This window comes from Schistocerca gregaria, chromosome 3 (assembly GCF_023897955.1).
Source record: "Schistocerca gregaria isolate iqSchGreg1 chromosome 3, iqSchGreg1.2, whole genome shotgun sequence".
Taxonomy (NCBI): Eukaryota; Metazoa; Arthropoda; class Insecta; order Orthoptera; family Acrididae; genus Schistocerca; species Schistocerca gregaria.
The window spans coordinates 641040096-641112184 of record NC_064922.1 but is presented as its reverse complement, the minus strand read 5'-3'; the positions used below and the strand labels follow the sequence as shown (position 1 = coordinate 641112184).

The window sequence follows — 72089 nt, the reverse complement described above, 5'->3', positions numbered from 1 at the left end:
CCGTTGCTAGCGATGTGGAAGTCGTGAAGTCGTGGAATACTCTTAGCAGTGCGAGTTGTGTTAACAGTTGGAGCGGCGCGGTCTATTGCCCGACGAATTTGTAGTAGTTCTGAAGTGAATGCCGTGAAGTGTTTCCTTCAGTTTAGAAATCGAGTTGAACTTAAGAGGGCTTAAGACAGGGGAATGCAGTAGGTGGTATAGCACTTAGCAGCCCCAACAGTCAAACAAATCAGTAACAGCTTGCTCTGTACTTGCTTGAGCATTGTCCTGCAAAATGATGGTCAGGTTCTGCAGGAAGTGTCATCACTTCCGTCTCTAAGCTGATCGTAGGTTGTGTTCAAAAACTGAGGAGCTTAGAGACAGAAGTTATGACACTTTATGCAGGACCTGAGCATCATTTTGCAGGACAATGCTCAAGCACGTACAGTGCAAGCTATTACTGATTTCTTTGACTGATGGGGGTGCTAAGTGCTATAACACCTACTGCATTCCCCTGTCTTAAGTCCTCGTGAGTTCAACTCGATTTCTAAACTGCAGGAAGCACTTCACGGCATTCACTTCAGAACTGCTACAAATTCTTCGGGCAATAGACCTCGCGCTCTAAACACAACTATCACTGCTAAGAGTATCCTACGACTTCCACATCGCTGGCAACGGGCTATACACAATGCTGGTGACTTCTTTGAAGGACAGTAAACCTTTGAAACACGTATCAATTTTGCAAGAGCTGTAAATAAATAGTTGCCACTATTAAGGTTCCAACCCTCGCATCTGGCGTTACTCCTGCCTAATTTCAGTGGTAGGACTGAAATGCTTGTCGTTTGTATTTCCAAGCAGGTAGTATACTTTACGGTGTGAGGGCAAGGAACTTGAGGTATCACTACCATTTTGCCCTTTTCGTGTTCACCCACGAAAGGTGCTCGGCAGAAACGACTTCCGAGGTGGCTCATGTATGCTCGTATTTCAGTGTTTTTACCGTAGTTGTCATTTCATAAGGCAGTCTACATGTGGTAGTAGTGGTGGTAGGGAGGGGCAGAGGGAGGGGGAGAACACAGTGTTGAACTGACTTTGAATTCAGTAATCACCTTACAATACTTTAAATCTTGCTTTTCATTTAACAGTTTTTCAAGTAACTGACAAATGTTTACAGTTTCTTTTCATCACAAAACTACAGTTTTCATGTTAAAACGTAACACCAGTTATTTTGTTACTTTCACCAGAATATGTAGTGGTCACAGATTATGCTTCGTGAATTTAAAAGAGTTTAGATCGACGTTAATTTCATGCTGTACGCGTTTCCGACACGTGCAAAACTTGAGGTTGGCTGTGCTCGAAAATGACCGGTTCTCGCATCCGTTGGCATGTCGTGTGACGAGATGTAGGTTAGGAGCCACAGAACAGAACCACGAGTATTTTCTCCCGGCGAGAAAGTGCGACGAGGTCCCGTTAGCGCCCTTTGCCTGTTTTAGCAGAAAAACGAGGCTTAGCGAAAGGAGGCGGGCTCGTGAGTGATACCGCGGCGCTTCACTTTTACTGGGCTGTGCCCATTCCGCTGGCTCTCAAGCTTATCTCCGGACCGCACGAGACATCTCGCGACGTGCCTGACAGTCTATGTAGAAAGTCTCCTTAAGTGCTTTTCCACAAACTTTTAGATCCGAGTCCGAGGTCGAACTTTATTACAGTCCTTGACAAAGCATTGTAAATTAGTAACTTCAAACGCGACTCCAGGTTTGGAATACCTACACCTTATAGCCGGTTAAAATTTTTATTTTTTATTTTTGATTTTATCGCACGCAGTTTGTTAGCATTCGTTGCTCGTTCACGTATACTCAGTTAACCAAGAAGGTCACCAATAGTTTTAGGAGGTTTCTTCAGGCATATATTAATGAATATTTTGAGATTACAGATCCGCGGTCTCCGGTAGGTCGTTATGGATAATTATACCTCGATTAATTTCCTACACTCCCCCCTCCCCACCTACCCCACATTTATATATGCATCCGTATTTCACAGAAAATAGCAGCACAACAGTGAAAATGTTGACAGCATTTACAGGACCACTATGTGCTACTTATTACCATAATGTAATGCCCTCTTCACTCCGTCCTCAATCTTGTATTCAACACTGCTCGTATGTATATAAGATTTGGTTTTCTGGCAGCGTTGGTTGTACGTTAACAGTGATACACAGCAGTATTATGTATACGTTTGTGGATGAGGATTTCCAATTCGTAAACGCAATGCAATGCAAGAGCGGCACGGAGAAGCTATACTGAGCTGTTCCCACAAAGACGACAACCACGTCACAGTACTTTTGCATGTAAACATAGGCGCCATCGAGAATCTGTATCCTTCCGTATTAGAGTGGAAAGTACTGATAGTTTTTTTATAATTTTATTGCCTTTCGGAATGTGCTCTCTAGATCAGCTCAACAACTGAAATGTTACATTAGTTATTTTGACAACTCTGAATTTGTATTAGTTTAAGTCACGCCCTGGTGCGAAGTTATGTGAGGTTAACAAATGACAGATTCTGACATAGAACAAGTTTCACAGGAACAGTATTGTGAAACGAGGAAAGAAGACGAAAATGTAATACAGGTTACACAGAGATAGTATGTTATAACAATCCTACTGGCAACATGAAACAAATGATACATCGCCGTTGCAACACATTTGGGATATTCCCAATGCAAACCCATAATAATGACTATGTATCTAAATTTAACAATAAATTTTTCTTTTTTACGTGCTGCTGTAAGAACTGTTTCAAATACTGTGGATAAGAAATCGAATATTTATGCAGATCTACAAGTACCATCTAGGCAGAACAGCAGAACAGTTTATAAGAACCAGATCTGGGTACTACAGCATAAGTATACTTAAACCAGTATTCAGAGACATACATTTGGAGAGTACATAGTGACATACATTGAGAGATTGAGCTATACACTACTGAGTAGAACTTGCGAGTATACTTAACTACATTTTGGTCTTCCTCCTGCGTTCTGATTTCCGAGAGCATTAGATTGACAGTGCAGGAAGCTGGAGCTACACCTGGATATTGGACTCTTGCCGAACTCGTATAATATTTTAAAAATTGCTTTATCGTTGGATGTTAATAAGGTTTGGAGGTTGCTTGGCAACTGATGACCAAGCGCCCGAAGATTACTTGCAAGAACATTAATGTGATACCTGTTCCGAGGACATAGTAGGCTTTCCCGCTTCGGCTGCGCCGATTGAGGTATTTATTGTTTATCCAGTGATTAAATTTCAGCCTTACCATAACTCTCGTGAAGTTCCTCAATGTTTTCCCGTTATTATGCCACGATACACTTGGAATCGTAGGATGAATTAGTGCGTAGTGACTGCCTTTGATATTAGATATCCTCTTACCAGGCTGCTGACCACCGTTTTCTGAGCATGGTTATCATACCTGTGAGAGGGAGTTCATCATATTTAGTAGCTCCATGTAGAGATGCTTGATTCCATGTAGAGATGCTTGATTTACTAGGACATATATTTGATCACTTGCAGGTATCCCAGAGTGGCATTTCACTCATGATGTTGCGATAGTTCCTCTGCACCCGAGGCACAGCACCGATAATTGCAGCAACTACAGATTTGGTGCAAGTATTATGCTGGCTTCTAATCAATTGTAGGGCTGACATACTATCAGAGTTTATGATTTTTGCGTCTGTTATGATCGTCCGTGCGAATATCAGGGCTTCTAAAATGCCAGTCAGGTCGGCTGTCATAATAGTGGAGTATGCGTCCAGCTTTGATAGGCCTTGTCGTTGGCTTCGGGATACTCAATAGGCATAACAGTGTCGTCAGTAGACCTGGAACCATCTACACTGTTCAAAAGAATTAGTGTATCAGATGAGATATCATACACATTAAAGATCTGGTAACGTATTTAATCAGATATCGGGTACAATTGTAATTTGTGTGTGATACAGTACGATATTTTGCTGCCTCAACTCCTTATTTGAGGTTTACGTGGCGTTTACGTGGAGAGATGAACCATGGGCCTGCCACAATAATGAAACAGCCATTCTCGTTTCCGTCTAACATGGTGTGCGTGATCACCTCGGATGGCCAGTACAATTGCACACGTGCGTGACATGGACAGTATGAGGTTATCAATCAGCTGTTGAGGGATATTTCGCCATTTTTCCATGAGTGCAATATCCAGTTCTGCAACCGTTGGGGGAGGTGCTGGTCTGGCTGCAATGCGTCTGCCAAGTGCATCCCAGACATGCTCAGTCGGGTTTAAGTCCGGTGAACAAGTTGGCCACTCCATTCGTTCAATTGCCTCAGCTTGAAGCACGTTGTCCACCAGTGCAGCACTGTGAGGACGAGCGTTATCGTCCACCAGAAGGAATCTCCTACGGCAGCAGCGTAGGGCACAACAAAAGGTCGAAGGACCTCGTCTCTATACCTCTGAGGAGCCAATCTGAACGGCATAGAAGCCCGTACGTCCGTCACTACTAACTCGTGCCCACACCACTCGTCCACCACCAAGATATGGTGATGTTTTCTGCACATAAGCAGGATTGTTCCGAGTTCCACGTTCTCTCCAGATGAGGAAATGACGATTATCCGGCCAAACACAAAATCTAGGCTCGGCGCCATTCGTTACGACTCCAATCCTGATGTAAATCCGTCCAGTTGCTGCGGTCTAAACGTTGTCCTGGTTTTAATGACACACACACCATAGACCTCTGTACGTTGAGGCCACATTCCCGAAGGCGATTTCGGACTGTTTGTATTTATATTTCGCGTCCTGTTGCTGCCTTCAGGGTGCGTTGCAGATGCGTTGCATTCAGCCTCCTGTCTCAACGGACTGTTAGCCGGAGATAACGGTCATCTCATACCCGTGGGCGACCTTGGCCTTGCCTTCTGACGGTTCTTGGTGTCTTAAATAGAGTACAGGTGCCGAAAATTACACTTTGGGACACTCCAATAGCTGCAGCCACCTCCCTCTGTGCCTGTCCAGCATCCGACCGTCCTATGGCTCTCCATACCATAGCTTCGGGTAAGTCACATTGTTGTTGCATTGCTCTACCAGCTCACTACACTACCTGAACGCAATGCTAGTGTAATTCGTTTGGTAGAGTAGGCAAAAGTCAACACCAAACCCCACTTCAGCAACTTTCCGTTATTACCATTATCTCAGTGACCGTAATGTTATCGTCTCCACTCCGAGGAACCGACACGAAGACGTCGAACCATTTTAGTTCATTCTGCCGATGACAATACTTCATAATATAGATATTTCAACTGTTCCCCTAACTGTTTTGGCCAGCCTATGTACACCACACGCGCATGGTGATAGAGAGACAGAAATTCCAACAAATTTTCATGTTCCAATATTATTGTCTTCCTATTGCTCATGAAGATGACAGATTCTAGGCACTTCAGTCTGGAACCGCGCGACCGCTACGGTCGCAGGTTCGAATCCTGCCTCGGGTATGGATATGTGTGATGTCCTTAGATTAGTTAGGTTTAAGTAGTTCTAAGGCCAAGGGGAATGATGACCTCAGAAATTAAGTCCCATAGTGCTCAGATCCATTTGAACCATTTTGAAGATAACAATGTTATGTGTGAGTGAATTTGGAATCTGAGATTTTTGCTAATATTTTCACTAAGACTGACAGTGTCTTTCTTCCTCTACAGGTTTTAGTCTCTACAACTGCTTCTAGCACAATGAACGTTATTTCCTTATGTGTTAGTAATTGTCATGTCATCCTCTTTCTTTTGGATCTCAATGTTTTCCGTATATTTCTGCCTCGCCGATTCTGTGGAGAGTCTCGTCATTCCTTACCTTATCAGTCCACTAATTTTCAACAGTCTTCTGTGACACAACATCTCAAATGCTTTGATAAGCTACTCATCCGGTTTCTCCACAGTCTGTGTTAGGCTACCATGCAATGCTGTGTTCCAGATGCACATTCTCATAAATTTCTTCCTCAAATTAAGGCCTATATTTTTGGTACTAGTAGACTTCTCTTCGTCAGGAACGTTCTTTTTTCCAGTGCTAGTTTGCTTTTTATGTCCTCCTTGCTCCGTCCATAATGTGTTATTTTGCTGCCTAGGTAGCACAATTTCTTAACATAGTCTAAGTCGTCATCCCTAGTTCTCTTTACGTTTCTCGCTATTCCCATTTCTACCACTTCTCATTGCTTTCGTCTTTCTCCGATTTACTATCAATTCATAATCTGTACTCATTAGGCTGTTCGATTTATGCAACACATCCTGTAATTCTGCATCGCTTTTTTTGGGTGTAGCAATGTCGTCATCGAATCTCTTAATTGACATTCTCTCCCCTTGCATTTTAATCCCACTGCTGATCTCGTCTTTCAAATGCGTCACTGATTCTTCGCTATATGTTGGACAGTAGAAGTGAAAGACTACATCCCTATCTCTCTTGGTTCTCCTATATATTGTATATTACCCTTATTTCCCTATAGTTTACCCCTATTTTTCTCAGAATTTCGAAAAGTTAGAACCATTTTATATTGATGAATGCTTTTTCCAGGTCGACAAATCCTAAGAGTGTGCCTTGAGTTTCCTTCAGTCTTGCGCGCTTTATCAACGGCAGTGTCATATGCCTCTCTGATGCATTTAGTTTTAAAAAAGTTAAACTGATCATCTAACAGATCCTCAGTTTCCTTTTTCGTTCTTTTGTGTATTATATTTATCAGCAACTTGGATGCACGAGCTTTTAAACTGGTTGCGCGATGATTCTCGCACTTCTCACCTCTTGCTATTGTGTGGATAACATTCTGTCGAGAGTCTGATTATATATCGCCAGCCACATACATTCCACACACCAATGTGACTACTTGTTTTATTACCACTTCCCCAAATGATATCAGAAATTCTAGTGAAATATCTATCCCAATCTTCAGTCGTTCGAAGCTCTTTCCAATGTCCATGACGACTCTTGTTCATTCTTCTTTTTTATCACCACTCAAATATCCCCATCTCCCCCCCCCCCCCTCGCCACCCTCACGAAGACCCTTCAGTCAATGTTTCTTTCCACCTACCCGCTCTCTACTCTGAATTCAACAGTGGAAGTCTCATTGCATTCTTAATGTTACCACCTTTACTTTTAATTTCACCGAAGTTTCTCTGAGTTAGTCCTTTCGATAATCATTTATTCTTCGATTTCTTCACGTTTTTCCCCATCATTTTACCTTAGCTTCCTTGAAGTTCTTATTTCTCTCATTCATAAGTGACATGTATTTCTGCGTTCTTAAATTCCCCGAAATTTTTCTATTTGGTCTTCCATCGATTAACTGAAATACATCTTCTGTTACGTGTGGTTTCTTTGCAGTTACTTTCCTTGTACCTGTTTTCCTTCCCCGGGTATCCCATATTGCGGAGCATGCGTTCCAGGCAGTCGTGATCGACCAGATCAACACCTGGCTGTAGTCAAGATTGGACAAAAGTCCAAGAGTACGACGAGTGTGAGCAAGTGTAATTATATCTCGATAGCGACAGTGGACAGTACAGATATTATTGGCTCCTCCCAAAGAGCTTTCAAATCACATGCCAGATCGTCCGTTTAAGCTGTGTAGCCAACAACCGACTAAAGAACTTCGTGTGACTATTGAGTGTCACTGTTGATCAACGTCAAGATGTGATAGTCACATATCCGTTATGTCACCCAAGGCTTGTGAAAGAGAAGAGGAGACCATCGAGAAAGCCGTTTGGGATCTGCACATTAGGTGACAAAAGCTCCTGGCAAATTTCTGTGTATAACGTCGCTACTACGAGACGGAATGTCCGATAACATTCTAGTGGAAGGCCATGAGGGTTCGGTAACTTCTTCTTGGGGCCCTCCCGTCATCATGGACTTCTTCTTCCATAACTTCGGAAAGCAGATCCATCGTTGCGTCCCCAGGACCCGAGTCAGAGGACAGTTGGTAGACCGCCATGATGTTGACGGGTTGGCGATATTGTGCAGAATACAGCATAACACAATGCGCATGGAGGGCAGACCCTATATAGCGTTGGGTATTTAAGCACCGCCCATCTTCAACCATAAGAAATTAATCAAAGTCCTCCAACGGAGGAGCCGTTCCGCTATCGCGTGTTACATATTAGAACCCTCCTGTGCTAACCCGTCGTATATGTTTGTCCTGACCATAGCTCCTTTACTGTCACTTCGAGAAAGGGAAGTTAGATGTGCCTTTACATGATTCACCGTCGTCTTACGCTCTGGTGAATATGGCAGTAGAGTAATTTCCCAGAGAATGGTGAAGCAGAAATCCTGGGTTCGTCACCGCCTTGCTGACACCTTCCTTTTGTAACCAGTTACCGCCTTGCAGAGGGCAGGCTTTGCGGAGAGAACCTACCATGACAGGTGGTGACGACCTTAGAGAAGAAAGTGAGACCTTCACAGAGGCGACGCGAACCAGATGGCACATAGATGATAATCCTGTCGCCACCACATGAGGGTCATACCTCTGGCGTCAGGGAGACAGGAAACTGCATCAGAGAGGGTACTGTCACCATCCTAGTACCATTAGCGAATGCATGGAAGATGTAAAACCCAGGGGAGCACAAAAAGTGGCAACATGCATCTCCCTATGGTTCAAATGGCTCTGAGCCTATGGGACTTAACTTCTGAGGTCATCAGTCCCCTAGAACTTAGAACTACTTAAACCTAACTAACCTAAGGACATCACACACATACATGCCCGAGGCAGGATTCGAACCTGCGACCGTAGCAGCCGCGCGGTTCCAGACTGTATGGTTCTAGGCGCTCAGTCCGGAACCGCGCCACTGCTACGGTCGCAGGTTCGATCCTGCCTCGGGCATGGATGTGTGTGATGTCCTTAGGTTAGTTAGGTTTAAGTAGTTCTAGGTTCTAGGGGACTGAAGACCACAGATGTTAAGTCCCATAGGGCTCAGAGCCATTTGAACCAGACTGTAGCGCCTAGAATCACTCGACTACCCTGGCCGGCGCATCTCCTGAAGGAGGGAAACCTCACTGCATGCAGCCTACAGCATGTCATGGATTAATGCCAGTTTATAACATTGACCATGGGTAAGTGATAATTTTGAAAAGCTGCCATCACCAGGAGAGCGGTCGATGTAAATATAGGTGAAGCATGGGAGATCCCCTTTAGGCGCCCAAGGAAGAGGACATAGCTTGGCAGGTAGGAACTGACCACATCAACGAGGTTCCACTGCCCTGTACGCCTCCTTAACATCCATCCTCAGCATCGGCTTCCTCCACTCAAGAGACAGACGTCTCCCTGGGTTGCTTCGGTGGAAGACTATCAGAAGTGCATCCACAGGTAGCGTTAGACACAGAAAAGTGAGCGACTCTTTTCACCTGAACGTCCATCCTCAGCACTGACATAGTCCACGCAGGAGACAAACACTAAACATATATAATTAAGGCGAGGAGAGCCAGTGACCTCTTTAGTGTGGATGCGCAACAGGCTCGAATTCTTATGGGACTAAGTGAAATGCCGTCAGTAACGAGGATAATATGGGCAGGGCAACACGTTTGTAGTCTATAGATAGGTTGATAATTTGGGTCTGACGGGAGGGCTACAAGGATAGTCCATGCAGTTGCAACGATCACTGAGTGCAGATGGCTTGGTAGTCAAAGTATCTGACGACTGAGAAGGAGACCTGGATTCGAATCCAAGTCTTCCACAAATTTTCAACCTTCCCCATTGATTTAAATCAATTTGGCCAAAGTCTGTAATCCTTTCTGTGTTAATTCATAATGGTTGTTGGATCAAATCGGAGTCTGTTCTTTCAGACATGTCAGAAAGAAGAGACACTACCGACTGGATAATAACAGCAGAAAATACATGGTAAGATATAATGCACAGCAGGTAAACACATAGAAAGTAAGCTGTCTGAATTACTGCTGCCAACTGTAAGAATGTAATTAATTACATTCTTAGGGCTAATGTTTGTGTAAGGCACAATGGCTCCTCAGATGTATTACCTAATCTATATTGCTGTACGACGCTTATCAAGTGTTACAGTGGTATATTCAACCTACAATACACAACGTAAAGTCAATTCTGTAGCGCTGGATGAATACTGCAGGCAATACTCACTACTGCCAGTGTTCGGACAACTAATTACTTCCTTCTATTCTTTCTTTTTATTATGATGAGAGAGACCTGTTCTTTTCTGCAGCCCTGGGGACTTACTTTAGTTGTCTTGTGACAAGGAAGTTAACTTAGAAGGACCTGAGTGCCATAAGCTTGTTCAGCACTGAAAGCCACCCCAGAGCAGGTAGAGAAGAGCGCAGTTTTAGTGGCCCATCTCCGCCCAACAGGCACGTAGGAGGGTGGACTGTGTCCCATAGAAACTACACAATGTGAGATGACAGATAGACTGAGATGAAACCTGAAATCCAGGTGAAGAACTCAGACCTTGAGACAGTGTAACTGGCCACTGGTCACAGCTATGCCATGCATGAAAGTTCGTTTTCATGAAAGTAAGAGCGCCTGTGATTGACGCACAGAAATTATTTCGGCAGAAGGCGTGTTTTCCTGCGCAAGAGTTTTGGTTGGTTGGGGTTGGAAAACCTTCACGTAATGAGAGAGATTTTCTGTCTTCCTTCCCATGCCTCAACATAATTGCTTAGCATGATAAAATCTACGAGAGTAGGAATTTGTTAAATTTGTTTATAAAATTATTATTACACAGTACTTGAAAACTGCTGAAATTGTATGGTGAGACTCCTTCACTGTCAGAACAAGCTAAGTTTCGGAGAGTAAAGTCGGAACATACTTGCTGTTGGGACATTGAAGAATAAACTTGCTTCAGGGTACCTAAGAATACACTTTCTTCTGTTTGTTGCGGAGAACTGGAGAGAGGTATGTCTTCGACTTACCCCCCCGAGTACATAGCAAGTCCCGTCACCTGATTTCTCACAAACTTCACTCAACTAAAGAGGAATTACAATAAAAAACACATGTTTCGGCTATCACGAGCTAATCTACCTTTCCTGAGAAAACGGTAGTGAAAATTTCGATATAATTAAGAGGTCTTTTAGTCCGTGATAATCTCAACTGCAATGCTGGCACTGTGACTAGCATCGCGGTGTCTCAGTTTGCGCCACATGTTCGAGAGACGAATATTGTTTTATTCACTGCGCATTGACTCGGCAGTCAACCCGACAACATTTTGTCATCTTCACTTTATTTTATTTCTCTTTTCTTCATTTCTCTATCAAATATTTCTTAATAAGTATAACATATTTATGTGGTACTTTCAGAAGTTACAATCTTTATTGTATTTAATTCTTATGTCAATTCTTATATCAAATCCTGTATTAATTCTTGTATTTTAATCTTGTGTTTGTTCTTCAGGAAGATTTTGTGAATTTCCTTGAATGATAGTGATCGCAAAGACATTCGAAATATAGAAATTCGGAACACAAAGGCATATGACCCCATCGACAGACAGACTCTTGTTAGGATCCTGAAGAACAGAGAACTTGATGGAACTACACAAGAACTCATAAAAGAAATTCTGACCGACACAAAAACAAGGGTGAGATTGAGAGGAGCACTGTCAGAAGAATTTGAGATCAATACTGGTGTTAAACAGGTAGATGGATTGTCACCATTGTTGTTCAAATAGCACTGTACGAAGTGATCAGGCAGTGGAGAGCAATAAACGAAGAAATGGGAATACCAAAGATCCATGTGGGGGACAAAAAGGACAACAGGGCTCAAGTGGACTGCCTAGCCTTTGCAGATGACACAGCAATAGTAAGTGAGATGGAAGAAGCAAAGACACAGCTCGACAACTTAAGTAAGGTAGCCAGAAAGGTGGGACTGAGGATCGCCTATAACAAGACAAAGACATTAAACACCACTGCAAACTGGGAAACACCGGAAGGCACTGTGCAAATGGTGGGCAAATTTAAATACCTGGAGGAATTTATAACAGGAAGCAACAAGAGCAAGGAGGGAATAGCAGAGAGGATAAAGAAGATGAGGTCAGCCTTCTGCATGACGAGAGAGGTATACAATAAAAAGAATATATCCACAGAGGCAAAGATAAGCCAGTACAAGGCAACAGTGAGGAATGCAGTATTATATGCTGCTGAGATGATGACACTCGGAAGAAATGGGGCAGAGCAACTACAGAAAGAAGAGAGGAAAATACTGAGAAAAATACTAGGTCCCAAAACGGTGGAGAGAGGTGGATGCGAAGACTTAGGGAAGAATGGTACCGGAACATGAGAACAACATCCGGGGAAATCAGATTCAAAAGGTTTGCCGGGCATGTAGTTAGGATGAGTATGAACAGAATGACAGAAGAGAGTGCGGGAAACAACAGGGAGGACAAGAGGAAGACAGGAACCAAGTGGATTGTTGAACTTCGGAAGGACTTTTTGGAACTGGGGATCAAGGTCGAAGGAAAGGAAAATTGGAGGAACAAATATACACCGACAAATATGCCGGATATCAATGACAGAGAAGAATACAGGAAAAGGTTAGAATGACACCGGTGGAGCCACCGGGAGAAACGGAAACTGAAGATCTCGGAAGAAGAGAAAGAATGAAGAGGTTCTGGGAGAAGAAGAGGAAAATGCCGTCCACGAAGGGGCTACCCGTGGTCCTACAGAGGCCGTAACGCAAGAAGAAGAAGAAGAAGAAGAAGAAATTCGGAACACCATGAGCCTTGGGCGAAGGTAGGTCGGTCACAGTGAATTTTCTTCATACGAACCTCATTTGCGGAAGAAACGTATTTAACACAGCTGAAGATTTTACACTTTGGCAATACTTTTGCGGCAAACCACACATAACGCAATACTTTACAGAAAACTGGCGCCTGCAATTCATTATCCATCAAGATCCACTACGCGAATTTCAATGAAAACAATTTCAGTAATCTTCTCAGTCCTTTACTTTTTTTATCTGGACACAAGACATACAGCTAGTAGACGAATAAGGACAAAGTTATTTTAACATAGAAAACGTTTGTGTGGTAATTTTCCACAGGTAGATAAATGTAAAACAAAAATAAAAATAATAATCGATTTCAAACACGTAGCACAAAAGTGTGAAATCGGGACCCTAGCTTTTGTGCCAGTGTTTCAGTTAAACTATTTACTCGCTAAAGGGCATATAAAGTGTCTCGAAACCTGTCATTTCTTCAGAAACGGTCGAGTATCAACGGATAAGCCGAGATACGTGTTCGTTTAATTTGACCCCTCTTCCACTGAGTGAAGTTTCTGGGAAATCGAGTTACTGCACTTGCCGTGTTCACCTAGTTAGAGTAGAATGAAGAAGTCGAGCTAGTCTCAAAATTTTCAGTCACTACTTCAGCTTTCCTTCACACTTATTCTGTCTAAAAATGGTAAGCATGAGCTGCTGAAGCTTGTTAATTTGCATCAAAGATTAATTCCACAGTTTTAACATTCGCTGCTAGTTATTTGCACCCTTCATGCGCTTTGGTGAATCTATTGGTGGTCATACTTATTTTTGAGAGGTTCTTTCTTTAAATCACTAACCATTTAAGTAGTCACTGGCCGTATCCACAACATATTTTCACATTACGCTTTCACGTGTCCAACCACCTGTACCATGTTTATAATTCATAATTATTGCATTATTTCCATTAATTTTTTGTTGAGCTCTTTCATTTAGTGCGTAAATTAAATTATGTGTTGTCTTGTGATAATAAATAATATTGTTATAGTGACTGCTAGTTTCCTTTTGTAGTCATATAAGTCTCTTCGTTAATTTTGCCATGGTAGTTGCGCTACCCGTCCAAGCAAGCTTAATTGGGCCATCCCTGGTAATTTCTATTCGATATGATGTTAACCGTTGTGAGATATGTTTTCTCTTTATTTGCATGATCTTGTGCGGAGGTACCCTTCACTTCACGGCATCGGAGACTGGACTTGTAGCATCTTAGGGATATTAGCAGCTCAGTAGACACCTGACGGTTTCAGTCTGAGGATACGTTATTGGTGGTTCATAGAACGAACTGCCATCACTTAGCAATTTTACTAGTTTTTCAGTAATGTTTCACGTTAGCAAGTAGCATTTTAAAGTAGTTGACGATACTGCGTAATGTTCTGCATTATAAAATACAATGTTTCAGAGACGAGTTTTTGACGAATTTAGTTGTGGAAATAGCTTTGAATGCCTTGGTAATTCTTGTCGATAAGTACACTTTAAGATGAAAATTAGACCGGTAGTAATGCTTCTGTGTGTTTTGCAGTTTTGCAGAACCAATTTCATGTAATTTGATGAATGTAATGCAAGTTACTAAGATCGAGCTATTGTTGTCTGCTAACCTTTAACTGCTTCAATAGTGACAGTAAGCAGGCTGCGTGTATTTTAATAATTTATATAGACCGTGTTGATGGTGAAACAGGTAATTTGATGGTCCACTGTTATTACAAAGTGTAGTTTAACAATTATACTTTGATCATCAACCAACGTTGCTTAAAATATTAATCAGTAGACACAACATGCAAGATGTGTATATTATTTTTTTTTTTTAAAGTCTTATAGAACAATTGATTTATGACAGTCGTATGACGTGTGTTTTGACTTCGAAATCTCGCTTTTCTTTTTTTTTTAGAAACAATGCAATTGCACTTTCATGAACAGTTTGAATATTTAAATTTAATTATGATCAGAGATTTGTAATCATACTGATCTTGGTAAAACTTTTATTTTTCAAATACCTAATTTTCATCTCTGTCTTGTAGCACCGTTGTCTTTGGTTATGTTTTGTCTCTGTCTTGTTTCTACACCGCCTTTGGTCGTTTTGCAATGAATGTAGACATTCCATGATTCTCACAATGTATTAAAATACGTGCAGTTTTAGTGCGAACCCATCTCAATAAAAATCTTGTAATAAAATCTTCTTCCTTCCCAAAATTGTTTCTGTTTCGGCATTGCTGTATCTATGCGTTTTTTACATAATGTATTTTGATTAAATTTTGGTGTTGTCGAGAAGTTTATTATATGAAATACAGACTGTAAACGTTTTACAGTACATTGCCACTACTGTTCCGCTTGATAAATATTACAGCAATCCTCAAATGTTCGGTTTGTATAGGGACGTGGAGAGGAAGGGGAAGGCCGACAGAGTGATGGAGGGTATGAGGAAGGGTCAGGGGGAATGGAGAAGGGGCACAAATGTATTTTCGAATGTCCCATTAGGGCAATCTTGCATTATTGAATTTCCTGCCAGCGCCATCTCACTTTCGAGTTTCCCACCATCTGGTATCTTGTATTTTTAAACTTCCCGCCACTTTGACCAGCTGAAAGCTTAAACTACGAGTCAAAATCAGCATCGGTATACTACTAGTTCTGTATTGTTATGTACAGCCTTTGAAAGGAAGTGCGTTTCTATTCTTCATCTGTTCAATATCACGTGTCCCGCATTTCGACTAAGTTGCATAATGCTCACACCACATGTTTATGTACATTATCATTCTTTTATCGTCGATTCAAGAAAACCACTCTGCTTAGTCAGTTAGCACCCTAATACTCGCTCGCTCAATACTTTTTAGGATAAAAATTTTACCCTGTTCCGTTTTCACTTAATCCTATTCTATTCTTAAGCATTACCCTCATTGTTCAAATGGTTCTGAGCACTATGGGACTTAACTTCTGAGGTCATCAGTTCCCTAACCTAGCTAACCTAAGGACATGACACACATCCATGGCCGAGGCAGGATTCGAACCTGCGACCGTAGCGGTCACGCGGTTTCAGACTGTAGCGCCTAGAACCGCTCGGCTACCCCGGCCGGCAGCCACATTGTGAGAAAAAGAACAGTGATGAAGAAGATGAAAGAAATCTGTAATGTTCATTCCATGGTTCAAGAGGTGATGGGGCACCAGCTTGTGCTGGTGATGTGGTGGCGTTACAAGTTTCGGAAACTGAGTTCCTAGAGCCTGTGACTGTTCCATTCTTACGCCCAAAGACGTCAGTGAAACACCGGTATCTGTAATAAAATTTTATTAACGTGATTCCTACGATGAATATCTCCCTCTCCAGAGCGCAGGATATAGACCGGGCTGCTCGCTCAGGTGATGGTGAGGACTGCTAGACACAGCACTCCAGCAGCTCACGTAGATTGTTGCAGGTCAGGCAAATTGCTGACAACAAGGCAGCGCGGGGTGAAGTGGCGGAAGCCAGTGAAGCGACCCTCTGTGGATACGATGGACCTCAGTGCTCTCTAAGAAGGACATGCCCTTAGACCTACACCCACAACATCTTCAGAATGACGGTTGTCGTGGATGCAGAAGCATAGGCCTTCCTCAGCTCAGCAAGGAAGGAGGTACACGCACCTCCTGAGAGACGCTACCCAGACGCTCACCCAGCAAGCAGAACATGGTAGTATTCAGTCAGTTTGTTTCAACCTTCGCCAGAGGAAGACGCAGTAGGTCTATCAGTCACGGCTGTGATCTGTCGGCAGCTGGAGCGCGGATCGATGAAGTCCAACCACAACTCTCAGGCTGCGGTTTCGTAGTTGAGGTCTTCATACAGACAGCAGCAGAAATGACAATCTGTAATTAGCGAGACTGCCTTTTTGTTATAACAAGAGATGCAGATGGAATGACTTAACGCTGAGGGCATAAGTCTCAAACAGGGGTTTTTAAAGCGAGATATCACACCACTGTATAGGTCAAGCGGCTGTTTGTCATCGATTATCTAGAGGTTTCACTGGTCCTATCTTCACAGCGGAGGCTCTGTTTATGGTTTTCCGTGCCTCTGCATTTCTTCTCAGCACTGTAATGCCTTGGAGCGGTGGAGCACGGATGTTACATGTTATTACACCATACTGTGCAGTTTGTAGAATGACGTTCTGGGTGCTCGCTGTGGGACAATGAGTTACGAGCAATAGCTTCGAAAATTTATTAGCGCATGCAGGAACACCGTCGCTGTGCAACAGATCTAATGATACATAATCAGCACGGATTCATAAAATAGCATTTTCCTGAATTATAACTGCCTGCTTTCTCACACAAAGTGATGAATACTACTTATGAGCTCTATCGACAGGTATCCCAATTTGGTTCCATATTTATTAATTTCGGACGGCTTTTGACACGGTTCCTCACAAGCGACTTCCTATCAAGTTGTGTGCGTGGAGCATCGTCTCAGTTGTACGACTGGATTCTTGATTTCCTGCCAGAAAGGACGTTGATGGGACATTGTGGTTTGAAGCAGAAGTGGTATCTGGCATTCCAGAAACAAACATTATAGGTCAGATGCTGTTCTTAGCCAATAGTGTGTTAAAAGTTTTAGGAGAAAACTTGAGCGGACCTCTTACATTATTTGCAGACGACACCGTCGTTTGGAATCTAACAAATTCATCAGACGATTATGAAGAAATTCAAAATGATTGAGACATAATATCTCCACTGTGCGAAAAGCGGCAATTCACCCTGACCAATATAAAGTGTGACGTCCTCCGCATGAGTACTGAACACATTCCCCTAATTTTCGGCTACACAACAAATTACATACTTTCAGAGGTAATTGATTCAGCTAAACAACACCTAGAGGCTACAATTACGAACTTACATTACAACCATCACGTAGAAAATGTTGTATTAAAAGTGACCCGAAGACAGCATTTTATCGGCGGAAAACTCGGACGATGCAACAAACCTACTAAATAGACTGCCTACACTACGCTGGTCCATCATCTTCTGTATGCAAAGTGCGGGGTCCAAGCCAGATAAGATGGATGTAGAACGTCGACAAAGTTCAAAGAAAGACAGTTTCTTTTGCGTTATCTCGAAATAGAGGAGAGAGTACCACTGATATGATACGCGAGTTGAGGAGACAATAGAAAAAAAACAAAGGACAGCTGTTTTTACTGTATTTCACTCACTAACAATCTCCACTGAATACCATATTTTTTGAAAGTCATAGTTAGGGCAGAGCTGTACCGTGGATTTATTAAGCAACCAATTTAGGTCAAGAGTGACCCACCCTCAGGAATCTACAATTTACTAACAATAGCAAAAATTAGACACATTGAAAAGTTACGAAAACAATTGTTATTCATTGTGCCTAGATTTTTGTCCTTTTCATTGTATGTGGATATCTCAGGATAGTCTACTTTTGACCACAACTGGTTGTTTAGTAAAGTGACAGTACAGGCTAGTGCAAACGATGACTCTTCAAAAATTTGTGGAAGCTTAAAATCATCGTCGCCTCAAAATAATATTAAATAGTATTTCGTAGTCTCCCACCTACGTAGGAGGACAAGAAGCCAGAAATGAGCATCAGAATTGTAGCGGTTGGTGCAGAGAGGAAGTGGTAAGGTGTTGGACAAAAATTACATGACAGGTTTTGCTTTTAATAATGTACCAAACGGAAATTCAAACTTCAACATTAATACCCAAAAACCTGGTTTCAACTTTCCCAGGACGAATAGCACTGGCTACGTACTTCATATACAGTTTATGTTATCGTGCTATAAAAAGTAAAAGTTTAACAGTGTGATGATCACCCACAAAATTTTACGCAATAGCTACACCTCAGGAATAGAAGATCTCAAAACCAGTTTCATACAGCTTCGATAAAACTATAAAAGTTAAAGCATAAGTTAGCTGTGCTTCCACGAATTTAGCTGTAATTTAAGTGCAGAAGACCGAAGCTGAAGTTACCAAAGATATGGTAACTTGTAAAGGCGCTATAGCAAAGTTAGCTGCAGTGAAGGGGTTTTAAAAGGCGCAATAACAGTTACGTGACTCCAGCTACTGAACACTTTAAAATTTAAAGGTTAAATCCACCAATATCAAATAACTGAAATCTCAGGTACACAGCCGTTTCAAACAATATGTGCCTATTACAGCTGACGCATCTGATTAGGAACAGTGGTGGTTCCCAGAAAACGGTAGCATCAGCGTAGACGTAAATATCTATTTTCTGTATTTAACACCACCATTCACAACATGACAAATTAAAACACTGACTAGCTCACAACACGACAAATGAAAACAAAGTATACTTAACTTCCGAGCCTGGCTCCAAATAATAACACACAGGTACAAGTCCCACTGACAAATGGCTGCTTCCTGGGTTTTTAACAAAATATTAGTCATGAAGCTGGCTGGCCTTTACAATGCCTTAAGACAGAACAACATTTTGGTTGAAATAACTGAAACATATATTTGTTACCACAAGCGACCAAAGTAACTAAAACATAAGTGGTAGCACTTATACATTTGTTACGTACAATAGCTCTTGATTAGGATGTTAACAAAATACAACCATCTTGAGGTCATAGCACAGTTCTAACCTTGACGTGGGAATATACATAACTCGGCTTGCAGGTGTAGCCAGGACGCGGGAATAGTATAAGTAGTACAAAAATTGCAACTGCTTTCTGGAGGAGTCAGCTAAACAAAACCACCGGCTATAGCTTAGCTCTGTACATCAGCCAGAATTGAAGTACAGTGGCGACAGAATGCCAGAGTAAGAATAACTGACAAGACTCCCATAACAGTCTGCGACAATTTGACCAATTCATTGTAGACTGCACAGAATTCCCACCACCGAGCGATGTGGTGCAGTGGTAAGTCACTGGACTCGCATTCGGGAGGACGACGGCTCAATCCCGCTTCCGGCCATCCTGATTTAGGTTTCCCGTGATTTCCCTAAATCACTAGAGGCAAATGCCGGGATGGTTCCCCTGAAAGGGCACGGCCGACTTCCTTCCCCATCCTTCCCTACACCGGTGAGATCGATGACCACGCTGTCTGGTCTCCTTCCCCAAACAACCAACCAACCACAGAATTACAAATAGCACACAGTTTCCTCATCTGCTCTTCAGGAAGCGAATGGAGCCCTTCGAGGCACGTGTGCCTCTAGCAGTGGCCAGCTGGACCACGGTGCTACACAAGTAACAGCCACCTTGGACACGCTACAGCCGACTGCCCCGGCGCCTGTCTTCGCAGTCCACGTCACTCGCGACACATCGCGGGGAGCCACCGCACAACACACGGCACTGCTCTCGACGTGAACCACACGGCGACGCACAAGAGCCCAAAGAGCCTAAGCTCGTTGCATAGGAAACCATCTGAAAGGAAAATTCAGAGAGAAGAATAGAACTGTCCAAGAAGTAGAAGGTGCAGCAGAACCATCGCAAAATAATGTGATGAAAGCAAGCCGGAAGGAGTGAAACAAGAGAAACCAGAACTCGCGCGGGAAGATTTCGTTGTTCATTCTTCGCATTTCTTCTTTGGGAGTGGAGTGGTTGACAATTAGTCTGAAAGTAGCTCTGTGAACTCTTCTGCAAACAGAGTTACTGCAGAATAACTACGCAGTTATAGGTGTACATTTATATGTTTTGCTTTTCTTTTTTTCATGCCATATTACGCATCCTACAATGTGAATGAGTGAGCTCAGGTTCAATACCTAATGCCTACATTCATAGCCATTTCGAAAGAAAGCTGGTACTGACAGGTGTCAATATTACCGAACTATCAGTTTAATATTGTCACGATTTCCGTGGAGAAGAATGAAGAAACTGGTAGGAGCCACATCGGGAAGGATCAGTTTGTATTCCGGAGAAATGAGGGCAGACGCGAGGTAACAGTGAGCCTACGAAATATCTTAGAAGATAGGTTAAGAGAAAAGCAAAACTACGTTCGTAGACGTAGAGAAAGCTTTCGACAATGTTAACTTGAATACCTTCTTTGAAGTTATGAAGGTAGCAATAGTAAAATACAGGGACGAAAGGCTGTTTACAATTTGTACAGAAGCCAGATGGGAATTATGAGTCATGGGTCATGAAGAGGGAGCGGTGACTAAGAAGGGAGTGAGACATGGTTGTACCCTATTCCAGATGTTACTCTATACGTACAATGAACAGGCAGTAAAGCAAATCAAGAAAAATTTCAAGAAGAAATTAAAGTTCAGGGAAAGGAAATAAACGTTTGGAGGTTCGCCGTTGACGTAATTCTGTCTGAGACAGCAAAGGACTTGGAAGAGCAGCTGAACGGAATGGACAGTGTCCTGAAATAAGGATAAAAGATGAACATCAATAACAGTAAAAAAAGGGAATAATGGAATGTAGTGGAATTAAATCAGGTGATGCTGATGGAATTAGACTAGGGTACGAGACACTAAAAGTAGTAGTTGAGTTTTACTGTTGAGTAAAGTAACTTATGATGGGAGAAGTAGAGAAGATATAAAATGTGGACGGAAGAGGGAAAGAAAAGTGTTTCTGAAGAAGAGAGATTTGTTAACATGAAATATAGATTTAAGTGTTTGGAAACGTTAAACCGGTTAGACAAGAAGAGAACAGAAGCTTTTAGAATGTGGTGCTACAGAAGAATGCAGAAAATTAAATTGGTAGAACATGTAAGAAATGAGCTCCGTAGCAGAATTGGCGAGAAAAGAAACCTGATTAGAAGAAGGGCACTGTTGATAGGGCACATTATGAGACATCAAGAGACAAGAAATTTAATGCTTGGGGGGGAAGTGTGGCGGGTAAAAATAGTAGAGAGAGCCCAAGATGTGAATACGGTAAACAGATTGCGAAAGATGAAGTGGCTTGCACAGGGTAGAGTAGAAAAGAGACCTGAATCAAACCACTCTTCAGACTGATGCCCACAACAACGACATCCTTGGGAGGAGCAAAATGTTTCCTCGATTAGCGAGGAGACTTGTAAGGATGGCTTGCTAAGCTTGTCGATAGCGATTCGGTCCCGCTTCGTTTTCACTCGGAGTGACAATGCCGGTAGCAGGAGCACCGACGGTGCCGTGTGAACCGGGCGCACGGCGCTCCGTGTTCGCTGGCCGCGGCCTTTGCCGGCTGCGATGGGGTCCTGCGAGCGCGCCGGCCGCCCCTTCCCCAAAAGGCGCCGGCGTGGACAGGGGGCGGTGGCTGGCCATCGGGGCCGCAGCACTTTCTACTCGCTGCCCGCCGTAAGTGTGCCGCCCAGGCCGGCGTCGGATCTCTCCCGGTACGTCTCTCCCGCCCCCTCTCTCTCCACTACTCTTCCCGTGCCTTCCTGCCTCCGGCTCCAGCCTGGAATGGGGAGCGGCAGCCGGATCTCGGCCGTGGCGCAGTGGTCCGGCCTGGGGCGGGATGCGGGAAGCTGCAAGTGGGAAGAGGAGCGGGGTGCGTACGTGCCCAGCCGGGCAGCAGCTTTCTCCGGCCAGACCTAGGCACAGCCGGCAGGTGGCACGCGGGAGCCGACGCTCACACCGGACACCTGTGCCACCGGTGTTTACCGCTGACAGCATTCCGGTGTCATCGACAGCGGCGCGCGCGTCTTCTCCTGCCGGCTGTTAGTATTCACCTCCTTGCTCATTCTTTTGTAAAACCTTGTCGCCAGTTTTGTAAAAGCCCCGTCACTACTGCTGTGGAGGCCGAGTTGGTGAGTTCGTATACCGGCTTCTGGTGCAATACACCGCTAACACAATTTCTCCCCGCCCCTTTCACACAGCTATGGTTCAAATGGCTGTGAGTACTATGGGACTTAACATCTGAGGTCATCAGTCCCGTAGAACTTAGAACTACTTCAACATAACTAACCTAAGGACATCACACACATTCATGCCCGAGATAGGATTCGAACCTGCGCGGTTCCGGACTGAAGTGCGTAGAACCGCTCGGCAACACAGCTATGCCCCAGGGTCAGGTAACAGGATAGGAGAACGATCGTTCTACAACACTATAACAAATTAGTAACAAAGTCACATAAATGAGTTAAAAGATTTACTTATCTTTATGACTAATTGAATATTGAAGTCTGCAACACCGCTTGTGTCCTCACTGGCTAAGTGTAAGGTAAACTTCACAGTACAAAGCAAATACAATTTACAACGACTGTCTGCTCACTTCTCATTGTTCAGTAAACGTGGTTCCCTATCTGAGTAAGCCCTTGACGATGAACTATAACCAAGTGGACGAGAGCTGATCTTCTATCATCCGAGTAAGCTTCTGTCAGTTGTCGTCCAGTCGTTGGCTGATTGTATTGGGCCGGCAATTGGCCGAACCGAAGTCGATATCTTTATCCTCAGCGCTGTCCGCAGTACTGGTGGAACTCGAGCAAGCGCGAGTCTCTATGGCACTAATTCACGTCTCTGTACTTGTGATACTTTTGCCCTGGCTGTGTCTTGTTCGGACGGCACAGCACATTCCATTGTAGCCTGGTCCACGTTAGAGTTGAAAAAGGAAGTGAGCGTCACAGAAGGCATCTATAAATGTAAATGCCGTGTCATTAGGGCATCCCGTCGGGTAGACCGATCGCCTGGTGCAAGTCTACATCTACATCTACATCCATACTCCTCAAGCCACCTGACGGTGTCTGGCGGAGGGTACCTTGAGGACCTCTATCGGTTCTCCCTTCTATTCCAGTCTCGTATTGTTCGTGGAAAGAAGAATTGTCGATATTCCTCTGTGTGGGCTCTAATCTCTTTGATTATATCCTCATGGTCTCTTCGCGAGATATGTGTAGGAGGGAGCAATATACTGCTTGACTCCTTGGTGAAGGTATGTTCTCGAAACTTCAACAAAAGCCCGTACCGAGATACATCTACATCTACATTTATACTCCGCAAGCCACCCAACGGTGTGAGGCGGAGGGAACTATACGTGCCACTGTCATTACCTCTCTTTTCTGTTCCAGTCGCGTATGGTTCGCGGGAAGAACGACTGTCTAAAAGCCTCCGAGCGCGCTCGAATCTCTCTAATTTTACATTCGTGATCTCCTCGGGAAGTATAAGTATGGGGAAGCAATATATTCGCTACCTCATCCAGAAACGCACCTTCTCGAAACCTGGCGCGCAAGCTACACCGCAATGCAGAGCGCCTCTCTTGCAGAGTCTGCCACTTGAGTTTGCTAAACATCTCCGTAACGCCCTGTGACGAAAGGCGCCGCTCTTCTTTGGATCATCTCTATCTCCTCAGTCAACTCGACCTGGTACGGATCCCACTCAACTATAGGTAGAAAGAGTGTTTTGTAAGCTACCTCCTTTGTTGATGGACTACATACCCGCCTTATCAACAATTAATTTTATATGATCATTCCACTTCAAATCGTTCCTCACGCATACTCCCAGATATTTTACAGAAGGAACTGCTACCAGTGTTTGTTCAGCTATCATATAATCATACAATAAAGGATTCTTCTTTCTATGTATTCGCAATACATTACATTTGTCTACCTTAAGGGTCAGTTGCCACTCCCTGCACCAAGTGCCTAACCGCTGCAAATTTTCCTGCATTTCGCTAGAATTTTCTAATGCTGCAACTTCTCTTTATACTACAGCATCATCCGCGAAAAGCCGCATGGAACTTCCGACACTATCTACTGGGTCATTTATATACACTCCTGTAAATTGAAACAAGAACACCGTGAATTCATTGTCCCAGGAAGGGGAAACTTTATTGACACATTCCTGGGGTCAGATACATCACATGAACACACTGACAGAACCACAGGCACATAGACACAGGCAACAGAGCATGCACAATGTCGGCACTAGTACAGTGTATATCCACCTTTCGCAGCAATGCAGGCTGCTATTCTCCCATGGAGACGATCGTAGAGATGCTGGATGTAGTCCTGTGGAACGGCTTGCCATGCCATTTCCACCTGGCGCCTCAGTTGGACCAGCGTTCGTGCTGGACGTGCAGACAGCGCGAGACGACGCTTCATCCAGTCCCAAACATGCTCAATGGGGGACAGATCCGGAGATCTTGCTGGCCAGGGTAGTTGACTTACACCTTCTAGAGCACGTTGGGTGGCACGGGATACATGAGGACGTGCATTGTCCTGTTGGAACAGCAAGTTCCCTTGCCGGTCTAGGAATGGTAGAACGATGGGTTCGATGACGGTTTGGATGTACCGTGCACTATTCAGTGTCCCCTCGACGATCACCAGAGGTGTACTGCCAGTGTAGTAGATCGCTCCCCACACCATGATGCTGCGTGTTGGCCCTGTGTGCCTCGGTCGTATGCAGTCCTGATTGTGGCGCTCACCTGCACGGCGCCAAACACCCATACGACCATCATTGGCACCAAGGCAGAAGCGACTCTCATCGCTGAAGACGACACGTCTCCATTCGTCCCTCCATTCACGCCTGTCGCGACACCACTGGAGGCGGGCTGCACGATGTTGGGGCGTGAGCGGAAGACGGCCTAACGGTGTGCGGGACCGTAGCCCAGCTTCATGGAGACGGTTGCGAATGGTCCTCGCCGATACCCCAGGAGCAACAGTGTCCCTAATTTGCTGGGAAGTGGCGGTGCGGTCCCCTACGGCACTGCGTAGGATCCTACGGTCTTGGCGTGCATCCGTGCGTCGCTGCGGTCCGGTCCCAGGTCGACGGGCACGTGCACCTTCCGCCGACCACTGGTGACAACATCGATGTACTGTGGAGACCTCACGCCCCACGTGTTGAGCAATTCGGCGGTACGTCCACCCGGCCTCCCGCATGCCCACTATACGCCCTCGCTCAAAGTCCGTCAACTGCACATACGGTTCACGTACACGCTGTCTCGGCATGCTACCAGTGTTAAAGACTGCGATGGAGTTCCGTATGCCACGGCAAACTGGCTGACACTGACGGCAGCGGTGCACAAATGCTGCGCAGCTAGGGCCATTCGACGGCCAACACCGCGGTTCCTGGTGTGTCCGCTGTGCCGTGCGTGTTATCATTGCTTGTACAGCCCTCTCGCAGTGTCCGGAGCAAGTATGGTGGGTCTGACACACCGGTGTCAATGTGTTCTTTTTTCCATTTCCAGGAGTGTATATTGTGAAAAGCAATGGTCCCGTAACACTCCCCTGTGGCACGCCAGAGGTTACTTTAACGTCTGTAGACGTCTCTCCATTGATAACAACATCCTGTGTTCTGTTTGCTAAAAACTCTTCAATCCAGCCACACAGCTGGTCTGATATTCCGTAGGCTCTTACTTTGTTTATCAGGCGACAGTGCGGAACGGTATCGAACGCCTTCCGGAAGTCAAGCGTCTCTCCTGCAAAGTCTTCCACTGGAGTTTATCTATCATCTCCGTAACGCTTTCGCGATTACTAAATGATCCTGTAACGAAGTGCGAAGCTCTGCGTTGGATCTTCTCTATCTCTTCTATAAATACGACCTGGTACGGATCCCACACTGCTGAGCAGTATTCAAGCAGTGGGCGAGCAAGCGTACTGTAACCTACTTCCTTTGTTTTCAGATTACATTTCCTTAGTATTCTTCCAGTGAATCTCAGTCTGGCATCTGCTTCACCGACGATCAACTTTATATGATCATTACATTTTAAATCACTCCTAATGCGTACACCCAGATAATTTATGGAATGAACTGCTTCCAGTTGCTGACCTGCTATATTGTAGCTAAATGATATGAGATCTTTTTTTCTATGTATTCGCAGCACATTACACTTGTCTACATTGAGATTCAACTGCCATTCCCTGCACCACGCGTCAATTCGCTGCAGATCCTCCTGCATTTCAGTACAATTTTCCATTGTCACCAACTCTCGATATTCCATAGCATCATCCGCAAAAAGCCTCAGTGAACTTCCGATGTTATCCACAAGGTCATTTATGTATATTGTGAATAGCAACGGTCCTACGACACTCCCCTGCGGCACACCTGAAATCACTCTTACTTCGGAAGACTTCTCTCCATTGAGAATGACATGCTGTGTTCTGTTGTCTAGGAACTCTTCAATCCAATCACACAAATGGTCTGATAGTCCATATGCTCTTACTTTGTTCATTAAACGACTGTGGGGAACTGCATCGAACGCCTTGCGGAAGTCAAGAAACTCGGCATCTACCTGTGAACCAGTGTCTATGGCCCTCTGAGTCTCGTGGACGAATAGCGCCAGCTGGGTTTCACACGACCGTCTCTTTCGAAACCCATGCTGATTCATACAGAGTAGATTTCTAGTCTCCAGAACAGTCATTATACTCGAACAAAATACGTGTTCCCAAATTCTACAACTGATCGACGTTAGAGATATAGGTCTATAGTTCTGCACATGTGTTCGACGTCCCTTCTTGAAAACGGGAATAACCCGTGCCCTTTTCCAATCCTTTGGAACGCTACGCTCTTCTAGAGACCTACGGTACACCGCTGCAAGAAGGGGAGGGGGGGGGGGGGCAAGTTCCTTCGCGTATTCTGTGTAAAATCGAACTGGTATTCCATCAGGTCCAGCGACCTTTCCTCTTTTGAGCGATTTTAATTGTTTCACTATCCCTCTGACGTCTATTTCGATATCTACCATTTTTTCATCTGTGCCACAATCTAGAGAAGGAACTACAATGCAGTCTTCCTCTGTGAAACAGCTTTGGAAAAAGTCTTTCGAGTTGACGCCGCTGTGGCGACTTGCGTGTCGAGGGGGATGAAATGATGATGATAAAGATAATACAACACTCAGTCCATGAGTCTAGAAAATCTCCGACCCAGCCGGGAATCGAATCCGGACCGTTAGGTATGACATTCCGTCGCGCTGACCACTCATCTACCAGGGGCGGACGAGCCATCTATCATACTGGTATAACCATGACTGCATCTCAAAATTTCTGTCATCTGGTCGAGAATTCCACTCATACCCTTGTGTACAAAGATGACCTATTTACCTTAAAGCCTTGTAAAGTGAAGTGGCGAGAAACGCAAGGGAGATAACGTGTCTCAGTGTAGATATTGATATTATTCTTCCATATATACTTTATTTTTAATTTGTATTGTACTTTTCGTTCTCGTCCAAGGAGTGGAGCATCCTGAGATGCGGCCTTTAACCCTAGCAATTTCAACGTATTTTCCATAACGTGAACTACCAGGGCCGTACTTCATGGTACTAGAAAAAAAGTGAAAAGTAATTCTTTAATTACTTTTGACTTTCATTGTCAACATACTTCTTGAAGTGTTACTGATGTGTAATCAGGGTCCATAAGTATCTTTTAGCATACTTTTAGCAACATCAACGTTCTTTCAGTTACTCGGGATACCAACAGGGGTTAATTTACGGCCACCGCAATAAAATGTTTAAAAAGTACAAATTTTGCCAGTTATTGTCGACTTTTATTCACATCATACCCCTACCCGTCCTTATGTGTTGGTAAGGTCCTGAACCTGAAAATTGGAATACAACTTTCATTGGGGACGGTGAACTCAATCTATAAGACAAGTTTCAGTATTAAATTTAACTGGAAAATTCTAAGCATTTATGGAATCTAGTAAAAGAATCCATCAAAAAAATTCCAAGATTTTAAAGTATTAAGTAGTTGATTAGATTATGATATTTTCAAATGACGGGCGTAAATAACCTCCGATTCGTATTGTGAGTTAAAAGATTGGAGGTTCTTCTCAGCCAAAAGTTCTAGCAGGCTGAGACTAAGGAAGAGATGATCTGAAATGTGATTCCTTGTGAAACAACCGCATTCACCCGATAAACAACAGAAACCTCCCTAAAGCAATGAGAGGAGTCTGGGGATTGTAGATATTTCAGTTTTTTTTCTGGGACAATTTTTTCAATTGACTGTTTCAGACCAAAACTAAACGTTAATGTGTGTAGTGTGCGTTTGTGTGTTTTACTAGAGATAGTCATAAATATTTAATAATCACCAGGAAAAAATCAAGTTGCGAGAACGGAACTTCAGTGCGACCCATGTTTCCCAACGGAGATGGCTTGCTTGCAGAAGTCTGCATTTTGGTCGTCCAGAAATCATTCCACCTTAAAAGTCAACTTGTTGTCATTCTGGAACTATTTGCCATGTAATGCTGTCTTTATTCAAGGAACGAGAGATACATCACAACACTGCATGTCCGGAGAATGCGGGAAGTGAATCACGTTTTGATGGCCCGCACAAACAACATTTGTGGCTGCATTCTGCTCGTTTTGCTCCTTTTTGTGGTGGTCTGTGATGCATTGTAAGAAAGCCTTACAGTGATAACGTCAAACACGTTATTATCTTCCAGATATTAAGTTTCTAACACATATGTGTCAATTCAGTTAATCAGCTCTTTTACAAAACTGATGTACGACTTACTCTTGTTTCAACTCTGGTCTCCAATACTGCTATCTCTCTCTTGTCGGCTTCCGGCTGAGAAGATCATATAATGTCTTGTCGGTATATATTATAGTGAAATAATCATAAGATACTTAAAAATGCATTGTGTTTTTTATAGAAGAATAAATAAACTACGCTACTGATAGTAAACTTTTATATGATTTTAGCTTATGAAATTAATCGAAAGTAGTCGGATTAGTGATGCAATTAGCGTGCCACCAATGTGGTTTGGGGCGAGGGACATTCAGTAAGGAATGCAACACTTTTTTTCCGCAAATTTTGGTTGAAAAAAGGTAAAATTTCTTTTAGGACATGTTGGAATACTCCTGCTTCAGCCCTATAACTTCCGATAGGATAGGAGGCGATGCTATACGTAGCCCTAAAAATGGCGTCTGTAATGCTTTGCAAGGAAAGCTGTCATTGAGTTTCTCTTAGCAGAATACCAGAGCATCGCAGATGTTCATAGTGCTTGCAGAATGTGCACTGCGACCTGGCAGTGAACAAAAGCACAGTGAGTCGTTGGACCAGGAGGTTGTCATCATCGCAACAAGGTTGCGCAAACCTGTCCGGTCACCCGTGTGCCGGCCTGCTATACGCGACTGACTCCTATAGTGTCGGAGAGTGTGATCCTCTCATTCTATGTGATGGACGGATGACGGGCAAATACCTTACTACACAACTGGACGTGTCTGTCCACACGTGGGGGTACTCAAATGTGTGTGTCCGCTGGTTTTTTCGTCGCCTAGCAGAAGATTCATAAAATGGTTCAAATGGCTCTGAGCACTATGGGACTTAACATCTACGGTCATCAATCGCCTAGAACTTAGAACTACTTAAACCTAACTAACCTAAGGACATCACACAACACCCAGTCATCACGAGTCAGAGAAAATGCCTGACTCCGCCGGGAATCGAACCCGGGAACCCGGGCGTGGGAAGCGAGAACGCTACCGCACGACCACGAGTTGCGCCTAGCAGAAGACCATAATGAACAACGAAGGACCATCCGCGCGTAATTGCTTGCGTGTCAAAGACTGATTGTAACAGTCCTTTGTCTAACATTGTCATAGGTGAGGCAATAAAACAGGGACACATCACTTCGAACGGACACAAAACGGTAATCCATGTAGTGGCAGCACATCACCTCTTCTCCGCAGAAAAAGTTCAGAGCCGTACCCACAGCCGGTAAACTCATGACGTGGTTGATGGGGAAGTTGTTGATAAGCAAGACATTGGCTCCGACCCATAGAGTAGTAGCACCATGCGAGCATATAGGCCCTCCCAGCAAGGTGGCGTAAGGCTGACGCATTGACTGGAGATCATGTTGATAAACAGGCTTTTTAGCCAAAATAGCGGACAACAGTACGGTGTACTGGAACACTGAATGAATTGAAACTGCCTTCAGAAAAAACTGTATTGCTTTAGTAATGGAACCCCCTAGTAAGTACATTTTCTTTCCCACAAGTCGAGTCTGCAATCTACATTTTCTTTCCCACAAGTCGAGTCTGCAATCTACATTTACTTTCCCACAAGTCGAGTCTGCAATCTACATTTTTTAAGTATCTCCGACTATAACTGTTATTATCATGAAAATCATGTGTTGGATTGCAACTTAACATCATTATGGTCCTGCGTCACCAAGCTTTATACCTCCCCAACATCGAGTTCTGCACCTGACCATATCAATTCTCAATGGTGTCAGGTATTTAATGATGAAACGATGTAAGAGGATTTTCATTCTTGATATTAGTTCAGAAGTCTACAGCTCCATGCTGTTATTATTATCCTATTTCTGTTGTCAACGTGATGTGTCCAACAGCTCGAATAATAAACATTCAAAATCATACTATTTTCTTTATATTTTATTTTTCGGCGTACATTGCAGCAACCAGGGCTCGTCCATGTTGATTATTAGCGAAAGAATCCCCATGGACTGGGTCGACAAAGATGCAACATTTGCTCTCAGTCATGCAGACAGACTGACCACACTATAAGCGTCTGCGACAGCTGGCCACTGAGTCATCTTAGTCACTGCAGCACGACCCTCTGTTTCATCAGTCGACTATGACATTTTACTCTGGCTCCTCTGTGCTGTGGTGCTGTCAAGACCAGGGTTGCCCAATAGGAGTGATTGTTACTAAACTTTTGTTTATTTGATGTGATAATTTAAACTTTGACTATCGCTCGTTGCTTAATAGTGGCGTGGAATATTAGCATCTTTTTACATCATAAATTCCTCCTCTGCAACTAAATAAAACCATTTTTTTCGATTGAGACACGCATATGTTCGTTTTATTTTTGTTATGAAGGCCCCTAAGTGCAGAAATTACACGCTACCTATCTGAAATAACTTAAAATAAGAAATATCAAGTATATCTCGCAACACCACAAGCAGCAATTCAGAGTAAGTAATATTTTAAACCAACCAGAGCTGTTGATGAAGTAACCACTGTTATTTACGCTTCGATCAATCGATCATAATCAGATACCGAAACACTGAACTAACGTACTTCAACCTAAGGGAATAATGTCGCTAAATTTAACTATCGGCTGTATTTTACTGTTTACACCAATTTCGGTGACGCAGGGTGATTACTGATGCCAAAGTAAGAGCGTTGCCGCACAGTCAGGTTCTGAAATACGGCTTTTTCAAATATTTGCTAGATCTTGGGCGCCATCTGCTCCAGCTAACCTCCTTCTGTTTAGCTCCATAGACGAAATTTAGATCCTAATAAGACGTCAACAAGTATACCAGTTTTATCAGTTTATAGGTCCCACACACTACAGGCGGGTTACAATTAAAAGATGACCGTTGCCTACTTTCGCCTACCCGTTGTTATCCCGGTGGTTGATTCAGCAGCAAACATTCCGGAAGAGAGAGTTGACTCCTAATTAATAATCGTAGATTGGTGATACTGTCTATATTTTCATTAAAAATAAACATCGTCAGCACCGTTCACAATCTGAAATGTCCTTTAATTCGTAGTGAAATAGTATGTCCTGATAGTTCTATCATTTCCAAAATTCTCAGAACTACGAAACTATTGTTACCTAGTATCAGTTGGAGGTCACATGCACGCAGTTATCTGAAATATCTCTAACGTCAGGGCAAATACACTGATGCATTTACTATCCAGAGTTACTGTCTTCTTATTATGGCTTTAAAAGTCTATCGCTGCTCACAACTCACGTAACTGCCCGACGTGGTTCGTTGTTCCTTGTACGAAACAGAGTCTTGGTCTGTTACTCTCAGTCTCCATACGACCGATGCTTCTTAATAGTACATATTATGACAATAATTTCACACTTTGATCAATAAATAAGGTTCTTTTTCGTATTTCGTGGGCCACTAAAACACTCAGCATCTCTGTGCAACGGTAATTATCTCACTGCGGTGTGTGTTCACGTTCAGACGATCGTTCTGTTCGATACACAAAGTAGCGATTTACGTAATGCCTGCTACCTGTGAACGTAAACGCCCTGGTAGCTGCAAGCACTCAGCATCTCTGTGCAACGGTAATTATCTCACTGCGGTGTGTGTCCAAGTTCAGACGATCGCTCTATTCGATACACAAAGTAGCGATTTACGTCGTGCCTGCTACCTGTGAACGTAAACGCCCTGGTAGCTGCAAGCACAACGTTGGCTCTTCACAATTGCACTGGCCGTGCGGACACAACCACACGCTGTGGCAGGAAAGATAAGCACCTAGAATCACAGGAGAGTTTCATATGAGACTGCACGTCATGTGGTTGTATTTCAGTGATCAGAAAATGGACAACGAAATCAGCAGTACGACTGCGTTAATGCACAATCGTTAGTAGCAAGTTACACTCTGTTGTGCCTTGAGCAATGCTATGATTCGGTTAGGAAGTGGTACAGAGTCATTTTATCCTCTATCGGTTCACAACTATTGCAAATTTTCATCGATATCCTGGATATTTGCACTGGGATAGATTTGACGTCTGAGGGCGTCCCATAGGCACAGCGGACGGTTTGGGGGATCATGGTGGCTAAGTTTCTAAGGGAATAATTACATATCACGTAGGCAGCACGCAAGGCCACACACCATGCGAGAACGAGAAAGAAGTACAAGGATGCTGTCTCTTGAGAGGTAACGCATAAAGACACAGGATGTCTTTGAATACTGGTGATATAATCAGAGATCATTGAATCTCTGCCAGAGGTGATTTGTAGTCATACCTGGTGGATCTTCACATAACGCTAGGGATAATATCAGTGTGTCTCTCAATTAGAACTATACAGTTTCCTTTCCTTCGGCTCCACCGTTCTGTCAGTCGCTAGTTGTTCGAGGTAGTGTAGGACCGAGATTTACCGCCATTCTCCAGCAGTCCGCGTTACCATTGCAAAATCACCGTTTAGTGCTGTAGTGTTAACGGCAGCCTGCTTGTTGGATTTCGATTCAGCAGTCCGGCTTCTGCAGGTTTCCGACAAGTGTGCTGGATAACAGAAGGTATTGGAAATTGTCCGTTAGTTGTGTCAGAACAGCAGTTGCCGTTGTGAAGAACCCACGATGTGCTTGGCGCCCAGTTAGGAAAGCCATTCTACCTGTGGCCTGATGTGGTCGCTCAGAGCCTTAAACCATATATTGGCTATAACAATTTGTACATTTTATTTGGACTGTTGAGCTCCGTGGCCTTGGATAATGATATTTCACTGTAAAAATACGGCAACCAGCCGTATTTTTAAAGTGAAATCATATATTTGCTTCCTTCATGTTCTCATTCAGTCCAACAGAAAACCACTGTCACATCTATGCACTTCACAAACCTAGATATTGCAGATTTAGAACAACTGACTACAACACAATGCTAACAGCTCCTTGCTATCTTTGTAATTGTGTGGATGATGATTTTCGGAAAGTCTTATAGTATACCGCCAGTCTCATACATCCTAAGTACGAACGTGAATAGTCATTTTGTTGTAACTCTAATCAATTACATACTCGTTGGTGATATGTATAGGTACCGAATTGAATCCACATCCAACCAGTATTTTAGACAGTAACTGTGTTAGGTCAGCGTGTGTATTATTTTAAGATTACTGCAGTGTACGTACAGTACATTCTATAAACTTCCATGGCTTGTAGGATTTCTTAGCCGAGAATGTACAACTGTTATAATTCTCCGGTCTATGTTGCCATTGCCGAAAATGTTTGTTTGAAAAATTGAACGTCTTGACTTAGTCTGTAGAAGAAGTCTTCAGAGAATTCGTGGTTTGGAAAGATTGCACTGAGTGTCCCGTTCCTGAATGAAGCGGAATTTCATTGAGAAGTACATACGGAGTGAGATCTCATGTATTTGAAATTTGTTCACAGTTGATCGTTGTAGGTTATTATCGCATACAGTTAAATCGCTTCATGCCCTCTTTACGATTGGATTTGTCGTCGTATTTTCAAATCTGTATTGCTTCTGTGTATAGTGTATTACATTACCTGCTCATGTTTAGATCCTGCCTGTTATATTCTTTCCACTATACCTACTCTCGTTTCTTGCCTTTACAGTTGAATTTGTTTGCTTGTATTCATTTTCCAGCGCTCTATTCGTTGTATCGACCTGCACCTATCCCTGCCTCCGCGATATTCTTTAGATTCTATAATAGTGGGTGAGTTTCCTAAAACGACATTAAAGGTTCTTGTGTCTTGCTCGTACGTTTGTATACTTCTTTCGCTTCCGGTCAGTGAGAGAATTCCTGACGACAGAAGCTGTTAGCCGCATTCCATTTTCACGAAACGTGTTCCCTGGGGCCATGACTGGCACTCTGAGACCTGCACTGGTCCTAGTTTATTTGGATTTACATCTACATACGTACTACGCAAACCTCAATACGGTGCTTTACATTACTGCTAATCATTCTCCTTCTTGTTCCACTCGCAAATGGAGCGAAGGAAACTGACTACATATATGCTTCCGTACCATTCTTACCTAATCTTCTCTTCGCTGTCTTTATTAAGATGTAAGTTGGTGGCAGCAAGATCGTTTTGCACCCAGTTGCAAATTCCAGTTCTTCGTTTCATGCCGATTTCACTGTTACGCGTAGATATATAATCTTTGTGACTGAGCCCATCAGCACACTGCTAATACTACCGTATTCTAACGTTATAATGTTATACGAATGTTTTTCCTACTCAACTGTATTAATTTACATTCTTTCTTACACTTATGTGAGGTCAGCGTAAAATCGATATTGATGCTCCTCTGATGCGGCGGATCATACTTGAATCAGCATGTCACTGTCTTCTTTAACAAGGAAAACTTACATCTGCCTCTTTCTTGCACCACCAACACTAACATTTATACCCCAATTGCTCCATAATGTTCAGAAAATCATTCTGCCTCCCACAGTTTCACAATACGATTTGACAATACGATCTCCCTTAAGTACAGTAGGTTATTTAAATGGCGCTCGTGGATTCCATGTTTGCTAACCCACTTCTACCCTCTGATCACACTTTCAAGAAAGTAGATGCAGTACTTGTTACAGTCTCAACTTTCACATGCTGACTACGCCGTCCAGTCCATAGCAGATCGCTTCAAATCGTTCCCATTTTCTGCGCTGTGTGAAAGTACCGTGGTAACAAAACTTTATGTCAGTTCTTTAGAGGTTTTCTTTTCACATCTCTGCTAATATGTAATAGATGACGGTACTGACTAGAGAAGAGCAGGTAAAAGGCGGTTACATAGTAAGGTCACCTGTAAGACGGTCTCGTGGTTGGCTTTACCACATGTAGCCACTTACCATGTGGCCAATGAAGTTAGACGTTGTTTTGCCAATCTGTAAGTCGATGCCTGGTCGCCTTGGCAACCGTCACCAACCCTCGTAAAAGGGTCAAGACGAATTTACGAAATGGGCACTTCGGAGGCGCGACAACCGGAATGTGTTCAAGCGAGCAATAGATAATCCACCATCTGAGTAAGAACAATCAGGGAACACTCAGAAGAAAGAAATGTCGGATATTGAATTTCTGCCATACACGTCTGGACGATGGACAGAATCGGCCGAGTAATTCGCAAAAGCGCCGTAAAGCCTGTTCACAAACCGACTAACGAGATAAAAGAGGTTTCATTTATTTATTAAGTTAATAATTCTTCAGTTCTAAGTCCTTTATATATAGCCGCGACCGGTTTCGCACCGTTTTAAACACAAAATTTCATCTGATACAAGAAAAGGTAAATAAAATGTAAAGATGAACTGGATGAACATATTCACAAAATCAGGTTATGTTCCGAGGGAGAAAAGAGAATGGGATGACCCAGCGCTCATAGTAAACATTTTACGCTAAGTAGCGGATGTTGTTGTTGTCTTCAGTCCTGAGACTGGTTTGATGCAGCTCTCCATGCTACTCTATCCTGTGCAAGCTGCTTCATCTCCCAGTACCTACTGCAACCTACATCCTTCTGAATCTGCTTAGTGTACTCATCTCTCGGTCTCCCTCTACGATTTTTACCCTCCACGCTGCCCTCCAATGCTAAATTTGTGATCCCTTGATGCCTCAGAACATGTCCTACCAACCGATCCCTTCTTCTGGTCAAGTTGTGCCACAGACTTCTCTTCTCCCCAATCCTATTCAATACTTCCTCATTAGTTATGCGATCTACCCATCTAATCTTCAGCATTCTTCTGTAGCACCACATTTCGAAAGCTTCTATTCTCTTCTTGTCCAAACTAGTTATCGTCCATGTTTCACTTCCATACATGGCTACACTCCAAACAAATACTTTCAGAAACGACTTCCTGATACATAAATCTATATTCGATGTTAACAAATTTCTCTTCTTCAGAAACGCTTTCCTTGCCATTGCCAGTCTACATTTTATATCCTCTCTACTTCGACCATCATCAGTTATTTTACTTCCTACATAGCAAAACTCCTTTACTACTTTAAGTGTCTCATTTCCTAATCTAATTCCCTCAGCATCACCCGATTTAATTTGACTACATTCCATTATCCTCGTTTTGCTTTTGTTAATGTTCATCTTATATCCTCCTTTCAAGACACTGTCCATTCCGTTCAACTGCTCTTCCAAGTCCTTTGCCGTCTCTGACAGAATTACAATGTCATCGGCGAACCTCAAAGTTTTTACTTCGTCTCCATGAATTTTAATACCTACTCCGAATTTTTCTTTTGTTTCCTTTACTGCTTGCTCAATATACAGATTGAATAACATCGGGGAGAGGCTACAACCCTGTCTCACTCCTTTCCCAACCACTGCTTCCCTTTCATGCCCCTCGACTCTTATTACTGCCATCTGGTTTCTGTACAAATTATAAATAGCCTTTCGCTCCCTGTATTTTACCCCTGCCACCTTTAGAATTTGAAAAAGAGTATTCCAGTCAACATTGTCAAAAGCTTTCTCTAAGTCTACAAATGCTAGAAACGTAGGTTTGCCTTTTCTTAATCTTTCTTCTAAGATAAGTCGTAAGGTCAGTATTGCCTCACGTGTTCCAACATTTCGACGGAATCCAAACTGATCCTCCCCGAGGTCTGCATCTACCAGTTTTTCCATTCGTCTGTAAAGAATTCGCGTTAGTATTTTGCAGCCGTGGCTTATTAAACTGATAGTTCGGTAATTTTCACATCTGTCAGCACCTGCATTCTTTGGGATTGGAATTATTATATTCTTCTTGGAGGGTATTTCGCCTGTCTCATACATCTTGCTCACCAGCTGGTAGAGTTTTGTCATGACTGGCTCTCCCAAGGCCGTCAGTAGTTCTAATGGAATGTTGTCTGCTCCGGGGGCCTTGTTTCGACTCAGGTCTTTCAGTGCTCTGTCAAACTCTTCACGCAGTATCGTATCTCCCATTTCGTCTTCATCTACATCCTCTTCTATTTCCATAATATTGTCCTCAAGTACATCGCCCTTGTACAAACCTTCTATATACTCCTTCCACCTTTCTGCCTTCCCTTCTTTGCTTAGAACTGGGCTGCCATCTGAGCTCTTGATATTCATACACGTGGTTCTCTTCTCTCCAAAGGTCTCTTTAATTTTCCTGTAGGCAGTATCTATCTTACCCCTAGTGAGATAAGCTTCTACATCCTTACATTTGTCCTCTAGCCATCCCTGTTTAGCCATTTTGCACTTCCTGTCGATCTCATTTTTGAGACGTTTGTATTCCTTTTTGCCTGCTTCATTTACTGCATTTTTATATTTTCTCCTTTCATCAATTAAATTCAATATTTCTTCTGTTACCCAAGGATTTCTAGCAGCCCTCGTCTTTGTACCTACTTTATCCTCTGCTGCCTTCACTACTACATCCCTCAGAACTACCCATTCTTCTTCTACTGTATTTCTTTCCCCTATTCCTGTCAATTGTTCCCTTATGCTCTCTCTGAAACTCTGTACAACCTCTTTTTCTTTCAGTTTATCCAGGTCCCATCTCCTTAATTTCCCACATTTTTGCAGTTTCTTCAGTTTTACTCTACAGGTCATAACCAATAGATTGTGGTCAGAGTCCACATCTGCCCCTGGAAATGTCTTACAACTTAAAACCTGGTTCCTAAATCTCTGTCTTACCATTATATAATCTATCTGATACCTTTTAGTATCTCCAGGGTTCTTCCACGTATACAACCTTCTTTCATGATTCTTAAACCAAGTGTTAGCTATTATTAAGTTGTGCTCTGTGCAAAATTCTACTAGGCGGCTTCCTCTTTCATTTCTTAGCCCCAATCCATATTCACCTACTATGTTTCCTTCTCTCCCTTTTCCTACACTCGAATTCCAGTCACCCATTACTATTAAATTTTCATCTCCCTTCACTATCTGAATGATTTCTTTTATTTCATTGTACATTTCTTCAATTTCTTCATCATCTGCAGAGCTAGTTGGCATATAAACTTGTACTACTGTAGTAGGTGTGGGCTTCGTATCTATCTTGGCCACAATAATGCGTTCACTATGCTGTTTGTAGTAGCTTACCCGCATTCCTATTTTCCTATTCATTATTAAACCTACTCCTGCATTACCTCTATTTGATTTTGTGTTTATAACCCTGTAGTCACCTGTCCAGAAGTCTTGTTCCTCCTGCCACCGAACTTCACTAATTCCCACTATATCTAACTTTAACCTATCCATTTCCCTTTTTAAATTTTCTAACCTACCTGCCCGATTAAGGGATCTGACATTCCACGCTCCGATCCGTAGCGGATGTGAAACATAAAATAGAAAAAAAACATAGAACGCTCCCGTGATACGCTCCCATGATATCCAGAAAGGACGAAAACTAAAAAGAGGCATTCCTAATAAAAAAACTACCAGACCGATAAAATACTAATAGATTCCATTCACCATGGAATCAGTATCTAGTGAGTGGAATTTATTACATAAAAGAGTGTCTCAGAACGGGAAACGACGAAATCTGGAATATACCGCACGTCATGCTCGTGTAAAAAGTACTACGCTGGAACGACTGGACTCGCTATCAACACCAGGATAACTGAACTTAAACGGCATTGCACATTGGAACAGGTTGAGAAATCGTCGGTGGAGCAGTACACCAGCTTCTCGTTGCGGAGAAGTCGCCGGCCGCAGTGTTCGAGCGGTTCTAGGCTCTACAGTCTGGAACCGCGCGTCTGCTACGGTCGCAGGTTCGAATCCTGCCTCGGGCATGGATGTGTGTGATGTCCTTAGGTTAGTTAGGTTTAAATAGTTCTAATTTCTAGAGGACTGATGACCTCAGCAGTTAAGTGCCATAGTGCTCAGAGCCATTTGAACCATTTTTCAATTGAAGTCGTAAAAGGTCACGAACATCACAATAATTTTAACACGAAAGAATAGAGCCTCAAGGTAAACTGTTCCTGGATTCTCGTGCTGCAGTAAACGACCCTTCAGGCAACAAGACGAGAAACACTGTGTTAATGACCAGGAAGCCCCTCAACATTAGAGCGACAGCGCATATGACGTAGATGACATTCCACCACCAGCAATGAAAGATGAACTTTTGACGATGTCAGGCACTCGTGTTGGTGAAACGTCAGAAAAATCATTAAACTGAAGCAATAAAATATAACTTACGGAGTCCCTTCAGATCTATTGCTTTGGCATCGGAAAACAGGAAAGATAGAACGTCTAAATCTACATCATACTCTGCTAAGAAATTAAAGGTCTGTGGCGGAGCGTACTTCTGGTACCGCTATTTGATACCTCCTTCCCTGTTCAACTGGCGAATGCCACGGGGGAAGAAAGTTTGTCGGTAAGCCAAAACATTAATCTAATTTCTCGAATTTTCTCATAGTGCTCATTTCGTGAGACGTATTTGGAAGGAAGTAATATGTTGTCTGACTTTTCCCAGAAAATGACCACTCGAAATTTCATTAGTAAGCTTCTCTGTGATGTTTGTTGAGCATATCTGTAACGTTATCGCGCCGATCAAACTAACTCTGGACGAAACGTACCTCTCTTCGTTGGATCTCAAAAATGTGTGTGAAATCTTATGGGACTTAAGTCTCTAAGCTTACACACTACTTAACCTAAATTATCCTAAGGAAAAACACACACACCCATGCCCGAAGCAGGACTCGAACCTCCGCCGGGACCGTTGGATCTCTCTATCTCTTATTTCAGTCCTACCTGGTAAGGGATCAGACAAATAACACTTAAAAATCGGTGGCACCTGCACCTGGTAAGCCAGTTCCTTCGTAGGTAAGTTACATTTACTGTAGATACTGTTTCCAGCTATTTGTCATCAACAGTGCAATCGTACAGTAGCGAATTTCTTTTCTTATGTATGCGTGATATGTTACATTAATTTGCGTCCAGGGGACGTTGTGCTTTTAGCAAAAGCACTCACGTCAAATTCAGTTGCCACAGTACATTAACAACAAATTTTGCCGCACTGTCCTATGCGATATGTTCATCTAACATGTTCCATTGGCCACTGCATGGTCCGTGGTGTGAGGTAATGGCTGAAACCTGGTATTCTCAGAATGTCTTGATACTGCGGATCTCGGAATACTCAATTCCCTAACGATTTCCGAAATGGAATGTCCCAAGCGTCTAGTTCCAACTACCATTCCGCCTTCAAAGTGCGTTAACCCGTAGGCCATAATCACCTCGGAAACGTTTCTCATGAATCACCTGTGTACAAATGACAGCTCCACCAATGCATTGCCCTTTTATACCTTGTGTACGCGGTGGTATCGTCATCTGTATATGTGCATATCGCTATCCCATGACTTCCATCACTTCATTGTGCTGCACTCCTATTATGCAGTTGACCAAATTCGCGCTACACTAAACACCGTCTTTGAAATTCTTGCCACCGTGGCTGTCCCAGTAGTGAGGCACATAGGAGACAAGATTCGATCCCTTGCACTACCAGCAATTCTCTTATCTGGGAGATAAGGTAAAGACTCGACACGAGTATATAGGGACACTTGACTACCCACTCCGGCTCAGATGAGCCGACACTAATGAATACATAATATACCTGTTGCAAAGATTCTCTGTAATGAATGTAAAGCATTGACCGTTCTAGTGCATCTAATGGTCACCTGAACCCGATTTTTTCTTTCTTCCATTCAGTTATTTTGCTGCTAAATTTTGTTTTAACATTGCTAATGGCTTCCTCATTTCAAAAACCGCCACCATTCTGGAGAATACTGATCCATTTACAAGAAATTTCCAGTTACTTGCGTGGTTTCTAAAGGTTACATTGTGTCGCTCATCCATGCGAACTACAAAATGTTGCTCGCAAAAGTACGAACCCACCATAAATTGGAGACAAAATCATGGAAACATCAATAACCCAAGAGAACCACAACTGATATGGAAATTGGACATTCCCTTGCTAGAATAATTGTACACAGTACTCCATAGTACTCCAGCCATCAGTAAAATAGCAGACAAGGACGTGTTTTGAAGTAGGACGGCTGTTGCTGTCAGAGAGAAAAAGTAGCTACAGCAGTCATCGCTACATCGTTTACAACACAGCCTGCGACACAGGCCGTTAGCTGGCGGAAGGTAGCTCGGACAAAGAACGACTTTGCGCGTGGTTCATATCCATCCTTTTATTTTCCATAATATTCAGACGTTATACACTCAGTGCAAGAAAGCAGCTATCTTACGACAACTACAAGCAATCGCTGGTGACCAGCAACGTGTAGTGAACTGGTCGCACGTCACAGAGGGAAAAACTATTGACTTCACAGCGAAATACAGGTTGACGGAAATACTGAGAACGCTTTTCCTCACCGTCAGATCTTTGAAAGTGATAGAAAATGCATTTTTATATGCCGAGGAACCAAAATCAGTTATTAAATATGCGTGATATGCTGTCGGATGAAAGCGTGTCAATCAACGTCAAGCAACGGTTACACACGCAAACAGACATGGTATCATTTATGCTTATGCTGGCGCTTTTATGTAAAGGAGAACAACGAGGAGGAGAAGGGGCTTAATGTTTAACGCCCCGTCAACAACGAGGAGCAAAAGCACGGGTTAGGGAAAGATGGTGAAGGAAATCGGCGGTGCCCTCTCGAAGGAACCATCGCAGCATTTTCCTGGAGCGATTTAGGGAAATCACAAAAAATCTAATTCAGGACGGGGTACTCCCGAATGCGAATCCAGTGTGCTAATCAGTGCTCCACCTCGCTTGGTGAGAATAACGATGAGGTTTTTCCGTCTCGTACACTTAAGCAGAAAATAACCGAAGGAATGCAGTTGACAGTTCCGTAGCCGTTTGAGAGCCCTCGAACAATGTTGGTAGGCTGTCAGGAGGGACGCTGTACTGACATTCCTTCTGCGCAGACCCTTCGTGTTGACAGAACCTTTGTTCAAATGTTCAAATGTGTGTGAAATCCTATGGGACCTAACCGCTAAGGTCATCAGTCCCTAAGCTTACACACTACTTAACCTAAATTGTTCTAAGGACAAACACACACACCCATGCCCGAGGGAGGACTCGAACCTCCGTCGGGACCAGCCGCACACTCCATGACTGCAGCGATTGAGACCGCCTGATTAATCCCGCGGGCCGGAAACTTTGTAAGAGCAGTGTTAGCTGTAAGGTTACACTGCCTACGAAGCTCACCGACACTATTATTGAAACTTCTGCACTATACGTACAGTAATATTGAAGCAGGTTTATTACACTGCCTGCTAATGTTATTTTCACTATGTCGGACCAACACAACCTTTTGCACATTTTAGAACTGCTCTAAGTTCGAACATATATTCTTTGTTAGGAATTATGATGTAGCAAACACATTACACATATTACAGATAGCATCTAGTAGTCTAGCGTTATATGCCTACCAACGATTACCAATGTTTTAATACACTTGCATTAGAAGAAGAAAATCTGACACAGACTGCCTGTAGCACAGGCACAGTCGACAACTCGTCGCCTATACCTCCTTTCAGCCACAACATTAGTGGAAAATGTCTGGATAGTAAATTCCTTCCGAGTTTATTATAGAGGTACATACAACTAACTTCTTCGTCTTTCAATATCCACTTTCACATGCCTCCTTTACATATTTTGCTCGGTTTGCTAAATTACCCTTTCTCGGCTTAAGACAGCGATGTGTCATAGTGGTTAAGATGCTCTAAACGTGTTCAGAAAAGCGTGTTTCACGTCACCGACCTGGCATTCAGATATCCGTCTTCAGTGTTTTCTTAAGCCAATTTCCATATGATTCCTTTGAAGGGCACACTCAGTTTTTTCACCGTTTTTCTCACCGAACTTGTTTCCCGTCTCTCATGAAGTCAAGGTCGACGGGAGGTTAAGCACTAATAGCCATTTCATCTTTTTAACAAATCTAGGTATCATTCTTCGCTGATAGAATCAAAGTTTCTTGTTAACATCCGTTTAACATTGTCTATCATTCTTGTAGTATGAATCATGTGTGTCAACTTAAATGAAAATTTGAGAAAATTAGTCAACAAATATACATCTAAATGTTTTCATAGACAGTCCGAAAGTTTGATGCAGCACTCCAAGCTAGTATATCTGGTGTACGTCTCTTCGTTCCAAATAGATAATGCCACTTACATCCATGTGAACCTGCTAAGTGCAGCCAATCCCTCGTCTCCGTCTATAATTTTACCACCACACTTACTTCCATTATAAAAATTACTGCTCCGTGTGTACAAACGTGTAGAATATATTTTTCCTTTACGCTGCGACTCTTTCAAACAGCTTCCTCAAGAAGTTGGATGATCAAGTTAAGGGTATGAAATGTATTTCGAAACAGTGATTCTCTGTGGAAGCACCTATATATAGAAAACGTTGTTTCAGTCACGTTCCATTTATGAAAAGTTGTCACCCACCCAGACTGTAATAACATAGTTCTAGAAAATATCACATGTTTCTTGCACCACGTAATCTTATTCCGCGATGAAAATCTTCGTGACCTATGCCATCATTTAATTTTTCAGCAGTCGTGTTACGTTTTCCTTGATGGGCCTAAACATGTTTATTTTATTCGGTTCCATGTAGTGTAGTACTAATACACATCAGTTTGCAAGATATTGTGTTGTGATGGGCCGGTCCGACTCAGGCTTTGTGTGTGCCTGTATATGTACATATTTTTTAATGTTTATCATTTACATATTGTTTTTCTCTATATTATGTACTTTTTGTGTGGTGATAATTTTGTGTAACGTATGAGTATTTTACATTTTCATGTAATTTCACTGTAATTCTAGACCTTGGTCCGACAGGAAACTAATATCAGTGCTAAATGTTAACAACGCAGGAAGAGAGACAGTTGAAGGGCGGTATAGGGAGTTCAGTGAAGCAGTAAGATTATACCATCGAAAAATCTCGCCAAATTTATCAGAAGAGAACTTTTTATCGGTAAGAGAATAAGGAAATTTTTGATCAAGGCTGTTTGTTGAAGATATGAGAAGAGGACAGTGGTTCTGAGAGATAAGGCGACATATATGTTCCCGATACATTTATTCTGTGGCTTGTAATGACCAATAATTTAGAGAGGAAGGCGGTTTCGCAAGAGGAGAAAATCGCAAGTGAAGGAAGAGGCAGGTGGAAGAGTATCTGTAAGAGTGGAGTTATCGGAGGGATTCATCGTAGAAGACGATACAGTATACTCTGAACGTACTAGATCCTCAGAACGTGTCAGGAACAGACAACGGTGACCTGTAATAATTTAGTTCTGTCACAGAAGTATACAGAACCCAATATATGAGTGTAATTTATATTCTAAAAGAGCCTCTGAACCTTATTATACCACCGAGACAAGTTCACTGAACTATTGTCGTTGGTGTAGTAACTTTATTGCATAGTTGGATGCAGTCATGATTGGTAGTATCTCTACTGGCCGAGCGTCGAATGCTATTTGACTTTGAGAAGGACGAATGAGCGAGCGAGCGGTATTATGAAGAGTATATTAGTTAGCTGGCCAAGGTTAAAACTAAATGGTGTTTTCTATGATCTAGGGTCGGTTGCGTATTATTACGTATTACGGTAGGGCAGTGAAAATTGGTATTATTAGGCTCTGGAATCGCTCCATTGTGATGTATGGAACGTAGCATCGTTGTATTACCTCAAGACCAGCTATCAACGATACAACGAAGTTTCATCACCAAAGATATCACATCACTCAACACAGGTAAGGAGCAGCTACAAACACATCTACGCAGTCACAACGTACGACATTAATTGGCATTTGTCAACACAAAATTCCAGAGCATAAACATTTAAAGTGTGTCACTTGGATTCACGTCAGTTTTCGATTAATCTCTTTTATAATTCTGTCGCAGGAACTCAGCAGATTAAAATTACATACGAGTTCAGTGCCAGAACTTTATACAATTTCTCACGTAACGAAGTTGTTGACATAGGGATTGACTTGTAAGACTGTACCTTTGTTGCTCTGAAAACAGTACAAAACTGAGATGTAAAGAACGGTTTTTACCAAATTATTGGTCAGGCTGCTTCTTCACTTTTTTGATACTTGGGAAAACTGCCTGACCACATTCCCAAGGAAATTTATTATCACATCTCCACTTACTCTCAAATACTACTACACAATCTATCTACTTCTGTGAATAACGTACATGCATTCGTTTTGTTTATTGTATTTGTGTGTTGTGTCCGTAACCTAGATCAAAGAAGTTGACGAAATATAGAGAAATGACAGATACGTTTGCTTGCTTGGAGATCCTTGTAGTAGAGGACACACAGCGGGGCTACAGAACTATTAATCTTCCATGCACCAATCAGCGTAGCAGTCTTAACCAAACAGTAACAGTTATAGAGCCGTCTGATGCAGAAACCCGTCGCCAGCAATAAAGATTGCTTCACAGATGCAAGAACCACAGATTCACTTCATCAGTTGATATCGCGATGGAAAGTCTGAAGTTTGCCTAACATGTCATCTGACTGATGGTTTTAGCTCGTGTTTTTATAGAACCGATTCCCAAGAGATAAAAGAAATTAACTAACTGCTTACCTTTGTTGATTCAACATGGAGTTCAGCTTTCATGTGATGCTTAGAAAAAAATCTTTCAGCTGCTACATGTTAATATGTTAGAACTGATATAAAATCTATTTGTTTATATATTCGTTGCGCCTAGATTATTTATGCTCTGAACACAAGCGTTAACCAACTTGAAGACGTTGAGGGGAACGTTTTATCCAAATCAGCTGCTCAAGGTATCTCATGTATATTTCCAGCGTGTTACGTTATTATGTTGTCATCGGAATTATTATTCAGCTCCACTAAACTATTTTAAAATTATCTAGCACAATAAAATTTAAACAGACGTGAGACATAGCTTTAACGGAATCGTTTAATTTACATTTACACTAACTGTATTACATTCTAAATGTTAAGTGATGGACTATAACAAAATGTTCATTTCTCTTTGACAGAGTCACATATGCACACATAATAAGGACACAGAATTAAGTATATCAGTTAATAGTAAGTGTGTCTGTAGATTTTCGCTACATACATACTAAAAACTTTCACAACATTGTAGTACTAATTAAAAGTGTATAAACATAAGCTGCAGCACTAATCACAGTGACTAAGTTAATTGTAAGTCGGACGTTCGTCTTGTTCAGTCCTTGTCTCACAGTAATCCCTGAATACACAAACATCAACTACATCGAAAATACCTGTTGATGGTATCTCACAAAAGCCATGTGTCGATATTGCAGGACTAGAAATAGATATATATCGGGTAATGAAATTTTGTGTAAGCTACTTTTCCGAATTTATTAGAAGCACGCTTGTATGTCAGGTCTCATCAGTAGCACACTAAATAATGTTGACAGACATCACTCGAGCTAATTACAAGCCATCGTCTTCACGTGAACTTCCAACTAATCAGTATACCAAGGGAATCCTTCTATTGGATTCTCGTCATTGAACTGAGCAAATAGGGTCCTTTAATGAGATCACAGTACCACCGTGTGCTATCCCAGTGCGGCACTATCTGGGTGAACACGAAGTTATGAAAAGGTATAACTTTTGTTGGCTAGAATGAGGCGTTTCTCGCATTTTCTCCAAGAAGACGTGTGTGTAAGATTCGGCCGACAAATGTTGAATTCATAATACCTTAGTGATATTGACATAATTGCAGTCAGTTTGGTCAAACGTCTTCGTCAAGTCGAAAATTATTGATAAATGGATTACGATAAACATGCATTTGTACAGTGTGGATATATATACACAGTCAAAACCTACTATGTTCTGGCTGTCATCGTAGATAATTCACGAAATAAATAAATAACACGTTTGTTGACTGGTTGTCGTGGTTTCGACTCTCCTTCAGCTAGAGGGCCATCTTCTGCTGCGATGTTGACGTGCGCCTGGAACAGATCAAGAGTGCAACAGTGTTTATAGACTCGAAACACTAAGTAAACATCTTTCTGAGAAGATCTAACTCTGTTTTCTTTTTTATCAACTAATAGCTTGTGAAGCTAATAACTCACTGTGTTCGCATCCTCTAACATCTATCTGAAACATTAGCTCTGACGTACATGACAAAATCATAGAACACCATGAGACAATATTAGCGTAATTTAGTTTTGTCTTAACAATAGAACATTATGTGAAACGTTATGTGATTTTGACTTATAGCAAAGACGACATTGTAGCCAGGAGTAGAAATTATTGTGGTATGCTGGGAAAATAAGGTTCGTTGAATCGCTACTATCGTGCACGGTCATCACGTTCTGTTGTTTCTCTAGGTACACCGCTTCCTTTTCGATGTTGTGTTCGCGCATGTTTCACCCACCCCCTCCAATATCGTCGAGTAGTTGTAGCATCGCTCCTATCCAAATGTAGAGCGATTCGGCTATTACTCCAGCCGGCTTCTTTGAGCCCAACTACACGTCCTCTCTCAAATGTTGATATGTGTGTATATTGTTCACGCTCCTGTCTGCCAAGCATAGTTACTGTCGAACTGAGCATACAGAATGAAATTCGCTAAGATTCTATGCGCCGGTATCGGCGTATCCTCTGTCTGCTATCCTTGCTAACTGCAGGGTGGCATTGCGCTGCAACGTCACATTCATCCGTCGGTTACCAAACTTAACAATTTTAGATTTTCCGTCGAGACCTGCATGAATATAAATGTAGGACCAGAAGAATAGCTCATTTGTGGTGTGTTTTCTCCCCCCTTGGAGTATATTCGCAGTTTTTAAGTGAGCTATTATTTAAAGAAACTTTATAGCTGGAGGTATCAACTGTCGACCACACTGAAGAGCCTGTTCCAAGTATAACATGCCGCCAAAAGTTCTTTGACTATATTGAACTATTTGTTTCCACTATCAGTTGCTGAAATACTTTTCGCAATATGAGGGTATCTAATGCATCATCCCAGCCTCAGATGTCCCAACATCTGAAGACGCCCAGTGGCTTAATTTAACGCCCTCTATAACAGAAACAGCCCACCTAGATGTTATCGAACTCCAGTTCTTTCAATATAAGTCAAGCAATGCATTACACCAAATTAGTGTTCTAGATTGGAAAGTGATCAGTCCTATTCCATCAAACTGACACCCGTTTTGCAAGAACTACTATGGAGATATGATAAATTGTTCCATCCACTACACCCCACTCTACACTTGCAAGCTTTTCCTGAATTGTACAGATTTATGCAGTCTACCAATTACATCACTAACGGTGAGAGAGTGAGGTAGCTTTCTGGTCATTCATTACTTAACCATCAAGTGACTCCAATACGGTTACAGGTCTTTAGAACTTGCTGTGAACTACAGGCAGCAGCAAGAAGCCGCATGTATCAATTCAATCCCTTTCCCACCAATACTACATAGATCACTGACAAAATCATAGTTACAAATTCATCACTTCACAGCCCTTGTCTATAGGAAGGTATTTTACATAAAAGCTCACTTCAGAACTGGAAATAGGTAGTCATTTAATAAACAGAGAACATCCCCACTATATTAATATGAGAGAACTGGAATGGTAATGCTGGGGAGGTATACTCTGTCTGTAAACTGAAAAGCGAGCAACGCCCGTAGTGGGGAAGTTGCCTTTCCCGGAAGGACGATACAGATGCCATAGAGCATGACTAAGAATCAGTTTCCCCTTTAGCAGTGTAGAAGAATATCCCGAAATTACGTATCTGTCCATATCCTTTTCTTTCGTTAGTAGTATAACTCGACTCAGCAACTCATATTTATTCAGTTAACACACTTCGTTACAAATAAACACTCCTACCCCTCCTCCCCCTCAGCGGGAGTGTTTGCGTGTTTCGTCGTCAGTAATTAATAAGGTGTACTGTGGAAAGATAGCTACATCTCTGAGAAACACGCAGCAGTGTCGTAGTGAGGTAGATAGATTCAGAGGGGTATCGCCCGCTCGCTCTTCAGTTCCCACATGAACAAATGAGGGACGCGCATGGCTACAGTATTCCAACCTCAAATGTGTACTCTCCATTCAACCTCCCCCCCCCCCCCTCCCCCAAACCCCACGCCTTTCCTACCCGTCACACTCACAGAACACATTCTATCCCATAATACGATCCCGCTGCACTTAGATTTGGTACACACATTTAATATTTGTTCTTAGGCCACACCATTTAACAATAAATGTCAATTTTATACCATGAATACATAACTGGTAAGAATCTGTGACTTTCCATGACTTCGAACACTGAAACTATTAGTCCTAGAGAAAAACGAATAGGGCTCTCTTTGTAGAAAACTCAGTGCAATTTAATTTTGTACTGGGGAACATTTATACTAGAAGTCGCAATTTTCGAGGTATTCGGGAAAAACACGAAAAACTGAGCTCTAGCGGCCGTCCCCCATCCGACGCATATCACAAATATGTGAGCTTTCAGTACTCTGAGTACAATATGTGTGCCCAACGTTACAGGAACTTTCCACGTGAAGGCTGCAACACAGCATGCTCAGAGGACGAGAACGTGCAGCTTACTGCCACACTTCAGACTTCCAGGGATCAGGAAACATCACACAGACAGATCATACAGACAATTTGCTGTAGTTCTCTGACTGCAAGCTTAGAGATGACAAGATGGACTTGGGACAACAGAGTAGCAAGAAGAATAGGCACGAGTCTTTCCAGTAGGACAACAACACGAGAATACGCGGATTTGTTCTTCTAGGTGTGACAAATATCTGGATGCCAAACGCTGGAATCCGAGAAGATGTCAAGGCGGATTGTCAGCTCTAGCTGAGGGAAACAGATTACTGGAACCTGAGTAGAGATCTCGAGTTGCATTACTTCGTTTTCTGCTGACACTATACCACAGGCAACAGAGTTGCACGTTGTACAGCCAGAGTCAACCGGAATAATGAATGGCATTCTGTGGTATTTCGTAACGGGTCTCGCTTCTGTTTCTTTTCTTTTTTTTCGTCCAATGGTGGGGAGTCTCAGATCCGACCACGGGACTAATTTTGTAATTGTGGAAAGGGAGGATGAATGATCACCATTATGTCTGATGTTGTTCCCAGCTGGGCGCAGATGGAAAAGGCTAGAACGTTTCATTTCGCTTTTTACTTGAGCACACCTGCTATGAATTCTGACCATTGCTTTCTAGCAATGTTATTTTATGATTTAGTAAAAATTTCATGCGCACCCCTAGTAGGTCAGCGTACCTACCACTTATGTGAAACCGGCTGACAGTGTAATCCTACTTTGAGATTATGTATCTAGAATGGGAAAATCTGTTGTCAGACCCTTCATGACAAGGAAGACAATGCAAGACCCCCACAATGTAGTTCAAACCTCAATGTATGGATCCTCGACTCAGCTACCCAGTCCCCGCATTTGCTCTCCACATGCGATATCTAGGACGCGATGGGAAGAAGTATACCTTCATACCAACCTCCAGACATCAGTCTGCATGGACGCTGAACCCTCTCCATTCTTGAGGAATGAATGGATCCTTTACTTGCCTGCCCAGGCTCCTGATTTTCTGTCCACAGACTATTTATAGGATGCTATGGATAGATGTGTACTTTCACAGCAACCTCCAACCATCGATATGCAAGGACATTTCATGCACTGCTTCCGTGATGAGTGTACAGATCCTTGACTTGCCCACCCAGTCTCCTGATTTACTGTCTACGTACACTATCGCTCATTAAATTCAATACACCCTGGTATTTCAGATTTACAACACAAATCAAACGTTATTTGTCACAAAATATAATTATATTAACTTCCACATGTATAATACAGTCACAATAATTATATTTTACTTTTATAAAAGTATTCTCCTTTGGATTTAATAAATGCCTCACAAACTCGAGGCATGCGGTCAATCAGTTTTTGTAGGTATCGTGAATCTGTATGATTCCACACATCCTTAACAATATTTCAGAGATTTTCCTTGCTGGATATATTAACTTTCCTGATACGGCTGTCCACTTCATCTCAGACCCTTTCAGTGGGATTACAATGGGGGCTTTGGGAATAAAATGGTTCAAATGGCTCTGAGCACTATGGGAGTCAACTGCTGTGGTCATCAGTCCCCTAGAACTTAGAACTACTTAAACCTAACTAACCTAAGGACATCACACACATCCATGCCCGAGGCAGGATTCGAATCTGCGACGGCGTTGGGACTGCCATACCATATCATTCAGTACATTCTGCTTTTTCCTTTGATGCAATGTAGTTCGTACAGTATGCCGACCGATGTTTTGGGTCATTATCCTGTTGTTAGGTGAACCCTTTGCCTCTGTCGGAGGTTCGCGTCCTCCCTGGGGCATGGGTGTGAGTGTTGTTCTTAGCGTAAGTTAGTTTAAGTTACATTAAGTAGTGTGTAAGCCTATGGACCGATGACCTCAGCAGTTTGGTCCCATGGGAACTTATCACAAATCTCCAGTTTTCCACCAATTTGGGGCGCTGTTTTGAATCTGTTTCTCTTACTGGTAATTCTGAAATATTTATCATCGCTTTTAGTTGTTATACGAGGTCATCCTGGTCGTGGTATGTCCTTGTTACTACCTGTTGTCTGCTAGCGGTGAAGGGTATATTACACTCCCCCTATAGGCACACTACACTGTTTCGCGATTTGGCGAATGGATAAACCTACTTGGCAAAGTGCTACAATTACAGGACGTCATCCATGGGCATCTCCACTCATGGAGCAATAGTACCTTCACCCTCACTTCAATGTCACGAAAGAACTGACGTACAGGAACCACATGTTATGTATCATAGCACTGCTTGCCGTTCGCTGCGGACATTACATCACTACAGGGAGCAACACAGCCGCACCAAGTGCGGCGACTGTCGGCAAATAGGTAACAAAACATATCAGACTAGCACGTGTAGGTACACAACATTGATTGGCTCTGAGCACTGTGGGACTTAACATCTGAGATTATGAGTTCCATAGATGTTAGAACTACTTAAACCTAACTAACCTAAGGGCATCACACACATCCATGCAAGAGGCAGGATTCGAACCTGCTACCGTAGTGGTCGCTCATTTCCTGACTGAAGCGCCTGGAACGTCTCGGCCACCAACATACTTTGTTGGATACTATTGCATCTTGATGACCACAAACAAAATCATGACTTGTGTACAACTTTTTTACTGTTGCTTTGCTTCCTCAACCGTACTCATGGTATTATCATTTTCTACAGAGAACTAGATGTAATTTAGTGGATGTATAGAAATTAATGAGCGATAGTGTATCATATGTAGGACCATCGATAGGCTTGGACATTGCAGTCATTCCATTCTCGAGGAATGTGCGCATTTTCGACTTGCCTACTCCGTCTCCTGATTTACCGTCTTTCATACCAGCCTCCAGTCATAGATCTGCATCAGCATTGCACTGATTCAGTTCTTGAGGGATGTACACATCACTGAGTTGGCTAACAAGTCCCCTCGTTTTCTGTCTACAGACCACATATAAGATGCAATGGGCAGATGTGTACTTTCACACCACCCTCCACCCATCGATTTGCATAGAAATTGCATGCATTGCTTTCCTGAAGCATGTTCGGATCCTTGACTTGTCTACTCAGTGCCCTGATGGACCGTCTAAATACCATACCTAAGATGCAATGGAAAGATGTGTACTTTCATAGAGCCTCCAGTTATCGATCTGCATGAACTTCGCGCTCATTGTATTCTTGAGGACTGTATCCACCCTTGACTTGCTTACCCAGTCACCTGATTTGCTGTCCACAGACCATATCTAGGATGTGATGAGGAGATACGTACTTTCAGTCCAGCTTTAAGTCATCAATCTGCATGTATTATGTGCTTGTTTCAAGCATGGCAAGAGATTCTTCAAAATGATGTTGTAAGCGTGTTTGCTTCCATGCCACATGGAAAGCTGGAGTGTATTCGTTTCATTGGAGGTCACTCTCCGTACTGTTGATGATGGTCATCAGTTTCGAGTGTAATGTGATGAACACCTCCACAAAGTTCACCAAGTAACAAACTGGTGCTTCAGGCTATAACATTTTTCGTTTCCGTGAGAGTGTACTTGGATGTCGACGCAACATTATGTTCGGCTGCGGTTCAGATATTTGTGTCCAACGGCGATAGAAGAAATCCTCCCCTTGGTGAAAGAACAAATGTAACAGAGCAGTGTGTAGGCATCGGAGTGCCTCTTACCTGCCTACCTCCGCACTGGTTTGTGGGCGCTGTAGGCGATTGAGTGCGCCGCGACGGGCGCCGGGTGCGCGCTGAACTCGCCGTGGCTGTAGCCGGTGCTTTCGTAGGCGACGCCGCCGCCCACCGGGTAGCCGCCGCCCACGGCGCCGTAGCTGTAAGGCCCGCCGACGACGGCGGCGACGGGCACCGGCCGCGCCTCGTGCACCTCGTGCTGCGGATGGCGGCTCTGCGACGCCAGCTTGAGCACGACGAGCGCGCCCGCGACCAGCAGCGCCAGCGCTGACACCAGCAGCGCCTTCTTGGCCAGCAGCGCCAGGCCCAGCACCGACAGCGCCACCGCGCCCGCCGCCTTCACGCCCGCCACCAGCAGGATGGGCAGCAGCACCTTCAGCGCCTTCTTCTTCCCTCGCCCTGCGACAAACCCGTTCCTTTACGCGTCTGGACTCTAGCCAGACAGTGATCTAGAGTGCTTCCATTTTCGGTTTCCTTGAACTATCCTCAGATCTGTTCGTATGCGTTACAAGAGTAACCTGGCAAATTTATCAAAAAAAATTAAATGTTACTCTAAACGTCTTTGGTGGAAGCCCTTGACTATTGATCAAACTGGAGGTAACCTTTGTTCGCTGTGGCACTGGGAACGGGAGGGTAGCAGGCCCATTGCCCCATCTGTCTTCACCTCCGGAAGAGATGCCCAGAACTCAACTGGTACTAGGCTGAGTGGATCTTGAGCCGTCCTGGAGGGACTGGAACGAGGCAAAATCCCCGCCCCTAACCGGGAGTGAACTTCGTACTTCCAAAACCGAAGCCTGCTGCACTACACGCCAGACCATCGTGGCCACTAAAATTTACATTCGAGGGGCGTTCAATATCTAATTTAACACATTTTTTTTCTGAATTCAGCTTGGTTTTATTCAGTTAAAAAACACCACTTTATTCTCCACTCCTTTGGCTACAAAACACTCTTTTCACCATAACCACCGTTCAACGCGATGGCCTTACGCCGCCTTACTGACCTGTGCGTCTATATTGGACTACTCCAATGGTCGACAACGGAGCCAACGTCTTGTTGCATCATTAAACTCAACGTCATCCACGTGCTGCTTCCAGCGGAGCGCATTCTCCAATGGACCAAACACATGGAAGTCGGAAGGAGCGAGATCTGGACTGTAGGGTGGCTGAGGAAGAACAGTTCAGTGCTGTCTTTCGAGCTCCGCTCGAGTGCACAGAATTGTGTGAGGCCTCGAATTTCCATGCAGAAGCAGAAGCCAGTTTGCATTTTTGTGACGGTCAGCTCGAATAACAACGACCGCACGTTCCAGCACTCCAAGAGTTACAGCTGTGCACGGCACGCGAGACTTGGACAGGTTTGCGCTACCTCTTTGCGATGATGACAGACGCTAGGCCCAACGATTCACCGTGCTTTTGTTGACTGTCAAGTTTCTGTAGACATCTGAAGACGCCTATGAATATCTGCAGTGCTCTGGTTTTCCTCAAAAAGAAACTCAAGGACGTCTCTTTGCTTGCAACGCACCTCCGTTACAGACGCATTTTTGAAGGCTACGTACAGTGCCGCTACCGAACTAAATTTCATGAAACTACAAAGGCTGAAGCGAGAATAATCCACGATATCCCACAACAAATTACATATTGTTTTCACTCTAAATAGGCCGAAGAAGAAAAGTTGTATTATTTATGGAACGCCCCATGCACATTACATAAATATATTAAAGCAATTAAGCGGGTCAGTAAAATCTCTTTAATGCTAGTAATTGAGGAATTTCTACAAAGTCAGGACGTTCATTTTTGCAAAGTAGCTTGGAAAGACCAAACTGAGTGGCCTAAAGTTACACAAAGATTTCTCTCATTCGAAGGTATTCCTTTAGGGTTCGTATACTCCCCATCCCTCACATCCCTAACCGTTTGGTTCTGTCCAGCGTAGAAGTCACCTGCCTAAAATTTGATGTCTGTTAGATAAGGAGAAGATGTCCCCCAAAGCCTTACAACTCTTGAAATCAGGGAATAAAAAGAAATTCATCAACATAGTAATTCATCAACTCTACAAAAATTATATGTCGTTGATAAATGGAGTCATCAGCTAATATAGGAACGTTGTTTACTTCAGCCTCCTAAGAGAGTGCCTTCTCTTGTCAGATCCATCCACACAGAGGTGGAAGATCGAGTCAAAAAGTTTCATTTGAAGACACAACCCAGAGGTTCCAGGAACGCAGAAGACGTAACAAGCGCAGTATTCTCGTCTCCAGCTCGATCTAAGCAAAATTTTATACGCTCGGGTTTTATCCGCGTGAAATAACCATAAGTAAATTGCCAGCAGACAAAATTCTGTAATTCGCGACTAAGTGCCTCATTAGCTCTGGAGGGAAATGATTCAAATGGCTCTGAGCACTGTGGGACTTAACATCTACGGTCATCAGCCCTCTAGAACTTAGAATTACTTAAACCTAACTAACCTAAGGACATCACACAACACCCAGCCATCACGATCTGGAGGGAAATGATGATTTATTGGCAATAAGCACGAATTACGAAACAGGAGCATACAAACTGTACATGGAAAATTAGATGTTTTGTGTCAACAAGAGACGTAAAAAGGATTTGATTAATCAACTAATGTAGTCACGTTGTTTACTTGTGTCTCCTTAGCCGAATGCCTCCTCATTTCACAAATCACACTGGCCCACTGGTCGAGTATTCCGCAGCAAAGTAAATCAGTCCCAAGACTGAAGAGCGGCAGCGTAGGAACACCACGAAGTACAGCATATGTTCCGTATAATGTAATTTCTAGTTAACAGGCTCATGGCGAAGGTAGTTATTTTCGATATCGATTGTGGGGCAGGATTTTGTTTCCGTAGTTCACACAGAGTTCTCCATTAGCTATGTAGTTGTTTAAATGGAGTGGAAACGTTTACGGCTTACTGTCACTGGACTTGAGCCTCCAGAAATCTTTCGTAATAATTCCCAGTATCTAACTGGCATTTTTACGATTGATTTGCTATCCATCCAGATCAGAATTTTATACTCCTTCATAACCTGATTCGGCTCTGAAAGCCATCGTCAGATATGCAGTTCATTGCTAACAGAAATGACCAACACATGCAATGTCATGTACTTTGTAGCTTAGGCGTCACGAAAGAAATATTGATTAAATACACATAACATTGAAATTGACGTGCTACGAGTGTACTTCATACAATTATCAGACACAAAAAGTCTTCAGTGGTACTATTGTTTTTATCTAAGTCTACATCGGCACTCTACTAACTCTCTATTTCATTCCTTCATCCTGCATGGGATAAACGACGGTCGGTATGTATCCGTTTCCGTTTGGATCGAATCTCTCTCGCTCTCGCTCTCTCTCTCTCTCTCTCTCTCTCTCTCTCTCTCTCTCTCTCTCTCTCTCTCATTTTAGAATCAGAATCATCGTCCTAGGTATATGAGATTGGGGATAACATGCACTCATTTTGGATTGTCTTTTGGGAAACATTTAGTTGCTCACCTCTGTGTTCGGCCAGTATTATGTTTTTCGGCGTCGTCCATTCATTGACACGTTTCTGGTGCTTAAGATTTTGTCTCGTATCTAGTATTCATCCCACCAGAAATGCTTATCTTCTTTCCACTTCAGTCCTATAGTGTCCAGACCGAGCCTTTGCATTTCCACTTACCAATTTTACAGATGCTCAATCTCATTCAGATTTCCGTTATTCAACGCCCCGATTAACAGAACGTTCCCGTTTCCCTGGCACTGCCATTTTTTTTCTCATAGTCACCAACACCTTGCCGCTCTCCTCCAGGAGATCCGTCCTAGTGGGGGACTAATTCGGAATCTTTTGACAAAGGAGAGATCAGAATTACAGGCCACATTCCTGTAGCTACACATTATGTGTCTTTAGAGCAGCGAAATTCATTCAGTTCTGCAACCGCAAGCCGTTGATGGTTGGTTGTTCTCATGATTTTCAGAGCAGTTACCCAATCATCACCTCTGGACTTGACAACGCCGTTGTCAGAAGTGTTTGCTTGCCATTGCCTATAATCATTATTCCGATGCCAATCAATAGCTACGATAATACGTGGGATTTAGAGCATTTGCGTTTTCTGCCAAGGTTGCGTCTCCCAAAGCACACATTATTGTTGTTTAAAGCTATGAGCACGTCTAAATTTGAAAGCACTCTTTCAATGGCCACTGCTGTTCTCAAAGGAGTTATCTTAAGGCTTCAGTAAGCTCTCGTACAGTGCAACTTACTCGACAGTTCTGCAACTCCTGGGATGGAGATAATGGCACAAGAATGATAGTCATCTCTTAGAATTGTTTCGATGTGAGTTAAGTTTAGGATGCATAACAATGCAGCCAAAAACGCATTTTATCCGTTGCGCCGAGCAGGTACGTCGCAGGCAATCACACCCGAGAAAAGAGGAAAATTAGGCAGTCAGCTGTGATGGCGGTGTTCAGCAGTGATTCTAATTGAATTCATTAAACGAGGATCCTGACGTAAATGTCGTATCGTTTCGTAAGCTCTAAATTGTTTCAGGTGAGTATCAGGGCTACATTATAATGTATGGTATAGCTCACTGCCTATTAAGTTTTTTTCTGTATAGACTATTTCCACGAATGTTAAGTGATTACACAGATCCACACCACATGGTATGGTATGTTTAGGAAATATTTGACACATTGCATATAATAACATCAAATGGAAAATTTGTTGTTTTCGGTATTTAATATATGTTAACATACGTTAAAACAGACAGAGGCGATATATTTGTACAATTTAGTCTTAAGAGTTGTAGTTGATTTGAACCAGTTCGATGATTCAAGTCATCCTGTTATGACATCGGAATATTTAAACTTTGGTGTTTAGGGAATCAGTGCCAACTATTCATCAGCACATTAGTGTATATGACACATATTGATGAACTACGATGGCCGATTGCCGATAAAGAAAACAAAAGCAACTTATCTACTATACCTAAGCAAGAAACCGAATATTATTCTGATTACAATTATCGGATTAAATAGAGGTGTTTATTGTATTGCGACAAGTACATTACAGAACCTAATACCTACTGACATTCTCAGTTGCATATAATTTCCATCATATCACATTTATCACTTTAATATAGTTGATTTAGTACATTACAATTACTCTGAGTTCTACATACTGCTTTTAGCATGTACTGCGTATCTACTGTTTCTACTGTTTTCTTTTTCCACATCATCAGTCCTTTGGTGTCAACATTACTATCAGCAGTAGACTACTACTAAAAATGCTTCTATCACGTCAAAACAGACCACAATCAGCATTCTCACATTACTGTTAATTCACCTACTGGCGACCGTATGCTGCTAGAGGTTATGTATTTTATCTCATTCAATTTTTTCGTCACGTCTAGACTCCTCTTGACATTAACATAGTCAACAACCGCATGCTATAACTAGGAATTTGAGTTTTCGTTACTTATGACATCGTAATTGTAGGACATAATACTACCGAGAAACGAACAGATCGGTATTTAAGTAATGATGAGCTTACATGTAAACTTTGCAGTGATTTCAGGAATGGGAACTTCACAAAGAATTTCGGTTGAAATACAGTAGAAGTAATAAACATTATACGCTATCGTTAAATGTTTCAACTTACTCCTGTTACAAGCTTTCATTTTCTTCTTGCAGTATCTATACAGATGATACATCTCCGGCCAAGTATTTCATACATAATAGGACATTATATGAAATGATGCTCATTATAAGGAAATTTTTCGAGGACTCTTTAGTTGAGTAAAACCGGTAATTTTCTGGAAAAAGCAGTACTATGATTCTGTTTTAAATAGAATGCATACTTGAGGAGATGACGTGGAAAGACGGACATGTTCCCAAGATGCAGTTTTTTACAGTCAAAATGTTCAAATGTGTGTGAATTCCTAAGGGACCAAAGTGCTGAGGTCATCGGTTCCTAGACATACACACTACTCAAATTAACTTATGCTAACAACAACACACACAACCATGTACAAGGAAGGACTCGAACCTCCAGCGGTAGGGGTAGCGCAATCCGTGACATCGCGCCTCAAATCGCACGGGCATTCCACGCGGCTTTTACAATCAACATAAAGATTATTTCAGACATATATATGAATGAAAACGACACAATACAACGCAAACGACTGTAGTTTATAGCTGTAAATGAAATCTACTATGGAAGTATTCTTTTAAAAGTACATTTAAATATGGACGTGTTCTCATTAGCAGGAATCATTTGAAGGTGTTCAGCGTTGAATGATTTTCATAAGCAAATACCTTTTATTGTTAAAATTACAGTTGACATATAATGCTTGCAATACTATATCATATTACGTCATTGTAACAATTTAGTGTGTCATATCACGGAAAGAATTATAATCTGGCAACTGTGACATTGATATTCAGTGTTCTACCGAATGTCCGGATTTCATTGTTTATTCACAATTATTTAAAATATTTCAGATCAGCATAACAGAAAACAATGATATTACAATAGAACTATATGTTAACAGAAAGGTCCTTTGATGTAATTTTTAAATTTAAACATATAAACCAGAAGCATCCTCTAAACAGCCACAAGCAACGTGTGAACAAGATGGGTATATCGTCAAGGAAGAGTGTATACAAATTAAAATTCCCTTGAATTTGCCACTCTTCACAGAAAATAATTTGCAGTAGAGTATAACCATCTTTCTTCCTGACATCTGAGATTGAATGGCTGAGAAATACTTCCGGTCATGGTTAAGAAAAGAGTTTTGTAATGGTTCATCCGCGTTTTTAAGGAGAGTTCCACTGTTGTACACCTTACTCGGGCCTCTAAAGCGCAGTTACCTTCATATCAGCATGAATGTTTCCCGTAGTTTCGTACTTGTATAAGAAAATTCATTCGTTTCCTTTATGTGGTCTAATTTTCGTAGGACTTTAGACAGGGATCTCACGTCTGTCACCATCCAGTCTACGTCGAGGTTTTTTACTTAACCCACTGACTGGTAGACCACGTCAGATTCCTCTTTTATTCCGTTTGTCGTCCTTTTTCGTAAAGGTCTCTTCACCTTTTGAAAGTGTGCTGAGTAGGTAGTGCCCTCGTAATAACAACCATTAATATTAGACTAGTGCTACGGAATATTATTACGAGGGCGCACCAAAGCACGAACTGATGCTAACAGCTATTCTGCTTGGGAACGTCTGACCGTGACTGGAACGGAAATCACGTGACTGGATTCAACGTCTCCTATTGGCCGTAGTGGAATAGTTGTTCTTTGCACGGAATGCATATGTGGATAGGTTCGTGTTTACTTTGAACCGTGTATTTTCACAGGTTTCCGCGATTGCACACGTTCGATTTCACTTGTAGTGAATGATGTATTTAGATTCTGCTTATCGTATGTGTACCGTTCCATTCCGTATGTAACTTTTTATATTGCGAACATGTTCGCCTTTGCGTGTCACCTCCTCAATTGACAGTTGGCTTGGGCCTCAACAGTGCAGTATTCGGCACCTAGTTGTGTTGCTGGAGGGTAACTTGTATTTAACCAGTGCGAAGACCAATGGGAGAGTGAAAATTGGACTCACCTTCAGTGATGAGCTCGGACATCTTGGTGCGCACATCCGTGGGCAGGCGGTCCGCGATGGCCCTGGCGGTGGCCCTCGCCAGCTGCGGCAGGTCGACTCGCAGGCTGCGCTCCCGAACAAAGGCTGCCGCCTCGCCCAGCGCGAACTGCTCCAGCGCCTGCTCGCGCGACGACACGTCTTGCGCTTCTTCCACCTGGCGACCCAGCTCTCGTGCTGCTGACGTCGACGACACGGCAGACCCTACTTCAGACTCGCGCACCAGTGAGAGCCCAGTCACCAGTGGTATACTGTCCCGGTCGAAGAAAGCTCTAATATTACGGTATGCCACCAGTTGCATACACTGTATCGAGTCTTTCTTCAAGCAACTGTCCAAGGTCGAGATGGCATCGTCAGTAGAGGTTTCGGCAGCGACAGCCTTACACTCTGCCCGTTGCATCAGCAACGCCATTAAAATCAATAACGCCGATTTCATTGTGGTTATAGTCCGCTCTTCACTTGAGGCGAAGCAAGATGCGATAAAAAAGAAAAACTGGCGGTTTCACTTTCACTGACGCTGCGCGTTCGAGATGAGCATACGGCACTCTTAGCGATGGAAAACAGTGTGACCAGCTGCCGACCCAACGGTCTGCTTTTAAAGTCTCTCTCTCTCTGTCTCTGTTCACGCCCTTAGACGGCCCGGGTGACGCCGCACTGGATCCTCCAGCAGCCAGATGGCGCCCTGCGGCCGACTCAGTCGCGTTCAAGGGACCAGTCAGGTCGTCCTATTACTCCCCTCCCTGACCGGCCCACCCGTTACCCCACATGAGGACGCGGGCGGTGGTCGCCACCTGCCCGGGAAAGAGCCGGGCATAGACCGTCTGGGCGGGGACGCAAAAAGAGAACGGAGAAGCCGGTACTGGACTAGCAGAGACCCCAATTTGTCCCCCTGTGCTCCCGCGCCGGATGCGCCGCCGCCGTATCGACATCGGCGGGACGAGCCGGACATCCTGTCCCTCTGCCGGCTACTTTGCGCTGTCTGACCACCAGCCCAGTTAGCCGTGCGGTAGTTACAGCCGTGTCGGTCGGCTAGAGCCACGTGATCGGGCAGGGCTTCTCTCTTCCTGTTGTTGTAGCGACAGGTTGCCCGCTACAACGGAGACGCATACCGGCCGCTACGGGTCAAGGCCAGCGGGGCGGCAGCACTTGTTGATCTGTGAAAGAAGCGGGGCACGGGCTGTCACACTCACGCACACACACGTACGCACACAGCAGCATCCGGTTCGAGCAGAGGCGTAGAAATGCAGTCCTTCCAGTTTCGGGCCCCGCGGTAAAAGCTCGCCGAACCGGATCGCCGGGCTGGGGCGAGCTCCGTGCGTACAGTGACGGACGACGCGCCGCTGCTCGCCTCCGCCACGCCCCTCCTGCCGCACTGCCGCTCCCTTGCTGCCAGTGCACCGGCTTCACAGCCCTGCTGTGAGCCGAGGTCAGTTCTGCGTTCTAACCACAGAATTTAACAGTTGCCTAATTTTTACAAACAACGTAGCTGCTTCACTACTGTTTCTGCATAGATTTTTGTTTTCCTGATAGTGACTGTTTATACAGTGTCCGTGTCCGTGTCATTCAGACACGTATTCATGTCTCAAGGAACAGGCACTGTCAGTGACGATTACAGCTGTGGTAAACTTTACGAAATAGTTTCGCATTGCGCGGCAGATGAAAATTAGTGCCGGACTGGGACTCCCGCATTTCCCACTTGTCGTGAGGGGTCGTCTTAACCACTTCGACCCTCATAGCAAATCCACCACTATCGCTCCAGACTTCCATATGTCTCGTAGTCACGATACATATGTTTGCACAATTTGTGGTTTCCGCACAAGGAGACAAATTTTAAGTACCGAAAAAATAATTTTTTGTGTCAACAGCTGTACAATTTTATTTATTCTCTGCCGGTTACTGTACTGGCTACCATCTCCAAGCCGGCCTGTGTGGCCGAGCGGTTCTAAGCGCTTCAGTCTGGAACCGCGTGACCGCTACGGTCGCAGGTTCGAATCCTGCCTCGGGCATGGATGTGTGTGATGTCCTTAGGTTAGTTAGGTTTAAGTAGTTCTAAGTTCTAGGGGATTGATTACCTCAGATGTTAAGTCCCACAGTACTCAGAGCCATTTGAACCATTTCTACCATCTCCAAATAATATAATAATACACATCAGCTGATGAAAAATATCTCTAGTCAAGATGGTACCCATCTCCGAAACTAGCAGAGACTACACAAAATTGTACAGATGTTGCAATAAAACCGATTTTTTTTCAAGTATTTATCAGCTGTAGAGAACCACTCGAAGAACGCTCTATAAATTTTATATCGTCGTTTTAGAACGTCGAGGTGTGGATGCACCGTTCATGGCTACAGATTCGACTCCTGGTCCGCTCGAAATACATGCATGCATCTCTAAACATGGTTTTATCAAGATATAGACACTGTTTAAACACATACATTGCAACTATCAGTGATTTGTCCACGACGGGACGGACCAAAATGACGATATAAAATTTGTCTCTCTGTGCAGGAATCACTAACCCGTGTGAGCATAAGGGTTTTGGTCACGTGACATATGGCAGTTCGTGTTGTGCTTGGAGGTGTGCTCGGATAGCCGAAGTGGTTAAGGCATCCGCTCGCAATAAGCGTGAAATGTGGGTTCGAGTCCACCACAAATTTTCATGTGTCCCAACCAGTTGACATCAATGGATAATCACTGAATACGAAACTGTTTCGTGAAGTTCTTGGTTTCACTCGACATCTCCGGGTATTCAGACACGTCCCCATCGAAGATTTAACATACGTTTATGTAGGTGCCTCACATAGAATGTAATGTCTCCTCACCTAAGAAAAACAGTCACGTACAAGTACGTTGTGTCAGCCTGCACTAGCTATGCTTTTTAAATTAGAGGCATTACTAGTAAACAAAGCTCCATCCGTTACTCAACATTATGTGGCTCATATTGGCTAAACACCATATAGATGCAGAAGATCTCTATTCGTCATGAAATCCAGAGAGGTGAAGACAATGGCTCCCAAGCTGACACCCTTCCTTGATTAAGGAGCTTATAGCGCCCATCACCGCAGTTATCGACGTCCTTTGATTAACGGGAGCGATTTGATACAGTTGCGAACCATTAACAACTGAACACAATTCAAGTTTTTCGAGTCTCCAATCAGATTTAGGATGGAACAAAACACTGTGTTCGTAACGGCACACGTAAAAGACAATCGGTAGTACTCCCAAAGAAGATTGCAACGACAGACGACTGCAGTGACATCTAGGAAGACTTACGTAGGATCGATGTAGGTGCAACGACTGGGAGTTAACCCTGAACGTACCGGGTGGTTATAATGGAGGCGCAGGTACTTACGAAGGTCCAGTGTGGGCTGTAATTATCGTATGGCAGCGACACTTGACAGGTATGCTTATTCGTTGATGCGCAACTGATTTACGCCGGAAAAAAATTGGTTCAATTTTGGTCACCACGTACAAGCCTGACACTCTGCAGCATCTCCTCGACGTCTCCACTCCTCATAGTTAAGAAACTGCGTAAACGGCGGTTATAATAAAATCAATAGTGTGCATGTCTGACTCCGTTGACTTTTGTTCTTACGTCTGGTTCCTAATCCGTTATATATCGAAACATTTCTACACGTCTTTCTTGCATTCCCAGCGCCAGATGTGCACCTAGTGGCCAAAATTGACCACCTTGTGCATAAATGTAACATACTGCGCATACGTAGGCAAAGATATCGATTACTTTTCGATTCTGTTCGTGACCAAATCACTGGAAAGAAAACCAATCTAAGGTTACATAGCAGAAACCACCCAAAGCGATCTAAAGTGGAATGACCATAAAATATTAATTTCTGGAAAGGTAGATTCTATGCTGAGAGTCATTGGAAGAACCTTAACGAAATGTTATTCATCCACAAAAGAAGTGACTTGCAAAACATTTGTAAGACTAATTCTTGAGTATCGCTCATCGGTCTGGTACCCATACAACACCTACATCTACATCTGCATGATTACTCTGCAATTTACAGTCAAATGAATGGCCGAAGGTTCATCGAACCACTTTCAAACTATTTCTCTACCTTTCTCCTCACTAAGGTTGCTTTGATTTTTCTTATTTTAGTGATTAAGATTATTGTTTCCTATGTAGGTGGGCACCAACAAAATATTTTCGCATTCGGAGGAGAAAATTGGTGATTGAAATCTCATGAGAAAATCCTGCTGCAACGGGAAACGCCTTTGCTTTAAAGACTGCGTCCGCAATTCCCGTCTCACAACCTTGGTACAGTGTTCCCTATACCGCGATAATGCAAAATAAGCTGCTCTTCTTTGGACTTTGGTGTCGTCTGTCAGTCCTATCACATGCCTATGTCATGTCTCACAGCAGTACTGCAGAAGAAAACGGTCAAGTGTAGTGTAGGCTATCTTTTTAGCAGACCTGTTGCATTTTCTACGTCTTCTGCCAATAAATCGCGGTGTTGGGGTCGCTTTCCCAACAACATTATCTGTGTTATCGTTCAGATCTAAATTATGTATGTAGTTGAATTCGCGACCTCTAGATTTGTGTGATTTATCATTCTACCAAAATTAAGCGGACTGGGTGACTTCACTGTTTTCATCGCTTGGAGTCAGTTGTCACTTTTCGCATCATATAGATATCCTGTCAAAATCATTTTGTGATTGGTGTTCATAATCTGATGATTTTACAAGACGGTAAATGATAGTATCATCTGCAATCAGTCTGAGGGGGCTGTTCAAACTGTCTCTTAAATCGTGTATGTAGATTAGGAACATCAAAGGGGTATAAAACTACTTTGGGGAACGCCAGACACTATTTCTGTTATATTTGATGACTTTCGTCATTTATTATGAACTGTGACCCGTTTGACAGTAAATCATGGATCCAGTGGCACAACTGGGCCGATGCTCTGTAGGCACGCAATTTAAATAGAAGTAGTTAGTGAAGAAAGGTTTCAAAAGCCTTCTGGAAATTTAGGAATATGGAATCAATTTGTCATCCCCTGTTGATGTTGTTGTTGTTGTCTTCAGTCCTGAGACTGCTTTGATGCAGCTCTCCATGCTACTCTATCCTGTGCAAGCTACTTTATCTCCCTACTTTATCTCTGAATCTGCTTAGTGTACTCATCTCTCGGTCTCCCTCTACGATTTTTACCCTCCACGCTGCCCTCCAATGCTAAATTTGTGATCCCTTGATGCCTCAAAACATGTCCTACCAACCGATCCCTTCTTTCAGTCAAGTTGTGCCACAAACTTCTCTTCTCCCCAATCCTATTCAATACCTCCTCATTAGTTACGTGATCTATCCACCTTATCTTCAGTATTCTTCTGTAGCACCACATTTCGAAAGCTTCTATTCTCTTCTTGTCCAAACTAGTTATCGTCCATGTTTCACTTCCATACATGGCTACACTCCAAACAAATACTTTCAGAAACGACTTCCTGATACATAAATCTATATTCGATGTTAACAAATTTCTCTTCTTCAGAAACGCTTTCCTTGCCATTCCCAGTCTACATTTTATATCCTCTCTACTTCGACCATCATCAGTTATTTTACTTCCTAAATAGCAAAACTCCTTTACTACTTTAAGTGTCTCAATTCCTAATCTAATTCCCTCAGCATCACCCGATTTAATTTGACTACATTCCATTATCCTCGTTTTGCTTTTGTTGATGTTCATCTTAAATCCTCCTTTCAAGACACTGTCCATTCCGTTCAACTGCTCTTCCAAATCCTTTGCCGTCTCTGACAGAATTACAATGTCATCGGCGAACCTCAAAGTTTTTACTTCGTCTCCATGAATTTTAATAACTACTCCAAATTTTTCTTTTGTTTCCTTTACTGCTTGCTCAATATACAGATTGAATAACATCGGGGAGAGGCTAGAAACCTGTCTCACTCCTTTCCCAACCACTGCTTCCCTTACATGCCCCTCGACACTTATGACTGCCATCTGGTTTCTGTAAAAATTGTAAATAGCCTTTCGATCCCTGTATTTTACCCCTGCCACCTTTAGAATTTGAAAAAAAGTATTCCAGTCAACATTGTCAAAAGCTTTCTCTAAGTCTACAATCTTTCTTCTAACATAAGTCTCAAGGTCAGTATTGCCTCAGGTGTTCCAACATTTCGACGGAATCCAAACTGATCCTCCCCGAGGTCCGCATTTACCAGTTTTTCCATTCGTCTGTAAAGAATTCGCGTTAGTATTTTGCAGCTGTGACTTATTAAACTGATAGTTCGGTAATTTTCACATCTGTCAGCACCTGCTTTCTTTGGGACTAGAATTATTATATTCTTCTTGAAGTCTGAGGGTATTTCGCCTGTTTCATACATCTTGTTCACCAGATGGTAGTGTTTTGTCAGGACTGGCTCTCCCAAGGCCGTCAGTAGTTCCAATGGAATGTTGTCTACTCCGGGGGCCTTGTTTCGACTCAGGTCTTTCAGTGCTCTGTCATACTCTTCACGCAGTATCGTATCTCCCATTTCGTCTTCATCTACATCCTCTTCCATTTCCATAATACTGTCCTCCAGTACATCGCCCTTGTATAAACCTTCTATATACTCCTTCCACCTTTCTGCCTTCCCTTCTTTGCTTAGAACTGGGTTGCCATCTGAGCTCTTGAAATTCATACACGTGGTTCTCTTCTCTCCAAAGGTCTCTTTAATTTTCCTGTAGGCAGTGAGATAAGCTTCTACATCCTTACATTTGTCCTCTAGCCATCCCTGTTTAGCCATTTTGCAGTTCCTGTCGATTTCATTTTTGAGACGTTTGTATTCCTTTTTGCCTGCTTCATTTACTGCATTTTTATATTTTCTCTTTTCATCAATTTATTTCAATATTTCTTCTGTTACCCACGGATTTCTAGCAGCCCTCGTCTTTTTACCTACTTTATCCTCTGCTGCCTTCACTACTTCATCCCTCAGAGTTACCCATTCTTCTTCTACTGTATTTCTTTCCCCTATTCCTGTCAATTGTTCCCAGAAACTCTGTACAACCTCTGGTTCTTTCAGTTTATCCAGGTCCCATCTCCTTAATTTCCCACATTTGTGCAGTTTCTTCAGTTTTAATCTACAGGTCATAACCAATAGATTGTGGTCAGAGTCCACATCTGCCCCTGGAAATGTCTTACAACTTAAAACCTGGTTCCTAAATCTCTGTCTTAAAATTATATAATCTATCTGATACCTTTTAATATCTCCAGGGTTCTTCCATGTATACAACCTTCTTTCATGATTCTTAAACCAAGTGTTAGCTATGATTAAGTTGTGCTCTGTACAAAATTCTACTAGGCGACCTCCTCTTTTATTTCTTAGCCCCAATCCATATTCACCTACTATGTTTCCTTCTCTCCCTTTTCCTACACTCCAATTCCAGTCACCCATTACTATTAAATTTTCGTCTCCATTCACTATCTGAATAATATTTTTTATTTCATCGTACATTTCTTCAATTTCTTCGTCATCTGCGGAGCTAGTTGGCATATAAACTTGTACTACTGTAGTAGGTGTGGGCTTCGTATCTATCTTGGCCACAATAATGCGTTCACTATGCTGTTTGTAGTAGCTTACCCTCATTCCTATTTCGCTATTCATTATTAAACCTACTCCTGCATTACCCCTATTTGATTTTGTGTTTATAACCCTGTAGTCACCTGACCAGAAGTCTTGCTCCTCCTGCCACCGAACTTCACTGATTCCCACTATATCTAACTTTAACCTATCCATTTCCCTTTTTAAATTTTCTAACCTACCTGCCCGATTAAGGGATCTGACATTCCATGCTCCGATCCGTAGAACGCCAGTTTTCTTTCTCCTGATAACGACATCCTCTTGAGTAGTCCCCGCCCGGAGATCCGAATGGGGGTCTATTTTACCTCCGGAATATTTTACCCAAGATGACGCCATCATCATTTAATCATACAGTAAAGCTGCATGTCCTCGGGAAAAATTACGGCTGTAGTTTCCCCTTGCTTTCAGCCGTTCGCAGTACCAGCACAGCAAGGCCGTTTTGGTTAATGTTGCAAGGCCAGATCAGTCAATCATCCAGACTGTTGCCCCTGCAACTACTGAAAAGGCTGCTGCCCCTCTTCAGGAACCACACGTTTGTCTGGCCTGTCAACAGATACCCCTCCGTTGTGGTTGCACCTACGGTACGACTATCTGTATCGCCGAGGCACGCAAGCCTCCCCACCAACGGCAAGGTCCATGGTTCATGGGGGGGATAGCACTCATGAAATCTTGAAAGTAAGGGGTGGTTGTGTTTCACAAGAACGATATTTTCTCAATCCATGCTACCTGTCAATAAGTCCTTTTCTTCAAAGTAATTCATAATGTTCGATCACTGTACATGTTCCAAAATCCTACTGCAAATACACGTTATTGATATGGCTCTGCAACTCAACGGTTTACTCCTATTTCCTTTCTTGGGTATTGGCGTCACCCTGTGTAGCATCCAAGATAGATCTTTCGACGAGAGAGCAGTTGCTCAGTATGGGGCTGTTGTATCAAATACTGTGAAAGGAACCTAGCTAGTATACGATCCAGACTGGACGCCTTGCCTTTCTTAAGTGATTTAAGCACCTTCGTTACATCTAGCATATCTCCTTCTAAGTTGCTCTTGTTGGCAGTTGTTCTTGATTCTAATTATGGAATATTTACTTCGACTTCTGTGGTGAAGGAATTGAGAAAAACCGTGTTTAGTAATTATGCTTTAGCGGCACTGTCAAATTAAAGTTACCATTGTTATCGCGCATAGGAAGTATTGATTGCGTCTTGCGTTTTACATATGATCAGGTTTTTCTAGCAGATTTGGAGAAAAAGTTACGCTGTGGAAACTATTAAATGCATCTCTCATTGGAGATCGCCCTAAATTTCAAGCTTCTGTACAGCTTCTATAATACTGCGGATTTTTTATTACTAGTTTGGGTTTATAGAAGAGATACAGATAAGGGGAAGAGCTAAAACTGTTGTCACGGGATCGTTCAGAAATCACGAGAGCGTAACGGAAATGCTCAACAAATTTCATTGGCAGACGCTAAGTGTGACATGTACCATCACGCACAGGTTTGCTGTTGTAATCCGATCACTTTAGTGATAGGAAGGTACCTCATTAGAGGTCAGTTTTCAATATATCTCTTTCTTTACTCATATCATACATTTACGATCGATGCACAGACACACAGCTCAGCAAAACTATGCTGATATGTACATTGGCATAAGCGACTGATTTAATTGATCTACAAATATGTACATCTCCCCTTTCCTCGTTTGGATAATAATAGTTTCAGCTTACCGCAACAGAGGACAAATCATAGGAGTTACGTATCAACACAATTCCAAGTGTTTTCGGATCTAGCTTCAATTTACAAACTTACCTTAACTCGTCCTCACGATCTTTCTGCCCAGCTCCCGACGGCTCCTATACTTCTGCAGCACATTTCAGTAAAGTTATTCCGTCTTGCTGAATCTTTCCTGCACGCCACTCTCACTTTTGCGGCATCTACCATGGGATTAGGAAAAACCGACTGATTAAACCTTGTACCGGTAGTTTTTGATATTTGTTTGTACTCGGTTGTAAAACGCTTTTCCCCCTTTTACTAATAACTAGGTAAGAATGACAAACATAAATTTTCTATAGGAGCAGTGCTACAATTTTTTGTTCCAGTAAAACTTTTTTCAAAAACTGAGTAGCATTTATTCGTAAAATTTCCATTGCTTTGAAATATTAGGTTATTATGATATTGGAAATGCAATCAGCAAAATTTTAATAACAACGCCTACAATTAGAAACTGGAAACAGACACGTGTCATTAGAAGCGTTAGAACATCGTAGAGCATTGCAGAGACAATATCGTACCTGTTGCTGTGTGGAGTGACCTATTAGCCGGTATGCGTGCAGTGTGCAAGACTTCCCTGACCTGGTGTGTACGACAATTCCTCGCTGTCGTCCTCGGACATTAGTACATCGGTTCAATTGCGGAAAAGTACCGACCCTAGTTTGGAAGTATTCCATGAGGTGCGGTAAAAATGAAGTACAATGCTCCGTTTGCTTTAAAAGATTAAAAATGGGAAGACACACAACAAACTAACGACAACAAATAACTACAAAACATCCAAAATATACCTTGTGTGTGTGTGTGTGTGTGTGTGTGTGTGTGTGTGTGTGTGTGTGTGTGTGTTTGTGTGTGTGTGTGTGTAATTTTGTTGATATGCTATAAACTTAGGATGATAATTCAACCTTTAATCTTGCGGTTACTACCATCCAAAAGTGACGACGCACGGAAGTCATCAACTTATGATCTTTCAATCCTGCTGTCGACCGCGCCCT

The 72089-nt window shown here is 42.9% G+C and overlaps 1 protein-coding gene across 2 annotated transcripts; it reads right to left on the bottom strand.

Moving 5' to 3' along the window:
- Window positions 1-46786: 46786 nt before the first annotated feature.
- On the bottom strand, window positions 46787-62433 carry LOC126354315 (uncharacterized). 2 transcript variants are annotated; one of them, XM_050003869.1, is made up of 3 exons: window positions 61707-62433; window positions 54109-54511; window positions 46787-47831 (listed from the first exon to the last, which is right to left on the bottom strand). In XM_050003869.1, the coding sequence occupies exons 1-3, from the start codon at window positions 62176-62178 to the stop codon at window positions 47795-47797; spliced, it is 912 nt and encodes a 303-aa protein (XP_049859826.1). In that variant the 5' UTR covers window positions 62179-62433; the 3' UTR covers window positions 46787-47794. The 2 variants fall into 2 exon arrangements, with proteins under 2 accessions (XP_049859826.1, XP_049859827.1); XM_050003870.1 differs by having other exon boundaries at window positions 54101-54511; window positions 61707-62432.
- Window positions 62434-72089: the final 9656 nt, after the last annotated feature.

Excerpts from the sequence above, each read along its gene's own strand:
- LOC126354315 (XM_050003869.1), bottom strand. The coding sequence starts at position 62,178 with ATGAAATCGGCGTTATTGATTTTAATGGCGTTGCTGATGCAACGGGCA. Across the intron at positions 54,512-61,706 it reads GTCCGAGCTCATCACTGAAG|GGCGAGGGAAGAAGAAGGCG; the intron begins GTGAGTCCAATT and ends GGTTTGTCGCAG. Across the intron at positions 47,832-54,108 it reads GCCCACAAACCAGTGCGGAG|GCGCACGTCAACATCGCAGC; the intron begins GTAGGCAGGTAA and ends GATCTGTTCCAG.